Here is a 59,177-nt window from a genome sequence, read left to right on the forward strand (position 1 = left end):
TGGTTACAGGGCAGTGTTAAACACCAATGTTAGGGTTCAGCTTCCCTTAACAGCCAGCTGCCAAAAAAAAAATAAATAAGGTAGCATTTTTTCAGTCTTTGGGTTGCAACACACAAGGTTATGAAAACAATTTCATGGGTTACAACCAAGATTTTAAAAACGAAATATAATAGAAATTATCAGAGCATAGCAGAAACTTTTCTTTCTGTTATAAACCTGCATATATATACCCCAGATCATGTACTGTGAGTTGTAGTTTAAAGAGTATGAAAGCCACTGATGTTTGCTGACAGAGTTCACTGAAGATCACCTGTGAATACTGGGGCTTGAGTAGCTACCACTGCCTTCCACCGCAAGGACGTTAGATTCTTTTGGACTTGACACAGGGAAGAACAAAAGAAATTAAACTGTCCACAGGTGTTCTGTCTGCTAAATCAGTGCCAGTTTCTTTGAAGAAGTATATTTCTCATTTTGCCATGGGTGGGGAGGAATGAGGAATAGTCGTTACATACATAGTTTTTGTTGTAGATATAGAGCCCTCCTTTATATCTATAGTTCTCAAACTTTAGCCTGCATCAGAGTCACCAGCAGAGCTTGTTAAAACAGATGGCCTGACTCCATCGCCAATGTTTCTGATTCAATAGGTCTGATGTAGAACCTGAGAATTTACATTTCTAACAAGTTCCCAGGAGTTGCTGAATCTGCTGGCCGAAGGACAACACACTTTGAGAACTACTGCTTTATATTGTGATCTAATTAAAAATATAAAATCTAATAAACATATCATAGTATCCCTTGAGTTTTCTAAGGCTCATAACTCATTTATTGTTTGGGGGGATAAAGGGACCCACCAATATTTAATAACTCTTCTGTAGAACAGAATAGACACATATTTGTATGAGCTATTCTGAATGCTTTGGGTCCAGTTTAAAAGTTCTACTACTTGGGCCGACCCCGTGGCTCACTCAGGAGAGTGCAGCACTGGGAGCGCAGCGGTGCTCCCACCGTGGGTTCGGATCCTATATAGGGATGGCCGGTGCGCTCACTGGCTGAGCACAGTGCGGACGACGCCAAGCCAAGGGTTGCGATTCCCTTACCGGTCACAAAAAAAAAAAAGTTCTACTACTTAAACTTTTCTGAAACCCCAAAACACAGATAATCAACCCAGAAATTTAGCCATGCATAAGCTTAACAGCCAGTGTGACAGTTAAGGGTCCCTGAACTGATTGATTTAAGATATAATAATTTTTTTGCTATCTTCAGTATTTTCGTGTGTTTTACTGACACTCTAGATAGCATGATATGTTATGCATCTGGAAAAATAGCAAATTTATAGATAAGAAATATTGTCCTTGGAGAGAAGTTCTGTTAGAAATAACTTGCATGAAAACCTACATCATTCTCATCATTACACATTTCGAAGGTCTTAATGACTATCTTTCTCTTCATTGAGTTCTGTGCCTCTGGGCGATGTTACATGCCAATGGGGAAATGCTTATTTTTCATAAATATAGACTTCTTGTGAGTGAAATAGAACATAGACCCTTTTAGGAAAAAATTGCATATTACCATCTCTATTTGAATATTGAAGATTTTCTTTAACGTTGTGTATTTTTCATAAATATAGACTTCTTGTGAGTGAAATAGAACATAGACCCTTTTAGGAAAAAAATTGCATATTACCATCTCTATTTGAATATTGAAGATTTTCTTTAACGTTGTGATGTTAACCAGCAGACGAGAAAATTAATTTGACTAGTGTCTCACGGTAATATCTGTTTTAGACAAAAAGAAAAAAGTAGTTGTTTAATATATGTGGTAATCAGGTAGAGACAAGTTAATTCTTTGGATGCATTTACATTTTTTTTCATTTGTATATTTAAAATTACTGAAGGCATAAAACTAGATTAATAAAAGGTTTCTCATTTCTCTTGGGTTGAAAATATTGTGCTGATTGCTGATTTTAAAATGTCTTTTTTAGAAAAATAAGAATTACATCTAGATAGTGCAGTCATTTACACTAAGTGAAAATAAAGGTTGGCTTGTATTAATGTTTCATACCTCTTAAAGGGCATTGCAACATTTCTGCCCTCTAAAGAAAGGAGTGTATTTCTCCTTCACAAAATTAGTCCAGACAATATCCAGTCCTTCAACATATTTATTATAAATATAGAACAAAAATGTTGAAATTATGAAAGTTCTTTCATCTATTTCCAGCAGCCCATCAGCCTGTTTATGTAATTTGGGTCTATCCAATCAATCTCTGAGTCAGCAATATTTTTCCCTTAAATTTTTTTATAAACAACTCAATAACCCGTTTCACCACGGTTGATCTGATTGGCCATGCAATCAATACAAATTTAGTCGTTAAGGTCACAAAACTTCATAACAAGATTACATATTGCAGTATATGCTGCCATCCAATGTTTAACCAGGAACTTTTGATTTTTAAAAAAATCAGTTAGATATAAGTAAGCTTAAAACAAAAAAAATGAAACATTTGTAGGGATTTCTTCCCATTCGTTCAGGTTTCTCCACAGTAACCATTTCATTTTTCATTTCAGCATGATATTGATCTCAAGCCACAAAAACTTAAGTCATAATCAAAATTCTCATAATTTTCTTTCTTAAAGAAAGGAAGAAAATATGGAGATATATTTGCTGCCCTGAAATCAATAGCCCCATAAGGAAGACAAAAACATGCCTCAGTATTTGCCAACGTGCCAGATTTAACAAGGTTAGGCTATTCTCATCTGGTTTCTCATCACGGCTCCAGGTGGGATCAAATTTACTTATAATATCGATTGGCTCCCATGCTGCATCTTCTTTAAATGTCTAGGAAAAAACTATTTTTCTTTTTCTCATAGATTTAATCATTATCAGGGACATAGAAAAATCCATTTTTGTGCACCTCCTAGCCCTTTACAACATTGACTGTGTTCTATGGGTGACATTTCCATTCTCTTGGCTGGTTTGGAAATTTCCTCAGAATATGTAAAGAAGATTTGCTCAAATGCCTAATTAAGATTGAATGACTTGTTGTTGATAGTCTGGCCAACTTTTAAACAGCATCATTAAAACTGTGTTAGTGATCGGCTGAGAAAAAGAGTCATTGACAATTTGAAGGAGTGGACTTTGCTGCAGAAATGCTTACGGTTCATAGTCAAGTCGCAAATAACAGGATGATTTCTTTTTCTAGCTCAGGAAGCTGGCCAGTTTGCACTGACATGTTATGAATCAAAGAATCTGGAGTATGTGGAAATTCTACAGGGTGGATCCAAAATATGTCCCATCTGTCAAAATCGCTTCTTAGCAGAAGTGGTGGCCTTTAACCTCTCAAATCCTACTCAAGTCTTAAGGGAAATTAGTCTAATGGTCTTTACTGATAGTATTCTCTACTGAACCATGTTCCACTTTACAAATAGAATACACAAAGTGATCAGCCATTTCTTCTTAATTTAGCCCAAAAGGTGAATTCCCTCTCACCTCCAAAGAAAATGGTGCCTTAATGGTTGAGCATGGCATCCTATCCAGAAGAGTGAGAAATAATTTGCTTCTGAAGTGTGAACAAAAATAACATCAGGGTATGTTAAGTGGAAAAGTCAATTGCAACAACACATATACAGTATGACCTCAATTTGTGTGTGTCTATATATAAATAAAAGAATGGCTAGCAGTGGTCATCTCTGGATGATGGAAATTTGCACAACTTTAATTTTTGTCTTTGTGCTTTTCAATACTTTCCAAATTTTTCACAATCAGTATATGTTAAAATCAGAAAAACAATAATTGTCTTTATTAAAGATTTATTATCAGAGTAAATCCTTTTGTATCAAGGAATTTTGTCATTCTCAAAGAAAATTCCAACAATTCATTACAGTAAATTCCTTATGGAGAAGAGTGAGTAGTGTGTATCCTTTTTTTCCCTGTAGGTTCTCCCCAGGATATAGCAGCCGTGAGAAGCCAAGCAGCACTCCAGAGCATGCGAACATCACGGCTCATGGCACAGAACGCAGGCATGATGGGAATGGGACCCTCCCAGAACCCAGGGACAATGGCCACAGCAGCAGCCCAGACGGAGATGGGACTGGCCCCTTATAGCACCACGCCTACCAGCCAACCAGGAATGTACAGTATGAGCACAGGAATGACCCAAATGTTGCAGCACCCAAACCAAAGTGGCATGAACATCACACACAGCCAAGCCCAGGGACCCCGGCAGCCTGCCTCTGGGCAAGGGGTTGGAATGGTGAGTGGTTTTAGTCAGAGCATGCTGGTGAACTCGGCCATCCCCCAGCAGCACCAGCAGATGAAAGGGCCAGTAGGCCAGGCCTTGCCCAGGCCCCAAGCCCCTCCAAGGCTTCAGAGCATTATGGGGACAGTCCAGCAAGGAGCACAAAGCTGGCAACAGAGGAGCTTGCAGGGGATGCCTGGGAGGACTAGTGGAGAGTTAGGACCATACAACAACGGCGCCAGCTACCCACTTCAAACTGGCCAGCCGAGACTGACCAAGCAACACTTCCCACAGGGACTGAGCCAGTCGGTCGTGGACGCTAACACTGGTGCAGTGAGAACCCTCAACCCAGCTGCCATGGGTCGGCAGATGATGCCACCGCTCCCGGGACAGCAGGGCGCCAGCCAGGCAAGGTCAATGGTCATGTCTGGCCTGAGCCAGGGTGTTCCTGGCATGCCAGCCTTCAGCCAGCCCCCAGCACAGCAGCAGATACCCAGTGGCAGCTTTGCTCCAAGCAGCCAGAGCCAAGCCTATGAACGGAATGCCCCTCAGGACTTGTCATACAATTACAGTGGCGAAGGTGCTGGGGCTTCCTTCCCTGGCCTCCAGGACAGTGCAGACCTTGTAGACTCCATCATCAAAGGCGGGCCAGGGGATGAGTGGATGCAGGAGCTGGATGAATTATTTGGTAATCCCTAGTCAAAAAGAGCCCCAAGAGCCACAGTTGTAGTGGGTAAAGCTTACAAAGTGAAAAAGAAACAGGATGTTGGCCCATCCTTGTTTTTTTTTGGTTTTTTGACCCATGTAAACTGAGCAAAACTGAAGCTGGCTGACAGTGGAAGATCCAGGTGCCAATCCACAGACCCGCAGGACCTCATTTCACCTGATTTTCACGCAGCATTTGAGATGAGATACCATCCAGATTCCTGCTGCAGGAGAGGGAGACACGTGGAGGGGCAGGTGGGGAAGATGGAGCCAGCCAAAGCCCCTCTACTCAGTGCTCCCTGTGATTGGCTGGCCCAGCATGAGCTGCTCCAGCTGAGAGGGACTGTTGCCCAAGGTCAGGTATCTGACAGGCCCTCCTGCCCCAGGTCCGGAGACTGCAGCTTTGGAGACACACAAGAGACAGAGCCTCGGCCGAGGAGAGTCCCGCTGAGTGCTAGGTGGTTGCACAGAGGTCAGAAGTGAACTGAACTCCGGGTAGAAAGAGATGTGAGGCTTCATATGCTACTGTGTTTGGAGGGGAGGCACAAGGAACAGCAAGCTGGGTCCTACAGGCCTGTCTCCCACCCGTGACATTCAGTGGCGTGGCTGGTGGCCGCCTCACAAGGAGAACCAACAGAGCTGGGAGAAGGGTCTGCTGGTGGCCGTAACTCCGAGTTGGGCTGGAGCCTCCTGGGGGCCCAATACATGCTGGTAGTTGTCATCTACCCTGTGGCCTCAGGGTGGAGAGACCTCTGTTGGATGCTACACGTCTGCCAGCCCTGGGTCTTCTCCCCACCCCGCCTTTATTCCTGTATTCCTCAGTCTGCCCTGGCTTCTCTGCACAGACTATCCAAGAAGTAAAGCGTCTGTCTTTGGGGAGCCTTGGCAGAGTCAAAACAAATGCAAGGAGAACTTAGACAATGTCTGAAATGTAGAGGCGACACTGGAGTATTCTTCCATAACATGTGGAGTGGAGTGAATATGTCTGCCCAGAACTGAGCGGGCTGCTCTGATGTCTGGGCATGGGTTTATGTGAGCCACATCTGATACTTCTGATATCCCTGGGGAGGAATGGCCTGGAGGTCGTCTCTTCTGGCTCCCTTTGGGAAAATCCCAGGGGTGATGCTCTAAAATCAGCTTTGCCCATCATACCTACTCATTGGAAAGACAAATGTAAAGCCCCAAGAGATGGAGGAGCTAAGAAATCTATTGTTCCACTTCACAAATTTGGATGATAAAAGCAGGAAGATATAGTTCCTTTCATACGGTCAAAGAAATCCACTTAAAAAGTTCTGTACAGTTGTTCTCTGTGTAATTCACTCACATCTGCCCTAAGTGAAACCTGTCAGAAGGCTCAGCAGCCCCCACTGTGTAAGGCTAGTCTCTTTAGTCCTTGCCTCCCCTCCCGCTGTCCCATTTTGGAGGCCATGTGGCATAAGTATTGTCTTAAGTAAGAGTGGCACGTACTTTTCTCCTGTCCTCTCCTTCCTCCAGGTCCTGAATGCTGGCTCCCTTCTGTGCACTCCCATGCAGCTCGCTGTGGAGGAAGGAGCCCAAGCGTGGGAGGGCAAAGTCCCAAGAAGGCGAGTGCAAATGCACAGCTGGGGGCAGGGGCTGTGGAGAGGAGGCAGGCAGGCACGCACTGCCTTGACTTGCTGTCCTTATACCCAGGGTTCTGGTCACTCAGCAAGGGGCAGGAGGTGAGGCTGGAGGGGCCAGGCCGGTGAGGGCCTAGGCAGGGGCTGTGTGCTGGTGAGAGGTGGTGGCAAGGTGACCGTGAACTCCCTGAATGGGGAGGGATGCCCCCAGGGAAATTCTGAGTAGAAACAGATGAAAACCAAAAAGAAATTGTAAACAAGTGAGAAGACACAGAATACATAACTACCTTTTTCTGAAAGGTACAGGAGATAAATATGTAAGCAATGATGAGAAACTGGAGGTGGCCGGTGGAGAGAGGGGGCTCCATTACCTTTTAAAAGCTTCCTCCAAATGCTTAGTACTGGGACCAACTAATAGAGAGGTCAATTTTAATAAGATTGTTTTGTTTCGTTTTTGTTTTTACTACGGTGCTGATGTATATGTAATGTCTAAAAAAAGTTATTTGTACATAAGTTTTTACAATACTGCAGATATCACTGGGTCTACTATCTGTAAAAAATATACATATAAATATATATATACTGTTTGTTTAAAATAGAGTATTTTTATTTCATTCGTTAATTCATCATCACAGCAGCGTATTGCACTTCAGATGACATCTAATTACTAATTTGTACTGTATGACCTATGGCAACTTGCTCCATTCTATTCAGATTTTTCTAGTTTTCTGTTTTTACTTTGTACATTGAGCATTGCTTATTTCCTTTTAAGAAATGTACAGAACTCTGAAATGTAGAAATGAAGTGATGTTGACTATACCACTTTTAAAGAAAAACAAAAACAAAAATAAAAGATCGTTATCTGAATCAATTCAAAGTATAGTTTATCTTAGGATCCTCGCTGAATCTCCAACCTTAATTAAGCATTATTCCTGGGTTTCATTGATTAACTTCAGTTTTCTCAAAATTTTGTTATCATTCTTTAGACATTTATTTAATAGTAGAAATCAATCATTCCCAGCCTTTTAATTCAACCACACGACTGAAACTTTCTAAATGTGCCACAACATTCTGAGGGATGTGGCCAAGGGAAGGGAGGAAAGTCTATTTTGCAAGGAAGATACTGAAGTCCGTTTGTGATTCCATATCATAACAATTCAATATCCAACTGGCTTACTCAGAGGACTTGGAAAATTGATAGTAAAAATTTTATGCAAAAAAAGGAAGAAAAATCACGGAGTACATTGGGGGGAAGTAATCAAGGGGTCACCCACTGTAATGGACTCTCAGTAAACACCCCCACCCCCATGTGCGCCTTACTTCTGTCAGCCCATGCTGTGTTTCTCAAAGCCACGGCCTGGCCAATGACTCACTGGTACCGGAGTGTGAAAGCCCAGTTAACTTGTCTGGACAAACTCTGAGATATCATTTATGTTCCAGAGCTCCCCTGCAGGATGAGGCAGAGGCTGGGACTTTGCTTGTCCTCTTCCCCTTCTCTGTCCTGTTCCCCCACTCCGTTTCCTTTTCTCCACCTGATAGCCCTTTGTTAATAAATCACATACACATGCATTCCCCTCTCCACTTTTCAGAGACCTGTCCTAAGACTCTTCATCACACTTTAAAAACCATAGTAAAACAACATGTTGCAAAACTGGGTTAACCAGAAAAATAGCCCACAGAATACTCATCATCAAAAATAGGTCCAAAACAAAAATGAGTTTTAATATACACAAACCAAAGGAAAGAATGAATTTGGTTGTGGAAGAAGAGGCCAGCCCTGCCCATGGTGGGTTGTGGTTCCAGACTGGCAGGCAAATAACACCATGGAGAAAATAATGGGACACTGGGCTTTGTCCCTATGATATGGGCTTAGTGTTTTACCAGATAGCATGGGCCAGAAAATTGAAGTGATTCAGGGGTGGAGGGAGGGACCAGGGGGAAACTGACACTAGAAGTAAAAACATGAAGCTCTGAGAAGAGTTAATTACTACTCCTACTCTCAATCAATTAAAACCACATATTTGTTATACCAAAATTTGTTTGGCACTGGATGAATGGAATACCTTTCTCCTTTAAAACAATTTTGTATACATAATGTTATTGACCTTTATAAAATCCTAGTGCAGTAAATGTGATGGGGAAGGAGTAGAAAATAAACCTCCGTCTAGGAAGGCACTAGTCACTGCCTCAATGAGAAAGATGTGTGTTAGTGATAGATTAAGGAACATTCCAAAGCAGTAGATGTTCTTTCTTCTTTTGACCATTCTTTTCAAGGAAAACTGAAGAAAAAGGGGTGAAAAACAAATGACCTGATGTTTCTGCTTATTAATGACTTTTTTGGCCACACCTACCTCCAATCCCAGAAAGAAAAGTGGGAGAGGAAAAAATACCTGGGAAGGGAATAGGGCTACCTCTGTGTAACCGAGACTTTATCTTATTCCCATTTTGATTTTTTTCCTCTTTTCAGTTTTCTCCTCTATTCTCTTTTCTAAGTTCTAAGGACATTAGATTTCTACACTAGTGTCCTCTGGACAAGGGCCACAAATACCTGCCTCATTTCATGCAACAGGCCAATTACCACAGCTTCCACACACTCAGCTCACAAGTGTCCCCGCTCGTGTCCAGGACAGCTGCCAGGCCAGCACTAATGGCTGTCAATACCACTGGATCCCAAATCAAACCTACAGCACACAACACAAAAAGTCTTCAGAGCCCTAGAGCCTTATCTTAGGTTTTAACTTCTCCTCAAGTTTTCAAACTTTTTGTTATGAACATTGTCAAACAATCAGGCAGTAGGAAGAATAGTATAATGAATACCTATACTCTTATCAACTAGATTTAATCATTATTAACCCTGCACTGTAAGTGCTTCACATATATATTTTGCAGAACCATTTCAAAGTAAGTTATACTCATCCGACCCCTTCACCCCTCAATGCCCCAGACTGCAGCACCGAAGAATTAGGACATTCTCTTCCTGGCCACAATGTCATTATTGCGCCTAACACAATTAACATTAATTCCCTATTGTCATCTAACTCTCATCCCATCTTCAGATTTGTCTCACAAATGTCTTCCATAGCTGTTATTTTCTAACCAGGATTTGATCAAGGATTTTACATTGCCATTTGGTTTTTTGTTTTTTTTTTCCTTTTTGTCTTTTTTCGTGACCGGCAACTGATCGCAACCCTCAGTGTCGCGCCCGTACCGGACCGGGACCGGCAACGGGATTGCAACCCTCGGTGTTGCGCCCGCACCTTGCTCAGCCAGTGAGCGGGAACTGGTCTGTATGTGGGATCCGAACCCTCGGCGGGAGTGCCACCGTGCTCCCAAGTGGCGCACTGTAGCAGTGCGCCACCAGGCCGGCCCCGCCATTTGGTTTTTATGTCTCTTAATGTATAGAAGTTCTTCTCCATCCCTGTTTTCATGTCGTTGAGTTTTTGAGCCAATGAATCTGATTTCTAAAAATAAAATTAGTCAATTTACTAATATACAAAAAATGTATATATAACTGTCAAAGCGATCAGAAACTCACATTTCTCTGGCCAGCATGTTTTCTCCCTGTCCAAATCTAATTAGGAATTAAAATAATCAAGAGTTGCCTGGTGACAGTGGAATTAGAACAAAGGAAATAAATTCTATGGTTCAAATGTTTAAAGATACAAAGCTTATGATAGCCTGGTACACTCATTGCCTATTTCCACATGTTGTTTAATGAAACTCTGTGTGTGTGTGTGTGTGTGTGTGTGTGTGTGTGTGTGTGTGGTTTACATGGCCCAGCAAAATAGAAATTGCTTAAAAATCCTCAAATATAAGATTTGGAAAGTTTTGGTTTTGTTTTTGTTTTTTCACTTCGAAAAAAATATGATTGGGCTGGCCAGTTAGCTCAGTTGGTTAGAGCACAGCCTTATAACTCCAAGGTTACAGGTTCAGATCCCCATACCAGACAGTTGCAAAAAAAATTAAAAACATGATTATGCAGTAATTATGTTTTAGGGTCAAAAGTTTGCATTCTCTCTTCTTTCATTGTCTTCGATGTATAAAATAATTAAAATGTCGTGATACAAGTCACCATTAAAACTGAGCAGAATACTAAGTAAAAAGACCATTGAATCATAGCATTTTAGAGTATCAGCCCCATTTTACCTAAGAGAAAACTGAGGCAGAGAGCTACAAAGTGCTGGGGTAGCACAGCTAGTAGGTGATAGTGCAGGGTGAGGTAATCTGGCTATGGAGTCTTCACTTCTTTGCTGCATGACCTCTTATTGATGTGCCACATACAAAGTCAAACAGCCTGGACTAGCATCCAGATGTCCCCATTCTTAGGCCAGTGGGTTCTCAGTGTACTTTGGGATATTTAATACTGTGTATTTAGGATGCAGGAGGTTATCACGTCTTCTCCCTTCCTATTCTGTTAACACTAGCGTTCAAATGCCTTTATTTCTTTTTCTATTATCCATAGCCTTTGTAACTTCTTTTTTACCCACAAAAAAGAAAAATCCCAATAAACAGATACTTGAAGATTCCCACGCCAGATTCAAGGCTGCCCAGTTTTCTTTGGAAAAATTGATAGAAGGCTCTTTTCCTGTTGTTACAATGTGTTATGTATAATAACACATAATTCCATTTTCCTAAGGCCTTAGAAGCCTGTGAATCCTTCCCTCTTCTCAGATGAAGAAAATGAAGAAAAGTCACAATATTGTGCCACGCAATGATTGCACCTCAGAGTCACAACAGCTGCCTGGGTTCCTCTGCACATCCCAAACCCCACGTGATATAGGATGTGGGGCAGAACCTGGCCCAGATTCTACAGCCATGAGCACGACCCTCCTTCCTTTGCCTCAGGGCAAGAATATTCACGTACCACTGGTCCCTGGGTGGTTCCTTGAAATGATAACACCTTTTTTTTCTTTTTCCTTTTTTCTTTATAAAGTACATTTTCACAGCCAGATTTGTTTTGTGCTATTAGTTGATGACGCTGTCCTCTGGCTACACTCTGTTTGCCTGACTTCCCCTGCGTGCAGCCACCTGTTGCTTTCCTACAACCAATGAAGTGGGCTCAGCTGCCTTATCAGCATCTGTCTGGAACTTTCCATCAAAAGAGAAGAAGTGTCAGAGACAGGCTATATTGGTGTTCCACAGAAAGCCCAGCACATGGGTTAAGCTGCTTTGTCCCCACACAAATGGTCATGACTTCAGTATGTACGTCTAAAACCAGGACTCAACACACTTCCACTGATGATATGGATAGACAATCCCCCCCCCACCCCAGCAAAGTTCAGCTCTTAAGCAAACAGGAAATGTATGCTCTAAAGTGTATGTTTCTACAAAGCCATTTCGAGAGAAACAAAATACTTTTTTTTTATTTGACAAATGACACCACATTACCTTCAGAGTGGAAAGAGCTTCTGCAGTCATGAAGTAAAGGGAAGAGAAAAAGTTAGAAGTGCCACCTCAGCAACTTGACAAGATTGAGGTCCAGGTATTCATCCAGAAAGCTGTTTGCAATCCCCAGGGTGCCTAGGACAATCAACAAGGCCAAAATCCCCACACTCCACTTCAAACCAATGATCCTGTAGGGTAGACATGAGGGAGAGAAGTGACAAGCCAGGCTATAGTAGGAAGCTGGGAGTCCTGTCATGGGCTGCTCATTGGTGACCCTGCCCAGAACTTCCATGTTTTTGCCATTTGGAAATTTTGGTTCATCACATAAATTGAAAAGGATGCTTAGCCATAGTCAGTTGGCTTCTCTGAACATTCAAGGGATCATCAAGGCTGGGCAGAATTATTTCCTTGGTAGCTTTCTGGAGACAATGCAAAACTTTTGCGTGGATTTAAAGATCCACATTCAGTGCACAGTTTTGCACCTGCATTTTCCCATCTCACTCCTTGTTATGTACAGCCCGGCAAGACTTGGCCTCAGCAACGTGGGCCACTTTTGCAACCACAACCTTCAGTGCTGTTGACACTTCTCAGGACCAGGAAGCCAATTCAGACTTCATCCTGCTACTTTTTTGCATAAATACACAATTATTGGGTTCTCCTTACCTTCTATTAGAAGCTTCTGAATATCCCCAGAAGTACAGGTGACGAGCATACATGTACGCCAGACCCAGACAAGCAGCTAAACCTGTAGATAGAAAAAAAGATAAAAGGTGCAGAATATGATAGCAATCTATCAAAATGTGGTGTGAAGACCAAGGAAATATAAAACATGTATCTGACAAAATACTTATATCTAGAATATATAGAGAACCCACATAGGAAGAGTGGTACATGCACCAATAATCACACGGAAAATCAACATGATGCAACATCAGCAAACTGCCACTTAAAACTACAACGTGATGGCACCCCTGCACACCCACCAGAATGGCTCAAATTAAAAAGGACCAATGACATAAAATGTTGCTGAGGATTTGGAGCAACTGAAATCCTCGTACATCATGGGTGGGAATGAAAAATAATACAGTCACTTTGGGAAAAGTTTAAATATACCATTTAACCCAGCAATTCAATTCCTATGTAGTTACCTGAGAGAAATGGAAGCACATGTTCATAAAGAGACTTGTACACAAAAGGTCATTGCAGCTTTACTCATAATAGGTAAAAATTGGAAACAGTTCAAAAGTCTATCAATGGGAGAACGGATAACCAAGCTGTGGTAGCCTATTCAATGGAATGCTGCTCATCAATGAAAAGATACAGATACTTGCAACAGCAGGGTGAATCTCAAAAGCATTTTGCTGAGTGAATGAAGCATTACACGAGAGTACATACTGTATCATTTCAATTATATGAAGTTCTACAATAGGCAAAACGAAACAAAAAAATCAGAAGTGTTTGTGTCTGGAAGGAAGTAAGAATAGGAGTTGACTGGGAGGAGCAGGAGGAAACTTTCTGGGTGGTGGGCATGTTCTATGTGTTGTAGGGATTTAAGTCACACGGGTGTGTACACTTGTCAAAACTCGTAAGATTCGTGCATTCTACTATATGTAAATTTTATCTAAAGAAAGATATTTAAATACAGTATAGTGTTATGCCATCCTGTTCAATGAAAAGTATCAGTGTCTTCCCTATGTTAGGGACCCTCTCTCTTCCTCAGCACCCCACAGATGCAAATTACCAGAGCCACCTTGTAAAGTTTGGAGTCTATATGGGGGACTGTGATATGCAGGCTAAAATTAAATTCATTATTTTCCTTGGTCACAAAGATTTCTTTTTTAGTTTCTACTGTATACCAGGTATTATTCTAAGGATTGGGGTTAGCAGTAGAAAAGATACAAGCTCCCTGCCTTTATACGGTTTATATTCTATCATCAGCAAACACAGACAATTGACAAAGAAAAAAATGAGAAGAAAACTTGCAACTTGAAAATGCCGTGAAGGAAATGAAGCGGGATGAGACAGAGTGGAACTAGAAGAGGCCACCCTTACAAAGGGATCAGAGAAGGGCTCCTGACGGCACCTGAAGGATGAGGAGGAGTTGTCTGAGGAACCTCCACACTGTTTTCTATAAAGGTTGCACAAATTTACAGTCCCACCAATGGTGTATGAGGGTTCCCCTTTCTCCGCATCCCCTCCAGCATTTGTTATTCTCTGTATTTTCGATAATAGCCAATCTAACTGGGGCGAGACGATATTTCAATGTGGTTTTGATTTGCATTTCCCTAATGATTAGTGATGTTGAGCAGTTTTTCATGTACCTATTGGCTATTTTATGTCTTCCTTTGAGAAATGTCTGTTCAGCTTCTTTGCCCATTTTTTAATGAGATTACAATGTGGTTTTGATTTGCATTTCCCTAATGATTAGTGATGTTGAGCAGTTTTTCATGTACCCATTGGCTATTTTATGTCTTCCTTTGAGAAATGTCTGTTCAGCTTCTTTGCCCATTTTTTAATGAGATTTTTTTTTACTGGATGTTAATCTCTTATCAGACGTATAGTTTGCAAATATTATCTCCCATTCTGTAGGTTGTCTTTTGATACTAATCCCTTGTTAGATGGATAGTTAGCAAAAATTTTCTTCCACCCTGTAGGTTGTCATTTCACTCTGTAGAGCGTTTCCTTTGCTGTGCAGCTTTTTAGTTTGATATAGTCCCATATGTTTTTTTCTTCTGTTGCCTGTGCTTTTGGGGTCTTATTCATAAAGTCTTGGCCTCATCCTGCATCCTGAAGTGTTTCCCCTATGTTTTGTTCTAGGAGTTTTATAGTTTCAGGTTTTATATTTAAGTCTTTAATCCATTTTGAGTTGGTTTTGGCATATGGTGAGAGGTGTGGGTCTAGGCTCATTCTCCTACCTATGCATGTCCAGTTTTCCCAGCCCCATTTATTGAAGATGCTGTGATTTCCTCTATGTTTGTTCTCGGTACCCTGTTGAAGATCAGTTGACTGTAAGTACATGGATTGATTTCTGGGTTCTCTATTCCATTCCTTTGGTCCATGTGTCTGTTTCCATGCTGTTTTGGTACTAACTTTTTAGTATAGCTACAGTAGTATAATATTGTAGTATAATTATAGCAATAGCTTTGTCATATAATTTGGAGTCAGGTAGTATAATGCTTCTAGCTTTATTTATTTTTTGGCTCAGGATTGCTTTGGCTAGTCAGGGTCTTTTGTTGTTCCATATGAACATTAGGATCTTTTTTATTTTAATTTCTGTGAAGAGAGTCACTGGTATTTTGATGGGGATTGCATTGAATCTGTAGATTGCTTTGGGTATTATGGATATTTTCACATTAATTCTTCTAATCCCTAAACATGAAATGTCTTTCCATCTTTTTGTGTCCTCTTTAATTTCTTTCAGCAGTGATTTGTAGTTATCATTGTAGAGGTCTTTCACCTCCTCGGTTAAATTTATTAGTAAGTATTTTATTTTTTTTGGTAGCTATCATAAATGGGCTTGCTTTCTTGCTTTCTTTTTCTGTTGATTCACTGTTGGAGTACAAAAGTGTTACTGATTTTTGTATACTGGTTTTGTATCCTACACCTTTACTGAATTCATTTATCAGCTCTAAGAGTTTTTTGGCAGCATCTTTAGGTTTTTCTATATATAGGATCATGTCATCTGCAAACAGGGACAATTTGACTTTGTCTTTTCCAGTTTGGATGCCCTTTATTTCTTTCTCTCACCTGATTGCTCTGGCTCATATTTCCAATACTATGTTAGTTAGGAGTGGTGAGGTGGGCATCCTCATCTTGTTCCTGTTCTCAGAGGAAGAGTTTTCAGTTTTTCCCCATTCAGGATGATATTGGCATTGGGTTTGTCATATATGGCTTATATTGTGTTGAGATAATTCCCCTTTATGCCTAATTTGTTGAGAATCTTTATCATAAAAGGATGTTGAATTTTGTCAAATGATTTTTCTGTGTCTATTGAGACGACCAAATGGTTTTTGTCCTTGATTTTGTTGATATGGTGTATCACATTTAAAACATCCTCGCATCCCTGGGAAGAATCCCACTTGATCATGATGTATAATCTCTCTGATATTCTGCTGTATTCTGTTAGCTAATATTTTATTGGGTATTTTTGCATCTATGTTCATCAAGTATATTGGCCTGTAGTTTTCCTTTTTCATTGTATCTTTGTCTGATTTTGGTATCAGGTGATGCTGGCCTCATAGAATGAGTTTAGGAGAATGGCCTGTGTTTCAATTTTTTGGAATAGTTTGAAAAAGAATGGTATTAATTCTTATTTAAAGGTTTGGTAGGGGCCGGCCCGGTGGCGCACTGGATAGTGCGCCGCTTGGGAAGCGCGGCGGCGCTCCCGTCCGAGGGTTCGGATCCCACGTGCAGACCGGCTCCCGCTCACTGGCTGAGCGAGGCGTGGGAGCAACGCCGAGGCTTGCGATCCCGTTGCCGGTCCCGGTCCGGTACGGGGGCAACACTGAGGGTTGCAATCCGTTGCCAGACACGGAAAAAAGACAAAATAAATAAATAAATAAAATAAAAAAATAAAGGTTTGGTAGAATTCAGCAATGAAGCGATTAGGTCCTGGGCTTTTCTTTGTTGGGAGACTGATTACTACTTCAATCTTGTTGCTTGTAATTGGTCTGTTCATGTTTTCTATTACTTCTTGGTTCAGTCTTGGTAGTTTGTATGTGTCCAGAAATTTATCCATTTTCTCCAGATTTTCAAATCTGTTGGCATACAGTTGTTCATAATGGTCTCTAATAATTCTTTGTATTTCTGTGGTATCAGTTGTAATGTCTCTATCATTTCTGATTTTTCTTATTCAGGTCTTCTCTCTTCTCTTTTTAGTTAGTCTAGCTAATGGTTTATCTATTTTGTTTATATTTTCAAAAAACCAACTTTTTGTTTTATTAATCTTTTGAATCTTTTTTTGTCTCTATTCCATTTTGTTCTGCTCTGATCTTAATTCTTTCTTTCCATCTGCTGATTTTGGGGTTGGATTGTTCTTGTTTCTCTAGTTCTTTGAGGAGTAACATTAGATTGTTTATCTGAAATCTTTCTATTCCTTTGATGTAAGCATTTATTGCAATAAAATGCTCTTTTAGTACTGCTTTTAGCACTAAGCAGTATCTGTGGTATTTTAGTACTATGGTAGTATCCCATAGGTTTTGGTATGATGTGTCTTTATTTTCACTAGCTTCAAGAAATTTTTTGATTTCCTGTTTAATTTCTCCTTTGACCCATAGGTAGTTCAGGAGCATGTTGTTTAATTTTCATGTATTTGCATAGTTTCTGAAGTTTCACTTGTTATTGATTTCTAGTTTTAACCCATTGTGTTCTGAAGATACTTAAAATGATTTTTTTTTAAATTTGTTGAGATTTGTTTTGTGACTAACATGTGGTCTATCTTTGAGAATGTTCCATGTCCTGATGAGAAGAATGCATATTCTGTTGGATGAAATGTTCTGTAGATGTCTGCCAAGTCTATTTGGTCTAATGACCTTCTTTGTCTCTTTTTATGGTTTTTTGTTTAAAGTCTATTTTATCCAGTATAAAAATAGCTACTCCTGCTCATTTTTGGTTTCCATTTGCACGTTCTATCTTTTTCCATCCTTTCACTATTAGTCTGTTTGAATCTTTACAGGTGAGGTGAGGTTTCTTGTAGGCAGCATATAGTTGTGTCTCATTTTTTAATCCATTCACTCAGTCTATATCTTGAGTCGGAGATTCAGTCCTTTTACATTTAGGGTTGCTATTGACAGATACTGGCTTACTCCTAGCAGTTTATTGATTTTCATATGGTTGTTTTAAATATCTTTTGTTCCTTTCTTTCTCTCTGTTTGTCTGTCTTCAGTGGCTGTTGTTTTTTTGAAATGGTAAGATGTAGTTTCTTTCTCTTTCTCATTGACATATTTGTTCTACCAGTGGGTTTTCTTCTTTCTTGTCTATTCATGGTGGTGATTGTCGATTTTTTGGATTCCACATGCAGGACTCTCTTGAGGATTTCTTGTACTAGAGCTGATCATATTGTGGTGAACTCTCACAGCTTTTGTTTGGGAAATACAGTTTCCCCTTCATTTCTGAATGGAATGAAAGATAGCTTTTCTGGGTATAGTATTCTTGGCTGGCAGGGTTTTTTTCTTTTAATACTTTGAATATATCATCCCATTCTCTCCTGGCCTATAAGGTTTCTGCTAAGAAATCTGCTGATAATCTAATGGGGACTTCCTTATACGTGACTTGACACTTTTCTCTTGCTGTTTTTAGGATTCTCTCTTTGTCTTTGACTTTTGACAGTTTGAATACAATGTGTCTCAGAGAGGACATTTTTGGATTAAGTCTGATTAGGGATCTTTGAGCCTCTTGGATCTGGAAGTCCATATGTCTTCCAATACCTGGGAATTTTTCTGATATTATTATGTTGAATGTGTTTTCAATGACTTTTCCTTTCTCCTCCCCTTCTGGAACACCCATAATTTGGACATTCATACACTTAAGGTTGTCTGACCACTCTTGCAGATTTTCTTTTTTTTTTGGTCTGCCTGGGTTATTTCAAAAAGCCTATCTTCGAGGTCAGAAATTCTTCTGCTTGCCCTAGCCTATTGTTTAAGCTCTCACTTGTATTTTTCATTTTGTTGAATTAATCCTTCAGTTCCATGTGTTCTGCTACATTCTTTTTTTAAGGTAGTTGTATCTTTATAAAGTTCCTCCTTCAGATCCTGCAGTTTTTTGGGTTTTTTTCCATTTTGATGTGTTGTCTATCTGACTTTTCTTATATCTCATTGAGTTTCCTTAAGATTGTTGCTTGAAATTCCTTTTCAGTCATTTTACAGGTTTCCTGTTTTTGGGGGTCTTGTACTGGGGAATTATTGTATTCCTTTGGAGGTGTCATATTTTCTTGTTGTTGTTTTTTTAAATATATTTCTGGCATCCCTACATTGATGTCAGGGCATCTGGTTGATAAGTTGCATGTTCTAATATTCAGGAGAGGCTTTTGAGGAGAGAGACTCCCTCCCATAGATGTGTTTTATATTGACTGTTGGGAAGCGTGTTTTAGTTTTGGTTCCTGGCAGATGCAGTAATATAGTCTCTGTGTGGTTACTGTATTCAGTGTGGAAGTTGTCTGTGAGTGCCTCCATGGCCTAGGTGCTAGGGCACTCAGTAGATCCTTACTAAAGTGGGGGACACTGGCTTGTGTCATCAAGATTGTGGATGAGATCTCAGAATCATGGGAGAAGCACCCGGATGTCTTATCACTCCTTGGCTAAGATGGGTGACCCTGAGTGGCCTTGCTGGAACCCTAGCTAGTGTCCCATGACCCTGGTAGGTGCTCTGGGGTGATGTGAAGGTCCTCAGCTAAAATGGACAATCCTGGGTGGGTTTCTCAGGGTGGAGATTAGGACCTTAGGCTTTGAGGGGGATACTGGGGTGCTCAGCAGCCCTTCAGCTAGAGTGGCTGACACAATAGTGTCACTGGTGCTCTGAGCAGACCCCTGTACCCCGAGGGGAACTGTAGCTTCACTGTTGAAGTGGATGACACTGAGTGGAGCCACTAGATTTGTGTGTGGGGCCCTATACTCTCAGGAGGGACACTGGATGGTCTGCAGCCCCACTGCCAAAATGAGTACTCTTGGTGAGATATTAGAAGTTTATGGTGGTAATCTTCACCCCCAAAAGGGATACTGGTGCCCTCTATAGCTATTCAACAGGGGTGGCCACTCTGGCTGAGGCTGCTGCAATTGTGGACAGGCCCCTGTGACCCTAAGAGAGTTACTGGAACACTCCGGATTTCCTCAGCTGGGATGGGCTGTCCCACATGATATTGCTGGGGCTGTGAGTGGGCTGCTGTGCCCCCCAAGAGAGATGCCAGATCCCTCTGAAACCCTCTTGCAGGGGCAGGCAGTCTGGGGAAGGCTCACTAGTGCTGCAGGCATGCGTCTGTGCCTGAGAGAAGCATAGGAGTGCTGCACTACCTCTTCGTGGCTGCACAAATTGCAAGGATGCCTCACCAAAGAGCGTGGGGTTGCCAGCAGTGGCCAAATGTTCCAATTAGGTGGTTTTCTGACTCCATAAAGTGTGCGCACCGATCCCCTCTGTCCTGAGGGTGGCACCGTCGCTGCACTGGACCACCTGTTCCAGAGTGCAGGATGCTGCATAGACACAGGTATGGGCAAACCAGTGCAATGATGTAGCCACAGGGGAGTGAAACCACTGTGGGGGCCAGAGAGAAATGGTCTTGGGTGTTGGGGCTGATCTCAGATCTGCAACCCCTGCAGAAGCCTGGGGCCCGGGGTGTGGGGGTGGTTTAGCACGTGTCTCTCCCAAGGTCAATTCAATTGCTTGTGCTGCCAGGAGTTCCCAGCACCAGGCACGTGGCCACAGAAGCCACCTCTGAGAGAGGCGTGTGGGTTCTCCTCCCCCTTCTCAAATATTGTATGGGTCCTGCCAACATAGATGGGGCCACCAGCTGCACACACCAGACCTAAATAAGCTGATTTCTATGTCTGGAGGATGTGCACACCAACCCCCTCTCCTGAGAGTGCACCCTCGCTGCACTGGACTGTCTGTTCCCAGGGTGCAGAGCTGAAGGCAAGGGTCAGTCCTGGTCCCAAGCAGTCTGGGACTCAGAGCATGGGGGCAGCTCTGCGTGAGTCCCTCTCCACGCCAACACAGCCAGGTGTGCCCGCAGGGGTTCCCAACACGGAGTGCACGGCCACATGGGCAGTGCAGACACTCCCATAGGTTGGGCTACCAGTCCTCTCACCTTCCCATGGGCAAAAACTGCTGAATCCCCGCCACTCTGGGTTGGGGGATAGGGTGGTGATGGCTAAGAATTTTTCCAATCTCTTTGTGACTATCCTGAGTTTCTGCACTCACCAGTGTCTCTGCTATTCCCTTGATGCATTCCAGCTCCCTCATTTAATTTCTCTCATCCAAGTGTAGCTGAGCATTTGATGCAGTCTCCATTCTTATGGGAGAGATAAGTAATGTCTTCTCCTAGTTAGCCACCTTGCTGCGCTCCCCCTTGTCTTTTTTTGTCCTTGTTTACCCAGCATATAGTCTGTTTCAAGTTTTGGGTTTTTTTTAATTATTGAATCAAATCAGAATGAAGTCAAAGTTAGCATATTTGCAACACAGCACTCTGATGCACAGACATTGCTTATTTTGTTTAAAATATTTTCTGGGATCAGTATGGTTGTATATCTACTCCTTAATAGTTTTAAGCACCATAATCATCATTAGAACAGAGCCAACTGTATTTTTTAATTACCTTGGTTGAAATACAATCCAGCTATCCACAATGTAACTACGAATATGGGATAAAACTCCACGCAATTTTGTCTATGGGAAAAAATAAAGACATAGGTTATTTTATGAGAAGACTAGGCTAAAGCATTGATTTTTTTCATCTAGAGGTAAATGTCCAGTCTATTCTAACAAAAATAATAAGAGCACTTACATAAAGAACTTAAATGCTTCTTATATTTAAAATGAGTATTTCAAGGTGGGACTCAAAAGTTGTTTAGACCTCAGAGCAGGGCCAAGAAACTTTCTCCTGCATGTAAGTTGCCAGTAACAGAAATGAGTCATAGCTCTTTTCCAAAAGACAGCTCTCCTGAGCCTAAAGATTATTCTGTAGAAGATCTAAAGAACCCAGGAGATTACTCGATTCATATTAAACAGATTCTCCTCAAAAATCCCCTCACATCCATTGCCTTCCACTTGAGTTTCTCAAAACATTAAAAAATGATCTTTAAATAATTCACCTAAAACCTCCTAAAGTAAATAAATGAGCGTATTTCATTCCCATTTTATGGAGGAAGAAACTAAGGGCTGAGAGCCAAGGCTGACTGATGTGTTGCAGAGAACCAAAGGTACACAGCATCCATCTCTAAAACATTAAAAAATGATCTTTAAATAATTCACCTAAAACCTCCTAAAGTAAATAAATGAGCATATTTCATTCCCATTTTATGGAGGAAGAAACTAAGGGCTGAGAGCCAAGGCTGACTGATGTGTTGCAGAGAACCAAAGGTACACAGCATCCATCTCCAGATTCCAAAGTCCTGTCCTAATGTCAAGTCAAATTGCCTCTATTCATAGAAGACTTGGATAGAAAACTCGATACTATTTTAAGCAAAAGGGAATAGTTCTCTGGGAGCTATGATTAATTCATCTGCACCTAGCAAAGGAAAAAAAGATGAATTATATTCATCCTCCTTCCTAAGCTACACCCCCAATGATCTTGGTTAGGTTGGCTGAGCTCTTTAGTGACAGTATCACAACCAGAGAAAATGTTAATGTAATTTGTAATGAGGACTTGAGTTGATCCTGGTGGAAGAGTCATAGCCTACAGGATTATAAGAGATCCCACATCCTTCCTTAAATAAGCCTTAAACCTTGAATACTTATGAGGCAATTGACCCAGAAATAGTTGATGCCTATTGTTGAAGACCTTGGTCTTTTAGCCCAGTTCACCATAAGTGATTTTTTTTTCTTAACAAAAAAAGACAGCATAATTACAAAGTGTAATTCTTCCTTCGTTCTCCATAATTCCACAGGAAATTGTGAATAGGTCAACTCAACCTTATTAGTTCATGCGTCAACTACACAGGACAAAGGTCCCCAATAATTATTCAACCATCTCCTAAAGCTGGGTAAGAAAAGTGCATAATTAACAAACTCAATGCTCATATGAAGACCATGGCTGATGCAGCGTCCTTAAGCACAAGTGGAAACTTTCTACCCCACCAGCCAAGGCAACAGCAAGGTTACCCACACAGCCCTCGAAAGGACCATCAGTTCCCTGGAAAATCAGAAATGGGTAATGTGAATGCAAACATACTTTCTTCTCCCTTTTTTCCTGTTGTCTTTGAGGCACAAAAGGCCACTAATGGCCCAAGGAATGTCACATCTAGAGCCTAACACTGTCACTCTCACAAACCATAGCCACAGCTTTCTGGTACTCAGAGAGGTAGCTGAGATTTTTCTGTCTGCTGCTTCCCATCGTTGGCATGATTTGCTTCTGATGGTTATCTTTTTATTAATGTATTTTTAAGTTTCTAAGTGGCTGTGTTAGGTTAAGTGAAGAGATGCTTTGTAAGTTTGTATGGCCAGAATAATTACAGCTATGTAAAAAATAAACACCTTCCGAATATTTCCTTTTCCTTGGCTACATCCACAGAACTGTTTTCTGCAAAGTAAAAGAGAGTAATAGCAGAGAAATGCTCTAGTCTCCACACTCAGGATTTTCTATGATCCTTTTCTGGAAACATAACACACTTGTCCTGTTGTTTATTTGATTTTGTAATGCACCTTAAATTATTCCAAATGTAAGAACTGTTTAAATTTTTCCACAATATATTTTAATTTGAAATTAACTGTAATGAGATCTTTTTTTAAAGCACCTTCAAAAGAAGCCCATTTTATCCTTCCTAAAAGTCTAGCTTATTTAGAGGTTTCTCCTTACAGTGAACTGGTGGCCTCGGCTTGGCATTGGGGGTTAGAGAGAGAATATTATATGTGAGTGTCCTAACTGCACTGCAGAGGGCAGAACTTGTGGGTCAATGGCCTCTTTGGGTGTCTGTCCACATAAGTTGATATGCATGTGAGCTTTCATGTCTCATCTAAAAGAGGAGGAAGGCCTTTGGGCAAGACAACAGGAAATGAAAATGGAGGGGATGATGTGGGGTCTTTCCCCCTGCCCAAGCTGAGGAGCTGGTTTCACACCTTCATGGCGACTAGACCAGAAAGTGATAAATTGTCTTCATGAAAGACTTGGTGAGACTCCAGACACAAGCAGTGCCATGCCTGAAATGACAAAATAGACAGGGCTAGGGAAAGTCACGCCCCTCCCCTCCCTCTGCCACAGACCCCAGAGCAGTCCTGGGCGGTCGTGGAAGACACTCCAGAACCTGTGATAAATTGTCTTCATGAAAGACTTGGTGAGACTCCAGACACAAGCAGTGCCATGCCTGAGATGACAAAATAGACAGAGCTAGGGAAAGTCACGCCCCTCCCCTGCCTCTGCCACAGACCCCAGAGCAGTCCTGGGCGGTCGTGGAAGACACTCCAGAACCCGGGGAGGAGGTACCGTGCTCACAGCGGACTCTGAAGCAGGTGGAATTGCTTGCCGGCAGGGGCTGTGTCCCTGGGCACATGCCCTGGACTCCTATAAGTCACCAGGAGGATGGGGAGGTTGTGCTGAGATCCTGGGTGAGCAGCAGGTGGTTAGAAGCTTTAGATTTAGGCAAGGAGGGGTTCTGTCCACATTTGTGCTCACAGGAGGACAAAGCCTGGAGTATTTAGCAGTTTAGCCCCATATCTCTGCACTCTCCTCTCCAAGAAATAGGTCCCTTTGTCCCTACAAGCTATTAGTCACTGCTGGGCTCACCCTGACCTCATGTCCCAGCAGTGCTCAGTGTACTTTCGTCATAGTCCCTCTTTTGCAGACCTGCCTCAAGACTTAATCCCTCTGAAATGAGTCTTTGCCCATTTCTTGCTGTCTTCTTTCAGAGACTGAAAGTAATTCTCTGACTGGCAGTCTAGGGCTTGCTCTTTGCTGACAGTCTCTCTGCTGCCTGCCTGGTGACAACACCGGGTATCGCTTGGCCTTGAAATGCCTAGAATCCCATTCTACAGCTCTTTATCACCTACCCGAAACCCGCCCTTCACCATGTGACCATGTCCTTCTGCCACCAGCACTTCTTCTGGCCCCTCCAAGGCCCCCACACCCCAATGAAGAGGTCGGTGCCTGGATGTGTCCCATGATAACCTGTTCTCAGCAAGTCAGCAGCAGACATCTTAACTCAAGGGAACCAAACTCTGAAAATTTCTTCTTGATGATTCTATCAGTGGCTAATTACAGTTTCATTACATGAAAATCAACATGAAGACATTTAGTCAAGAAGGCGACATATTCTATTCTCTGTTACAGGGGACTCTCAGGAAAAATCACAAATAGGACACAAAACAGCTTGCAGCAGCTGTGTGTCAATTCCCCTTCCTGCAGGAACAGAGGGCATAGCTGATTACGACCACTGGTGGGCTGTCCCTGCCCCTGCATGTCCACACTGAGGGAAAACGAGCCATGTCAATTCATTCCCTGGTCAGAGCCTCCTGCTCGCAATAATTCTGTGGTCTTTTGATATTGAAGCTTCCCATAAAAAGATTGGGGAGAAGTTTATCTTTTGTTATAAGCAGATGTCCCCATGGGCCTCAAATTGAATACAGGAGATAATAACAGAAAGGGTCTTTACTGGAGGACAGTAAGGGAACCAACAATCCTGATTTGCCCTGGACTAAGGAAGTTTCCAGAACGTGTGATTTCAAGATTTAAAACTAGGACAGTACCAGCTAAATTGTCCTGGTTTGCTTGGGACTGAAGGGTTTCCTGGGTCATGGAGCTTTAAGTGCTAAAACTGGGAAAGCCTCAGGAAAACTGGGACAAATTGGTCACTCCAAGAGATAATCTAGTAGAGAGGCCTGGTCTCAGCCATTAAGTAAACTACAAAGTACATATCACTGGCTTGGGGGGCGGATCTAATTGTGGCTGCCAAACCTGGGACTATCTAAAACACCAGTCTCCAAACTTTTCTGACTGCATAGGCCCAGCACTCACATAGCCCCACAAAAGTACAGCCGTGTGCTGCTGTAGCGGCGGCAGCCAGCTGACAGCAAAGGTGGGATGAAGCCCTTCCTGTGGAGCAGCTGCCCAGCCACGGCCCACATTTCTTGGCCTCCTTGGACTTGGATGGAGCTACTTATCACCAATGGAAAGTGAGTGAAATGAAATGTCACTTCTGGGGCAAATGGTTAAGTAGCAGGTGTGCTGAGTCCCCTTTCCCCACCCACTGGTTGAAAGGAGGAGACTTGGGCAGACCTGGATGGGAGCAGAACCACAAGATGGAAAGAGCCTGGGCCTCTGTTACCATGAGGACAGCCATCCACCCTGGAACCCACAGCAGACGGGACATTAGCAAGACAAGCTTCCACTGTGTTAAACTACTGGGAACCTGGGGTTTATCTACACGACTGTCAAAGAATATCATATACATTAGAAAACGCACAAAATAAAAATTAAAGGATGGGATTTTAAGAATAAATACAAATAGAAGCTCCAATATTTTCTTCACTCTTACAGTGGATTACTTAGTGTACCCCCTGGTGTGTGCATATCACTTGGGAGACCTCTGGCATAAAACCTCTCTGAATATTTCTTCTATTTGATAGATTTCTAATGAATAACACCATGAAGTTTTGCTTGCAACAACTTGTTCAGAAAACCTGAAACATTCTCCAAAGGCAAAACCCAATCAGCTGTAGAACATTTCTATTACCATGCTCATAGTATGACATCTTTTAAAAAAATAAAACAGATGAGGCAATTGTCTGGAGGCAAGGAGGTTTGCTAAGAGGTTTTCCTCTTGCAGGTTTTTCGTCTGCTTCTTTGTCTTTCTCCTCTTGTTTTGGTGACCTGCTCTGAAGCAGCAGGCTGCATGCTACTGTGAGCACTGGTGCTATTAATAGATGACCTGGCTTTGGTCTGGTGACTTTGGACCCTGGGAAGGCTTTTTGATTATTACACTGACTGGGATTAGAGCAACAGGTTAATATGCTCAGAAAAGGCTTGGAGAGGAGAGGTTGCTGGAGTTAATCTTTTCATAAAGATTTGTAACTATCTAAATTGCTCTTTGTCAAGTAGTTTGTGTGTGGGGACACAATAGGGAGGTTGTGGCTGGTGGCAGGAGGGCATGAGTCTAACCACCACCCTTCCATGAAGCTGCTGCTAAGGAACAGGATGAGCACATGAGGGACTGAGACTCACAGTTCATCCAAATTCCAGCTGCCTCACATCCCCTGACTGTGTAGACAATCCCCCAGCTTGTGTGACTGGCACTGTCCAGTGTTTGTGGAGGCTGCTGGAGTTTGGGAGTCATTGTGTCAACTTGGGGATCCCTTACTCCTTTATAATAACTCTGTGGTTAAAGACATCTAGTGTTTTCAGCTAATGTCCAAGATGGTTAGACATAAGAATAATAAGGATGCCTTCTCTCTCTCTCTCTCTCTCTCTCTCTCTCTCTCTCTCTTTCTCTTTCTCTCTCTCTCTCTTACTTTGCCTTTTCTCCATAGATTTTAGACATGCATTAAGGTCATGAGTTTGAATTTCTCGATTTCAGGATTTGAATTCAAAATGACTAAAAAAAGTTAATGAAATGAAAAAATACAAAGCTATAACAGTAAGAAAAGACTAATATTTCTAAAAAGTACTGAGATTCATGATGACTGGGTTTGCTTGTGCCTTATGGCAGATTACTTTTGGAACAGGAACTGAATAATTCAGCATTAAGCAAATTGGGGTGCATTCACAAGAACTAAGAAAGAAGCAATTCTTTTGTCTTATCCAGAATCAACAAAACATTGCTGGTGTACTATATATACCGCTGGGCTCCTGGTTTAGAAATAGTATTAAAAATTTGAGTCTAAAGAGAATAAAAATTTCTAAATGGTTGGAAAAAAAGCTAAAGAATTAGTGTTCCCTAGCCTCAAAACATAGAAGATGAAAGATGCTTAATAATGGTCCTGAAGCATATGAAAAGGAGTGAGGTCAGCAGCTATTATCTACCAGTGAAGATAGAATCAGAGGAAATGTATTTAATTGAGACACGATCAATTTATTCCTTGGATCTACTTTTTAGATTTTATAAAAGCCTTTAATCTAAAGGGATCAAGGTACTCAAATTAGACAAGATAGAACTTTCTAAGTTTAGCAATAACATAAAGGAATGGCCCTTGGTGAAATTCTAGTTGTTTTAAAAACTAGACTTTTTTAAAACTGTATTTTAAACTGTACTCTGGCAAAGGACTGCAATTCTAGAGACAGTCATCTCGAAGGCCTCTCCCCGTAGGAAGGGAGGAGGAATTTGAATGGGGTTTCTAGAGAAGAAGCCCTGGGCTGGTAACTCAAGCTGGACTCCGTAACAATCATCTCTGTTGGCAAATGAATATCCAACTAGAGATGACCCTCCAACAAGAAATAGGTACTTTAGTGGTGGTCGGAGGGACCTTGAAGTGATTGCTGAAAAGATGTCCAGATCCACTTAAAGACAGCGTTGCTCATAACTTTGGGCTTCTTGGCCACGCTGAGGGTAAGAGCAGTGGGAGAAAAGTGTGGGGTGAAAGACAGCACTTTTGTGATAGGCAGGTCCAGGAGACCTTCAGGAGAGGCTGAAGGGACTCAATGCTTTGGTCCACAAGAGCCAGAAAAAAAAAAAAAAAACACTTTCTTTCTCCAGGGATTTGCAGTGCTCAAGGGAGACTGCCCTTGAAGAGAAGAATAGATAGCCAAGCAGGCTTTGGAATAAGCTGGTTATCCCAGGAGTCCTGCCCTAACTACCTCAGATAAAGTCTAAACAGCTTCACTAGCAACAAGTCTAATTTGGTTTGGCCAAATTTATCCCAACCCTTAGAATCTAAGGCAAGAAATGGGCTAGTGCTGTGTAATTCCAAGATAAAATTCAGGGAAGGGAGCAGGGCCGTCACCATTCACCCTTCAGCAGAAACCAGGGCAACAACTGTGCCCTCAAGGTATTTTATGTCCCCAAATCCCCCCTAATTATTGGTTATCATATTTTAACACCTATCTGTTCTGCTGTAATTAATCAAAGAAAACACTTCTAATAGGGAAATTGGGTTTGTATACTTATTTTACCCATAGCACATTAAGAGAGATATTTGAAAATTATGTGTCCAGCTTTATTCCTAGCATATGTCCAGATATAGAAAAGGAGGGAGAAAGCAATAACTTGAAAGAAAATCAAGTTTGCAGAAACTGTGAGAACAAAAATAGAACCAAGAAGTGGCCCAGGCATTTATTTAGTCTGCTGGAAGCTCAACACTCCAAAGAAGAAGTTCTCAGATCATAAAAAACCAAGTGGGAAGATGTGAAATTTTCTTGTGATGATTTTTATAAATAGTATGGTGTCTCCCAAACTTCAAGCATTAACCTATCACGGTCAACATTGTAGCCTCTCCACATACCACTTACTATACTACTATAAATCAACTTTTTTACTTAAATTAGGAAAAACATTTTTACATTACTATCACAAGGGAAGACAGCATATCACTCTCTAAATAAAGGCTAAGTATAAAAATAAGTCCAGTGAAAACCAAAGTCCTAAATTCTATTTAGATGCTACTGATTGCTGAAGGCTCTGAGCATGAGCCCCTTCTCTGTCGAGTGGGGAAAATGGGTGTTTAAGAGGTGTTGAGAACATGTGACGAGGACCTCCTGCTCAACAGGGCAGATCGAACCCATGTTTATTTCCTCCCACTCCTGAAGCCTCACTAAAATGCTAGTAAAGTGGATGTAAGTCATTAAGAACAAAGAGAATGGGAACAGACACAGTTGGAAGAGAGAGGTTAGCAAAGTCCTGAAGGCAGACGGCACGGCAGGAACAGTGGCTGATTCAGCAGAGTGCAGAAAGCAGAAAGCCAAGTGCCCACAGAAGGAAGAACCAGTGGTGATCGACACCATCCTTGTCCCAGAACCCTAAGGGTCTCAGGAATCAGGTTCACCGGGTACCTTAGAGGCCAAACGCTGAAACAGAAGAATTGATTGAAAGACTGAATAAGGAGGACTTAGCTGCCCTCGACCTCTACCCCCCACCCCTCAGCCCTACCCCTACTCCCCATCACAGGAGATGAGAGGTTTATTGTCTGAAGAAACCGAGCCAGAGAATCTCTGGGGACTCCAGGAACAATGGGAGAATGGGGGTAAAATTTTGTAGCGAAAACAGTGAGAATCTGCAGACTGCACAGTAGAGAAATCTTCCTGCCTTTGCCTAGCCCACTCCCAAAAGTCAGGGCAATTACACCTATCCCCACCCCTAGGTCCCTCGACCCCCAAAGGAGATTTAAAGAGTTTTCTCTAGAGAAACTAAATGGTCCCATAAAGATGACCTATAGATACTGACATTTTGGAGTCCTAACCTCAAGAAAGCTGCTTCCTGACCAATCACACTTTAGCAAAGCTGACCACTCAGTAAGCCCCAGGCATGCACATGGAGCTCCCGACTCGCCCTCTAATGCCTCTTTCTTAAATTTGCACAGATAGCCCATTGAGAATCACCTGACATTTGAGTAAAGCCTGTGAGATCTCCTTTGCTCAGATCTCTTTTCTGTGCTCATGTCATCGTCTTGACCTCCTGATGCTGAAGAGCTCCAGGTTCAGTCTTTGATTCTCGTTTCTTCCTTCCCTACATCCACTCCCTTGATGATTTTATCCAGTCTCATGGCTTTAAATAATCTTCACTTCCAGTGACTCCTGAATTTATATTTCTAACTCAGATCTCTCTCCTAAAATGCAGATTTATATATCCAGCTGCCTACTATCTATCTCTACTTGGAAGGTATAAACAACAATGTATTAGTCAGCTTATGATGCAATAATAAACAACCCAAATAGCTTAGTAGATCATAATGTTTAAGGCCTCTCCTTTACTGTAGCATAAGACACATCTCAGACACAACATGTCAACACTGAACCTCCTGATTTTCCCCCAAAAAAACTGCTCCTCCTACAGCCTTTTCCATCTTAGTTAATTGAAATTCCATCTTTTGGGATGCGCAGGCCAAAAATTCTAGAATCATTCTTGACTCTTCTCCTGCTCCACATTTATCATGTCAGGAAATTCTACTGGCTCTACCCTTGAAATATATCCAGAATTGACCATTTCCCATCATCTGCCCTCTCCCTGGCTCGAGCCACTGTCATTTCTAGCCCGGATTTTGCAGTCGCTTCCTAACTATATAGACTATTCTTAGGAAAGGAGAGTTTTACTTCTGAAATATAAGACTGTGTTAGTCCTCTGCTTAAAACCCTATAACAACTTTCCATTACACTCAGAGAATGAGCCAAAATCCTTACAGTGGCCTCTCAGGCCCTACGTGATCCAGCGTCCATTACCTCTCTAATCACACCTCCTGCCACTCCCTGCAGGGCTCCTCCTCTCTAGCCACCCGACCTCCTTGCTAACCCCCCAGGCACATTCCTACTTAGGATCTTTGCCCTGACTACTCCATCTGCCCCAAGAGTTTTTTTCTCTACATGTTCACATGGCCAACTCTCTCACTTCCGTCAAGACTTTGCTCACATGCCACCTTCTCAGTGGGGCCTACACAGACTTCATTGGACCCAACCCAATTCACCCCCCAGCAACCCATCCCAAGCACTCTTACAATGCTCTCCTTTTTTTTTTTCTCAGCACTTATTACCTTATAACATATATTGTTTTCTTACAAAATTATCTGCTTATTGTTTATTTTCTGTCCTCCTCAGCTACAAGGTAAACTCCAAGAGAGCAAGGATTTTTGTTTGATTTGTTCACAGATACAAGGCCAACCTGCTATAACAGTGCCTAGTATATAGGGGTGCTCAATAAATTTTTAATGGGTAAATAATAAATACAAATGAAAGACAAAGGCCAAAATAGACAAATAAGAAGGAAATTAGAAGAAACATAGATGATATAGGTAATTTTTTTTAATTATCATTAAAATTTTCATATAGAATAAATTGCATCCATGAAACAAAAAAATGATGATTTAACAGCAACAATAACTAAAAACAATCGGAGAATAAAAATAAGTTGGAAATTAAAATTATAATATATGAACTTTTTTTAATTAGTAAAAAGTTAGAAGTTGGGCCGGCCCGGTGGCGCACTGGATAGTGCGCCGCTTGGGAAGCGCGGCGGCGCTCCCGCCCGAGGGTTCGGATCCCACATATAGACCGGCTCCCGCTCACTGGCTGAGCGAGGCGCGGGGGCAACGCCGAGGGTTGCAATCCCGTTGCCGGTCCCCGGTCCGGTACGGGGGCAACACTGAGGGTTGCGATCCGTTGCCGGACACTGAAAAAGACAAAAGACAAAAAATAAACAAATAAATATATTTTTCACATAGACCATGGAATGTTATGCAGGATGCAGGATAATTCCTTGTGGAGTTTGTCCCATGAATTGGTGTACGGAGCCTGATTTCAGATGCCCCAATCGTCATCACCCCTCACCATAATATTGTTTGAGATCCAGAGCTCCTAGCTTTTTCCAAAAGACCCTGTGTCTTTTAAAAAAAACAAAAAAAAAAAAAAAAAAAAAAAAAAGTTAGAAGTTGAGGAAATTACCCTGAAAGAACAAAAATATGAAAACCTAAAGATAAAAGTACAGGATCATTCCAGGAGGTCAACACACAGCTACTATATGTTTGAGGAGTGAAAGAACAGAGAAAATGAAGAGGAAATTTGGGGGGTGGGATTTTGTTAAAAAAAAATTATAGAACAGAAGGACATGAGTTTTCACCCTGTGAAAAAGCCTCATCTCAGGTTCAGCAAACTGAAGAAAAGAGCCTCGTGGCAACCACAGCTCATAACATCTCAGGACATGGGATGCAGGAGATCCTAAAGTGACACAGTTTTCAAACAGATGACCAGGAATCAGAATAGCACAGTATCAGCAATATCAATAATATCAATGGAAACTACAAAACAATGGGGCGTTTTTTTCAAAATTCTCAGGTTAAGGATTTTTAACAAAAAATATATGTATAAGCAAGCTGTCAATCAACTATGAGGCAGAATAAAGGTATATTGACATTTAAAGTCTCAAAATTTTACCAACCGTTCACTCTTTCTCAGGAAGCTTCTAGAGGGTGTGCTCCACCAAAATAAGAAAAGGAAACAGTAAATAGGAAAACCCTATACAAGATCCAGGAAATAAACAATCCAAATCAGGAAAATGTAAGGGAAATTCCTAAGATGGTGGCAGGGAGTCCCTAAGAGCTGTGCAGCAGGCCTAAAGAGCCTCCAAAGTGAAGCCAAAGGTGGAGGACTCAGGCAGAGATAACACCAAGAAAAAAAAAAAAAGGTATTACTAGATTACCTAACATGTTTGAATGTGTTGAGAGGAAATGTTCACTTCTATAGAATATTTGGTAATGAAACTAAGCAAACAAACAAATAAAAAGGCAATTATTAACCCTAGGAAAAACAAAAAATTGCACAAGAATGAAATATAATCATAGTATACTATTTGGCTCAGCTTTGAACATTATTAATCAGAATAATATAAACATTGGCTACTGGTTTAACTCAACAAAGTGATATAACTTTACTAGAAGGATGAGGTAAGAAAAGGAGGAAGTGGAGGAACATGAAATTCTTTCTTCCATAAAAGGAAGTCAATTGACAACATCTAAAACTTGTGAATCAATAGTGAAAGATAGTGTTTAGAAATATGGCATACCGGGCCGGCCCAGTGGCGCACTGGAGAGTGCGCCGCTTGGGAGCGCGGCGGTGCTCCCGCGGAGGGTTCGGATCCCATGTGGAGACCAGTTCCTGCTCACTGGCTGAGCGCGGTGCGGGCGCGACACCGAGGGTTGCGATCACGTTACCGGTCTGTAAAAAAAGACAAAAAGGAAAAAAAAAAGAAATATGGCATACCGGGCCGGCCCAGTGGCGCACTGGAGAGTGCGCCGCTTGCGAGCGCGGCGGTGCTCCCGCGGAGGGTTCGGATCCCTTGTGGAGACCAGTTCCTGCTCACTGGCTGAGCGCGGTGCGGGCGCGACACCGAGGGTTGCGATCACGTTACCGGTCTGTAAAAAAAGACAAAAAGGAAAAAAAAAAGAAATATGGCATACCAAAAGTCGTGGTCTGAAGGGATACCAATGGTTATCTCTAGGGATAAATTGAGGCTGAGGAGAGGTAGGGACACGGAAAAGTTATTTGTTGTCATAAGACTTTCAATCCCCCACTTCATTTTCAGACCAAGTACATATATTACTCTAATAAAAATAAATCTTAATTATGTGTGCGACATACTGGCACTAAACCAGTACTTTCCACTTGATATAATTGTAAGGATTCAAAGACTATTGAAATGGGAATAATTTCTCATCATGTGGTGCAACATTATTCAAAATCAAGTCTACACAACTCTTAAAATTATCTCGTGTACTACCAGTGGTATTCACCCCATACTTTTAAGCCTAGGGAATAGTCTGTAAAATCTTCTTTGGAGTGAATGGGCGAACAACAAGAGACCAGTGTTGCCAGTGCAAGGACCATGACTTGCCCAAATTGATTCAAGATTAATAAAAAGCCTGAACAGTCCACTAATCATTAAAGAAAGTGAATTCCATATTTAAAATTTTCCACAAGAAAAACATCGGGCTCAGATTGTTTTACAGCAAATTCTACGCAACTTTGAAGGAACACACTCTTCCAACCTTATTAAAATTCTCTGAGAAAATAGAAAGAACAGGACAATTCTCCAACTCATTTGAGACTAGTATAGTCTTGATATCATAATGACACAAAGACTATCCGAGAAAGGAAAAGTATAGGCCAACCTCACTCACGGACATGAATGAAACATCCCAAAAAACAAAAGAACCCAGCGATGCATCAGTAGTGATATATGCGATGTTTTTCAAAGCACTTAGCTGGGGGAATGCAATATAAAGGGAGCGCTAGAATCTAGCAGCAGGCAAATTCACGTGTTTATGGTGAAACATTCTGTGTGGGTCTGAAGAAGCAAGGAGCATGAGATGATCAAAAACACTGGGAATCTATGTGACCTGAAAAGCTTCCTCATTCTTACAGGTTTCTATTTTAGGAAATGCTTCACAGAGAAATGGGCAGAGGATAATACTGACCCACTCTGTTTTTAAGTAGGGAGGAAGAAATAAAGATGGAAAAGGCAGAATATTGTAGTATAACTAATCCAAACAACTTGGGACTATTGTACTCTCTCAGGGCTGGAGGGGGCTCTTTGACCAAGTTATCAGGCTTCAGAGACACAGCAGTTCCTCCTACAATCCCAGCGTTTTCAGTAAATGTACCCTGCTGAGTTTATCATATAGCTGCATACAGACTCCATGCAATGGATACTTCAAGCTTCATGGATCATGAGAAGGGTCTTGGTTTTGAAGAGTGGTCTGTTATAACCGGATATTGCAAATGAACTTAGGGTCTTCTCCACACCTCTTTTCCCTAATCAGGAATTGTGTGTCTGTGGCAGGCACAGATCCCTGAAGGGTGGGAGAAGCATTACTTACTGTGCACGAAATATTCTCTCAAACTCGGGTGACCCAGTGACTGCCGGGGGGATAACTTTGTACTTAAATCTTGCCATTCCAACCTGCAAAGCAAAATAACCTGCAAGTAGAGGGAAATGTTGTGTTAAAGATGTGATTAGATTTACAATCAGTAGACTTTGAGTAAAGCAGACTACCCTCTATAATGTGGATGGGCCTCATCCGATCAGCTGAATGTCTTAACAGGCAAGACTGAGGTCTCCCAAAGAAAAAGCAATTCTGCCTCCAGTCTGCCTTCAACTTAGGACTGCAACATCAGCTCTCGCCAGAATTGCCAGCCTGCCAGCCTGTCCTGCAGATTTCAGACTTGCCAATTCCCACAATCACGTGAGCCAATTCCTTAAAATAAATCTGTGTTTCTTTGTTTTGTGTGTATCTGTGTGCATATATATACATACATAGCCTATTGGGTCTGTTTCTCTGGAGAATTCTGACTGATACAAATGTCCGTCAACAAGTGAGTGGTAAAATAAATTGTGGTATATCCATGCAATAGGATACTGCTCAACGGTAAAAAGGAATAAACTATTGATGCACAAAACAATATGAGTGAATCTCAAAATAATTATGCTGAATGAAAACAAGAATTTAAAAAATAGTAGTACGGTATAATTTCATTTATATAAAATTCTCAAAAATGCAAATGAATCTAGTGACCTAAAGCAGATCCACAGCTGGCTGGAGATGAGAAGGAGGACCAGGAAGGAGGGGCACAGAAAACCTTTGGGGATGATGGCTCTCGGCCTGACTCAGTCTCCTCATTATAAAATAGAATGACTTCCTTCTTCATTTGCTGTCTGGAAGGTGTGGTAGGTTCTTAGTCCCCATGCCCAAGATCACCCTCATCTTTTGATTAGTTCTGGGACTTCTCTAGTTCCCTTTCAGACCCACACTTCCTCCTTGGACAGTTTCTGAACTTACAGTAGTTCTCACCTCCTGTCCTTTTCTCCCTCTTTTCACCCCATAATTAACCTCTGGAGTCTATTATTTCCCTTCAGATTATTTCTTCCAGTTTTAGTTCCTTATTAGTTTTCTCCAACACTATTCCCTTGTGCCATGGGTCATATCTGTCCCCAAACAGATTTGTTGAAAACTTGATCCCCACTGTAACAGTATTAAGAAGGTGGAAAATCCAATTATGATATTTGAAAGGTGGGGCCTTTGAGAGCTGATTGGATCATGAGGACTGTGCCCTTGCGAATGGATTAATCCACTCATGGTGTTATCATAGGCGTACCCTGGTGGCTTTATAAAGAGAGCACACAAGAGAGTTCCTGCCATTCTTGTCATGTGATATCCTTGTCATATGTCACAGGACTGTACAGAGCCCCCACCAAGAAGAAGGCCCTCACTAGATGTGTTCTCTGGGCCTTGGACTTCCCAGCCTCCAAACTGTAAGAAATAAATTTCATGTCTTCATAAATTACCCAGTTTCAGGTATTCTGTTTTAAGCAACAGAAATGGACTAATACACCCTGCCCCACTTATTTCAGTATGTCAATATCCATTTCCTACTTACTAATATTATGAAAATAGTTTCCTTTTAAAATTCCACACCAAGTTTGTAGCTTCGATCACTTCTTGTGTTAGAGTGTTAGGAGCGAGTGTTTCCTACTGAAAGAGGATACTATTTCCTCTCCGACAAGAAGTCAATCAACACTGAGCCTGGTTTAGTAAGGACTCTCACAGCAGCCCACTTCCCTTCCCCTAATCCCCTTCTGCTACAAATAAGCTGCTGTTTAGGGCTTAAAATCTTAGCTGAATATCTACAGCATGCAAACACTTAGGATTGGAGTCTTTCTCCTTCAAACTGCAGCCCGAGAGAGTAGAGTGAGCATACAAAAAGCACGGGATGGGCACTGCTTATTTCCAACCCAGGCCTACGTCCTTCCAGGGCAGTGTAAATTTGCACAAGCCAGTTGATCATGGGCCCCGCAGGAGCCAAAAAAGGAGATCATCTATTGAGGGGGAAAGTGGGACTTGACCACTCTGGATCCTACTTCTAACTAGCTTCACGGTCTTGGAGAAAACACTTGATAAGACTTCTTGTTTCTACCTATAAAATGGAGTTAATGAAAGATGTGTGCTCCTAGATTAATAAATTAGCAATGGTGCAAGAGCCTAGAGCTTCAGAATAAAGCTGTGAGTAAGTAAGTTTTGGGCTATTAATTGCATCCTGTAGGCACCTGTGTGCAACACCAACAAATGTGAGGGACGAGCTTCAATAAATGGAAAAGGTGCTTGAACCTCCAGCCCCCAAAAGGAGGATTCGACTGGGCTCAGATCAATCCTGGCTATCACTAGGACAACATGATGAGGGTGAAAAAGCTATTTCCTCCTTTTCTGGAGAGCTTCAATTTTATTTCCCTTCTTATGAGTTGATTAAAACTACTTGAGACTAAATAATCTCCTTTTGCTTTGCCTGTCTCCTCCTTCCCTAGCTTTCTCCAGAGGGCCCTGCTGGGGAGAATGAATGCAGGCTTCCATGATTCCAACCCAGCCTCAGCTGGGCTCGTTCACTGTGTGTGTGGCTTCCTCCTGATCCAGCAGAAGCTTCTCTCTGTGGGGAAGGAGCTGGGATGGGAACTAACAGCAGGGGGCACCTCCATCCCTCCCAGTCATTAAATCACTAAAGCACCACTAACAGCCCAGTCTCCTCACCGATCCTCTCTTCCCACCTCCACCCACACTCACCATCCAGCCCCTGACCTTCTGGCCCCAGTTCACACTGTGTCCTGCACCAACCAGCAAACAGAAGTCTCTCTGTGGGGGTGAGAGAGTCCCTGTCTGCCCGGGGGCAACCGTGGACCTCTGCTTGTGCTGTCTGCAGCCCCAGGATGAGGGCGCCTGCAGGTTCAGTAGTGCCTATGGGTTGGGATGGGGTGTTAAGTGCTTCTTAAAATGGTAACATTCTGCTCTACTCCACAAAAGATTGTGAATCAGACCACAGTGTCTGAAGGTTTAAGGTTTTCACCCGTTTGCAGAACAGACTGGCTTGTGCGCCTGAAGTCGTGGACTTTCCCCTCAATTGTGGTGCCTTCTTGCTCCCGGCTTTGTATAACCTGAGCCCAGCCCTATTTCCTGGTGTATGCACACTTGGAAAAATAAAGACATATGCCTACTTGGCAAGAAGGCTTGCCCACTTGTGCTCAGATCCTTTTCTCCATTTAGCATTGTAGGTAAGATCATATGAATAGAGCAAAGGTGACCCCCATGGAGAAAAAGCCCTCTATTTAACCACACAGCCGGGATATTGAAGAATCCTAGTGGACAGGTGTTTCAAAATTTAGAATTAATTATTTAATCTAAAGGTCTATTTCTGCAGAAGATTTTTTTTTAATCTAACAATCATACCCACCACAGGCAGTTTATTTAAAAAATACATTAATTAAAGATCAGGGTTCAAGAAACCTCAACCAAGTTCAGAAGCAGGAACAACATTACCATTGGAACACTAGTAATTAATATTGATACCCCACTTCTAATGCTCATTTGAACCGAGCTGTGGGTTGTAACCACACATGCATAATCACTGGGCTCCAAGGGCCCACAATATCCCTGTTGGGAGAACTAATCTCTGCAATGTTACCAATGTCTGCCCATCCCAGGGAAAGAGGAGAGCGGAAGGCACTGACCACCATGACTCTGAGCAGACTGTGCTCTGCGGAGCACCCAGGGCCACTGGCAAGGGCAAGTATGAAACCCAAACACTGGGCCCATCTCTCTCTCTCTCTCTCTCTCTCTCTCTCTCTCTCTCTCTCTCTCTCTCACACACACACACACACACACACACACACACACACACACACACACACACACACACACGGCTATGACTCTTACTTTGCTGACAGGCAGAGAGAATAGAGACAGCGGCCAGCAGGATTTTCTCAGCCATCATTCAAACGGATGTTCTGGTTCCCCGATCTATTTGTAGAAAGCGAGGGGAAGATAAGAGGCACTTTTCGACTTTGCTGCGCTGACCTTCCTTGTAAGGTAAACAAAGCTGGGAAGGAAAAAAAAGAAAAGGCTGATTCAAGTAGCTGAGTGACCTCTGCCCTGGAACAGAAATCAGGAAGACAGGCAGGTCTGGGGCTGCCAGTCACAGATCTCTATATGGCGCGGGAGTTGCTTCCAAACCTTGCTTTAAGTCTCTCTCACAGCCAGCCTGGAGGGCTGCAGCTCACCCTGAAGGACTTAGCCCTCCAGCAGCAGTGCCCCCATTAAACTACCTTCTCTGCCAATTCACCAGTTATCTGGACCCTTTATTCCCCACCCCTTCACCTCCACAGGGCTTGTTGTAACCTTGGAAAAAGTGAGAAGGAAGTATTTGCTTAATCCTATTGAGATTTTATATGTGAACTTAAGCCAATTCTAACTTGATTCACCCAGTGAGTGGCAGACTCAGGATTTGAACCCAGCTCTAGCAGATTCCAACTATGCCCTGTTACCTGCACCATACTGCCACCTGCTGCCACCTTGACTCTCCCCTGATCACAGTGACCATACATTTTAAAAAATAAACTAGGATACATGCTCTGAGGAGGAAGAGGGCCCTCAAAGAATGAAGTGGACCAATATTTTAAGTCAGACCTCTGGCAGGAAACAGCACACACAGCCACCACGCTGGCCCAGGGCCTCCCCACTGTCAGAACACACCACCAGGCAGAGCACTGTCCTTCCCCAGCTGGGGGCTGCCTCTGCAGAGTCCATTCATCCCAGCCTCCTCCCCGCTGTCAACACAATTGTTCTGCTCTTTAAAGATATACCGTCCCAAAAAACAAAGCTGGGGACCCTTCCTCCCCCCGTCCTCCTGGCTCAATTAGAGGGAGTGTCTTCATTGGCTCAGGCTGCTCTAACAAAGATGCCATAGACTAGGTGGCTTAAACAACAGAAACGTATTCTTCACAGTTGTGAGGGCTGGGAAGTCCAAAACCGTGGTTCCAGCAATTTGGTTCCTGGTGGGGGCCCTCTTCTTTGCAGAAGGGCACTTTCTTGCTGTGTCCTCACATTGTGCAGAGAGAGGGAGAGCAAGCTCCCTGGTCACTTACTTCTCAAAAGGGCACTAATTCCAACATGGGGCCCCACACTCAAAACCTCATCCAAACTTAATCATCTCCCAAATGCCCCACCTCCTAATACCATCACATTGGGGGTTAGGGTCCCAACATGTGAATTTGGGGGACAGGGGGTGACACAAACATTTAGTCCTAGTGCCCTCTGGGAAGGTCAGTTGCTTCAGCCTCACACAGGCTCTGACATTTAGCAAAGACACAACCTTGAGCAAGATTCTGAGCCTCTCTGAACCTCAGTTTGATAAAAGGGGCTAAAAAGGTCTAAAGGGAAGTTTAAATGAAATAGGTCTGTTATAAGGATTGAGTTAGTTAACACTTATAAAGCACTTAAAATAGCACCCAGCAGGTAAAATATTATTTGGGGTGTTTGTAAAATAAATACATAAAGTATCTAGAAAAGTACTTAGCATATAATGTTAAAAGATATTTCTAATGTTCAAAGATATTTCCAAAGGTGAAAATCATGCTTCTCAGGCAATCTAAAATGAAAACACCTCAAAGATTTTATTTAATTCATTCATGAGAGAACCAGTAAGATGTTATAACCCATTCAGAGGAGAATTCGAGGAGCCACACATGCATAAGGGAGAGGGAATGCTGAAATTAACTTACAGATAGTTGCAAACCAGGTCTCCTCCCAGGGCTCTATTGGTCTCTTCAGGCTCCTCCCTCATATTCTCTTTTTTTCTTGAAATCATTGAAGACTAACGTCATGTAAAAGCAGACAGATTCTAGAAGTCCAGGACAGCACTGAAACTTTCTTATGTACTCGATTTGATGGTTTTGGCCTTCAGTTCATGACAGGGATTCTAAACTGCAAACCAGCTGTCCTAAACCCACATCACCATCTACTAAAGTAATCTACAAAAATGACAGGCCTCGAAGGAGAAGTCTGGGCTGGGCCTGTGGGCAGGTGAAGGTTCTCAAAGCAGTAGTACTGCTCGGAGGAATGACACAGCACAAAGGCTTTCTCCAGATGCCGGCACCTTGATATTGAACCTTCCAGCCTCCAGAACTACGAGAAATAAATTTCTTTTCTTTATAAATTGCCAGTCTGTCGTATTCTTTTATAGCAACAGCAAAATAGACTAAGAGGGTAATGATAATAAAATGTTTTTTAAATATCTATATTATCAATAAAAACTTAAAAGAAATCTATAAGAATTTCTGAGAGTTTAAATGCTTATTTAATCATTGTTTATTACCAAAATTATACCTGGGTAAGGCAAAACAGAAAGGCCAAGATTAGGTGATATAAAAACAATTCTGAAACGTGAAAAAACTACTTTCGTGAAATGTAAACTCTAAACACAACTATTTCTGTATAAAAGGGGTAATAGATGAGAAGAAATGATATATTAAACCACAGAAATGTTCTCTCTTGGACCAATTGCATCACTCAAAATTATTCCCTGGCTCCGCCCTCTCTCTGTTTTCTCCCCATCCTTCCAAAAACGACAACTTGTCATCCTGGTTTCTGCTGGGCACTGCAGCAGGACTGTCCGTGCTGCCAACAGGCTGGGCAGTAGAGAGAGACAGAAAATACACCTCCTACCTGGGGATGCCCAGAAATAACCACTGTGTTGACGATATCAATGACCATAATATGCTTGATTGAAAATAGATCGTGTAAGGCTCTCCATGTGCCTAGAGTTTATTACATTATCTTGCTGGAAATCCTGACCAGTTGAAGCACCCTGTTAACAACACAGCCAGTTTTTAAGCAATACTCAGATAAATGTAATTTATGCCCCATTTTGTTACATGTTGCAAAAACACAGTGAATTGCAGCAGTCCTGCAGAATATTTCTCCCCTTTCAGAAACGGGAGCATTTTGCTCTGCAACCCTGGGTGTGAAAAAGCAAGCTATTGAGGAGACATTTGCCCTGGCACAGGCAGGGCACAGAGTAAAGGTTATAGTCCAACAAGCCTCCAGCAGAAACTGCCTGGCACCCAGCACCAGGAATGTCCCATAGAAGCTCAAAGACAATGACAAAAGAAGGTAAGGAAAATAAAGATCAGTTTCCAATGTAGTGTAGAAAAAAGAGTACAGGCTTTGAGCTAGTGATCTAAGCTCATGTCCCTGTGTAGTGCTGGGCACGGTGCTAAGCTTTCCTGGACAGGTTTTTTCAAAGGGAAATAATAATACTGACCTTAAAGGGTTCATCTGATGAGTAAATGGAATAGTGTGAGGGAAACAAATAGCACAGAACCTGGCATGTGGCAGGTCATCCTGTCCATTCTCTCTGCCACACCCCATACAGCCTCTGACCCTGCATGGGTACAGAAGAGACTAGAACTATTTGTTGAAAAGGCCACATTACAAAGCAGCAGATGACCTTAGAATACCATTATAATTTCTGAGACGGCACAGATTTCCCAGAAGAATGGAAACAGAGTATTTGAATTGCTTCAAAATGGCTTTTTACAGTAATAGAAGGTCTCAACCTGAGTTGTCTAAAGTTTACATAAGGCTTAGGAGAGGATAAAATAAAGCAGAATCTAGAGACTGGTGAGAGGAAATAGAAATCCTCATTCTTGACAACTCCCAGCACATGCAGCCGTCCCCCCCACACACACACGGGGGCTCACACACAAACACACTCACACACCCACACACACTCATAGACACTCTCACACACTAACACACACTTGCATACTCACACATTCACACTCATGCACACTCAAAACACACATCCACACACCAACACAGCTCATGCACACACTCATACTCTATAGACATACAAGTGACAAAAGAGGATTTGTAAGCTGAAGGTTTAGACCTTAGAACACATATTTTCACAGAAATAATATAAATGGTGGCCATGCTTCCAGGTTACCACACATTACACAAAATGTTAACCCACAAGTTAGGTAACATACTGCATATTGGCAATTGAGCGACATCAGCAAAAAGGAACCAATGCTATTGGTTTGTCTCTTTCATCTAATCATTACTAATGTTTTAAACTGAATAGTATTTTGAATTAACTGCCTTAAAACAGTGTTGTTGGCATGAACTCCCTGCGCTGGTCCCTGTGCGCCATGCTGAGAGCCTGATTCATGAACTCGCTGGGACCAGAGCAGCAAGAGACAGGACAGCCCAGAGGGCTGAGGTGTTCTGCATGGGCCTGGGGCTGCCGGAAGAGCATCGGTGTGATGGCGGCCTCTGATGTCCACCCCTGCCAGCTCCCAAATCCAGTCAGCAGGAGGCACTGTGCCAGACCCCATGCCAAACACTGTACAGAATTATCTCAACTAATCTGCATTATCAAACAATGAATTACATATTTTATTTCCATTTTTCAGATGGAGAAACTGAGGCTCAGAGGTTAGTGTCTGGCTCAAGGTCAGTACAGCCCAGTCCTGCTGCCCCTCAAGCCTTTGCTCTTAAAGTTGGCTATACATTGGAATCACATGGGACCATTAAAAATATGGACACCTACATTTCCCCAACACAGAACTTCTGGTTTAATTGGCTCAGATTCAGCCTGGGCAGCTGAACTTTTTTAAAGCTCCCCAGATGATTCGAATGCACAGCTGGGTGGAAAACCACTGTCTTTACCAATATTTCTCAGTGTAGTCCCCATCACCCACTACCATCACCTGAGGTGATACAAATACACAGACCCCTGGGCCTCATTCAGGATCCATCGTTACACACCAGCTAGGCACACATGATCTCATGTAACTCGCACAATACTCCCATGAGGTTGTAAATTACTCCCGCCGTACAGATAAAGAAGCTGACATCTGGAGAGCTTCCGGAGCTTCCTTGTTACTCCATTTCACTCCCACCCAAAGAGGGAAGGTCAGGACAGAGGGTTGGGAGACGACAAAGCTCATGGGAAGCCAAAGTGAGCACCAGCTGTACCTGGGAAGGAGGAGGAAGGGGTATGGAAGGTTCCACAGTAGCAGGAAGGGAGAGATGAGGCCGGGAGGAACAGGATCCATCAGGAGTACAGCCCGGGAGCAAGGCTATGGAATGCCAGGTTTCCACTGGACGAATTCATGGGGTGCCTGGGTCGGGGAGGGAAATCTGAGGCTGAGGGGAGGGAGGCTGCCGGGCACCTGCAGAGGTAGGAGGAGCTGGAGCCTGCCTCCAGCTGAGGGGCCACCAGTGTTCCCCACCAACTGGCTTCGTGTGCGTCTAGACCGGGGTTCTCACATTAGAATCGCCACGGACGTTTTTTAAAATAAACACCGATTTAACTGAGAAATCTCTTGGATTTTGAGCCACCAGGATGGCCAACTACTGCTGCAGAGAACTTACTGAGATTTCTATGCACCAAAGGAGAGAGTTTACTTCCTCTGAACCTAAAACATAGCATTTCCCTCCAGTTTCTCGTTAAGGTTTAAATGTGGTTTTTCTCACTTACAGTGCCCAATTCCTTCATTAGGCACCCTGTGAAGATGGTAAGAAATCTACCACATGGATGGTGCAGAGAGATCGGACAACCTAGAAGGAAGGGGGTACTGTGGTTTCCCTTGGCGTCTCCCTGGGGCTTGTTAAGACCAAAGGCGAAGGGCAAGCTCTTGATGAGAAAACACAGAAGGTTGGCAGATAAAGAACAAACCATTAAAAGCAGCTCTTATTCACTTTGAGATGTGGTTCTAACCCTGTATCTGGGCTGACGTGCCAGACAACAGTAATTACAACTCAGCACAAGTCTGGTATAGCATGACTCATGGAAACACCGATCTGACTAGTCACAGGCCAGGTCATGGCCTGCAGAGAAAGAAACGTAACACAACCAAGCAAGAAACGTAGCGGCCCCAAACAGGAAGACCCCGTGTACCACGCAAGGCAGGAGGGCTGACTGCTTTGCTCAGCTGCCTTAGCAAGACGATGCAGACCCCGAAGACGGATGCCTGGTTTTCTTTTCTTTTCTTTTCTTTTTCTTTTTGTTTATCCCTCCTGCTTTCCCTTTGATTGTGCATGGATCTCACCTTTGTATCTGGGACTCTGGCGGCAAAGAATCCTCGGAATTTCAGTCTCTGGCAGCTCCCAGCCAAACATGTCTGGGACAGGAATTCCAGACAAAACAGCTTCAATTGCCCTTCTGCACCACCCCCCCATCCCACCCCCTCCAGGAGCCCATTTCCCATTCTCCTCTCTAATTCAGCCCTAATTTGCAGTAGGAAGATTCAGAACAGCCACACGTTCAGAGCTGGGAGCTGTGGTTTAAAATGTCCTTTCTGTCAAGATAACTTATGTTTTGTCAGACCACTAGGGGGAGTCGATCCCAGAGTTACCAGACCTCCAGGGATTCAGCACCACTGGGAGGTCGCTGTAGCTTCAAGACAAGTCACCCTCTGGGGTCTAACTTCCTCCTCCAGCTTTCCAGAGATCCCTAAGGATGTGCATCAGCAAAACTCCAACAAGTCAGCTAACAAAAACTGTCTGCCGAAATCATTTCTAAACAATGCCTATAAAAATTCAGTTTTTCAGAGATCAGCATATTGCTCATTTCCAGCAGGAGTTCTGTGACAATTGCTCAAAAACCACAGATGCTCAAATGTAAAAATATGAGGATTTAACCCCTAGTCCTGACCCACTCAAAACTAGACATAAGCCAAACACAGACTCTACCACGGAGACTTAACATTCCTTGGAGAAAGGGTCCAGAAAAGAGCACTTCAAATTAGATGTGTGGGGTGAGAACAGGCAATGGCAGTCCCATCTGGTAATCACAATACCAAGAGGGATATCCCATTTTTTGACAAATATTTTGAGGAATCAGAGACCATACCTCAGACTTTGATTTGAGCCTTCAATATACCTCTGGCTTCTAGAGTGGTTTGGTTAAATTTTAAAAAAATATAGTTTTCAGCACAATATTTTGCATAAATTTGTTGGAAAGGAGCTGGTCAGAGAGCTGGGCAGTGTCTGGAGAAAGTTTCAGGATCAGGCAGACAGTTCAGTTGGTAAAACATAAGAGAACTGGGCCTTTAGTCACACTGGAATGAGAGTCCTGCTTTGCAGAGACAGAAGAAAATCTAAAGCAATTAAAGGAAGGAACCAGAAAATATTCTCAAGAACATATATAAGTAGTATGTGTTCATTCATTCATTCACTTATTCATTCTCAAAGGCATTGAGTTCCTACCTCATGCCATGTTCTGTGCTGAGTGCTGGGACCCAGCCATGCTCTTGTGGGGCTTACAGAGAAGTGAGGAGCAAACATTAACAAGCCATCACAAAGCTAATTAATTCATGACTACCGTGATGCATGCTGTGGAAGAGAAGTCCCAGGGGCCATGATAGGCACAGTCAAAGGATCCTGAACAGATTCCAGTGTGGCTTTTGCACAGAGACCCAGGAGAGAGCAGAATCTGGTGAGCCAGGGCTGCCCACACAGGCCAGTGCTACATATGCTCAGTTCATAGCAGAAGTTCTCAGCCTGGGAGGATTTTGCTCCGTGGGAACACTGGGCTATGTCTGGAGACATTTTTGTCACAACTGGAGAAAGGAGTACTACTGGCATCTAGTGGGAGGTCAGAGATGCTGTTAAATATCCTGTGTTGCACAGGACAGCCCCTACAACAAAGAATCATCTCGCTCAAAGTGTCGGTAGTGCTGAGGTTGAGAAGCCCTGTTTTGTAATGAGGATGTGAAGCCACTCGTGGGTTTTAAGCTAGAAGTTTTCGTGATGAGATTTGTTTCAAAAAGATCAGTCCGACATCAGTGTGGACTGATGGGGCAGCAGCACGAGTGTAGATATGAAGGGATCTGTCAGGAGAGTAGGTTGCAGCCGAGGCAAGAGAAGGTGTGGCCTGGCCAAGGGGAGGTCAGTGTGGACGGAGAAAAGTGAATGGGCGAGAAAGATTTGAAAGAACAAATCAGTCGGACGTGGGGACTGATTGGCTGTGGAGGGTCTCTTAGCCCACGCTTCCTAAAGCAGCAGAGCCAGAAGCAAGTCTTAACTGCTGATGCCTCGCTTGGACGGTGCAGTACCCGGGCAGCAGAGTCAGGGGAAGCAGAGCGTGTCCTCACGGGCCGCTATTGCAGATGAGCCAGGGCCAGACACAGCTGGTCACTGAGCAGCACGCCCAGCCAGCCCCTCGGGAGATCCTCGGACAGGCTGTATGTGGAGAAACCACACCTCAGCATGTCACCCTCTAATAAGGTCTTCCTGCTCGGTGTGGCTTAGACAATGGAACAGAACCAAGTTCAGCTCAACAAAGCAGAAACTTTATTCTGTGATCAGGGAATGGAGAGGTGTGAGCCCATGCTCTAGAAAGACCACTCTCTCCCAGGGAGTTGGCAAGGGGAGATTTCTGGGATGAGGGTTCAGGGTGGTGATCACATCACTTTGTTTGGGGGACAGGGGCCATGACTCCCAGGAGCATGGCTTACGTCCTGTGTTTCCCTTCTTTGGTCAAGGGTATGCAATTCCTCCCACCCTCCCACCATGGGGAGGAGATTTTAGCATAGTAATGTATTATAATGAGGGTATAATGAACAAAATGTTAGCTAAAGGTTAATTTTGGAGGCCACCTTGGTCCTAGTTGGTTTTAGCTGGTTTTAGCAGGTGACTGGTCCCGTCCTTAACAGCCTGCTGCAGCTGGAGCTGTCAAGACCGACCATGTCTGTTAGTTCCTGCAAGCAAGCATATTTCAAAAGAGGAAAGTTACTGCCAGTAAGCATGTTCCAAAAGAGAAAAGCCGCAGCTCCAGTCACGTGTCATGGCCTCTAGACGAGTACATTTCATAGTGACATGAACAGTCCACAGCAGGTAGGAAAGGAGAGGGAATTTATCCCATCTCCCGTTGGTCAGTTTCCCCCTGTGGCAGTTTTGAAACATGTCCGCAAATTATTTGACGTCTCCCCCATCGTGAGGTGGGACCCTGTCCTCTCTTGTGAATCTGATCACCCACAGAATGCAGTGAAGCGAGACAGTAAGGCTTCCAAGGTAAGGGCACACAAGGCATCTTCTGCTTTTCTCACTGGGCCACTCGCACTTGGAGCCCTCCGCTGCCATGTAAGAAGAAGTCATCTACCCAAAGGCCACCACGCTGGGAGGTAGCCCTGGCCCCACAGAGAGCCCACGTGTAGGGGCTGTGGTCAACACTCCAGCTATGGTCACCGCCAACAGCCAGCATGAACTGCCAGACCTGAGTGAAGATGCGTTCTGGTGATTCTAGCCAAAACCACTGAGTCACTCCTAGACACTGAGTCTCCCAGCTGAAGCCTCAGACATCGAGGAGCAGAGATAAGCCAGTGCCACTGCACCCTACTGACCCACATCATCCAGGGGCTTAACTAAACAGTTTTAAACCCCTAAACTTTAGGGCAATTTGTCACACTTGAGTGGTTACTGGAACCACCTCGTTGCAAGTTAGGAACTCAGCCTCCTGCATTGCGTCATTTGGCTCCTTTGACCTCACCCTGTGCCCTGTGGTCTGACTTCAGACAGGAGCCACGGACACCAGGCCTGTGGTCACCAGGAGAGTCCTCTGGTGGCAGAATCGCAGAGGCCCCAGAGGAAGGCAGCTGGCCACAGTGGAGCCAACGTGGAGCATGTGGTGGAGGATTTGGGGGAGAGGTGAGGCCAAGGAAATTGGACACAGTGCACTAGATGTGTCTGACAAAGAGGAGACGTAAAGGAAAAGGAGTTAATGATTTCCACATTTCTGGTTTCTGGCTTGAGCAACTGGTTGATGAATGATAGTGCAATTTGCTAAGACAAGAATTAAACCAAAGGAGGGGGTTTGTTTTGAAGTGCCAGTGAATCCATTATAGATGGCAAGGAGTGGAAGCCCAGGTCACCAAAGATGGCCAAGTTCATCAATCTTAAGACCTCAGAGCTCCAAGAAGGCGAAAGGGTCTGACCCTGACTCTTCTTTCCTGTGTGATGAACATTTTACAGGTGTCAGGCTGGGACTCTTGACCGGATGAATTATGCATTTCAAGAACAGTGTGTTAAAGAAGATAGAAGTGGCCCCCAGGAAAGAGCATGGCATCTGCAAGAGCTGCCATATATGAGCACATGCCCTATCCTTCGATGCTGGCAGGAGAGATACCATCAGATTTTTTTTTTTTTTTTAAATCTGTGAGGGGAAAATGCTTTTGTTGTTTTCCAATATGTTGGAATCCTCTAACTCTCCTCTTTCTCCTCCCTTTTACCATTAACCCAAATTGTAAATGTTCTACATATGCACAATGTTAGTCTACTTTGCATTATTTAGATAATTGGTGCCTTTGAATCACGTTCTTGTCAGTGTTGCTGTAGTTCACTGACTCATATTCCCAGGCCTAGAGAGGATCTTAAAAATTAATAACATAAAGCAGTCACCTATGCCTGGATGCCTAAGGTGGTGGGGAGCTCACCACGTCCTGTTCCTGATCATAGGTAGGTAGGGTCCTCTTCTGAGACAAGAAGTCAAGGGCAGGCCTAAGACACTAGCTCTGATTCCTGCAGATGACCATTTAAGGACAGGGCCTGGGTGGTCTCCTAGTCCCAGCACAGACCCCACAACTCCCTCAACTCCCACCCTCCTGTTCTCCCAACACACAGGTTCTTCCAACCCCTGCTCACCCTCCATATTCCAGCTAATTTCAAAAATACAGTGCCCATAACAGTAAAATCTTTTGATCAGTTACAAAACGATGTAAGAAAGAAATAAAAATACAAGGATGAATGAAGATGGGAAGGAGAGATGAATCACTTACTGAGACACCATGTTCCAGGTACTGTACTATTCTGGGTGCTTTTATCTGAATGAATCCTCACAAAATCCTGTTTGTATTAGTGACCTGTAATTTTTACACGAAGAAACTGAGGCACAAAGAAATTAACTTGCTCAAGATTGTACAGCTAGTAAGATTCAGAGCCAGAGTGACTCCAGTCCAGTGCTCTTTGCACTGCTGTGTCTTCCCGGGAGTCTTTCTATCCATCCTATGACTCCTTACAGAAGAGAAGTTTTGAGTAGACCCTGCTGTGTGTGCACGAGAACCACTGTACCTCTCCCTGATCGCCACCAGATGGCGCAAGAAGAGGCTAAAACCGTGTTGCTTTTTATCAGTGCACTTGGCTAGACAGGCGTGGGGGAGAACAGCTGCGAGGAGAACGTCAAAACACAGTTCTATTTAGGAAAGTAAAGCCTTCTGCCTGCCCCTGTCTCCCACCGGGATCCTTGGGAGGCTCTCGGCAGACTATAAATGAATTAGCTTTTTTCTTCCTTCCCCATCCCACTGCTAACCCACATCTCTGATGCTATTTTCTCTCCATCCCTGACACGAGGGCACTAGTCCCACCCACAACAGAGAATAGTGTGTCCTGAAGAGAGAGGGCAGCAGGCAAGCTGGGTGGTAGAGAGAATCAAAGCCTGCAATGCTTTCCTATAGTAACTGGAGGGCCAAGCATATGCCTTCCTGCCTGCTTACCCAACACACAAATGCACACACATCATGACATACACACATATCACAACATATACACAACACATATGTGCTAATCTAAGGGATGTGTCTTATACTGCTCAAGCCGCCATAACAAAGCACCACATACTGGGTGGCTTAAACAGCAAAAATCTATTTTCTCATGCTTCCAGAAGTTGGAAGTCCAAGATCAAGGTGTTGGCAAGTTTGGTTTCTTCTGAGGCCTCTTTCCTTGGCTTGTAGATAGTACTCATCTTGCTGTGTCCTCACATGGTCTTTCCTCTGTGCCTCCCTGATGTCCCTCTGTGTGTTCTCTCATAAGCACTCCAGTCAGATTGCATTAGAACCCACCCTAACAGCCTCATTTTAACTTCATCGTCTCTTAAGAGACCTAATCTCCAAATGCAGTCATGTTCTGAAGTACTGGGGTCAGGGCTTCAACATATGAATTTGGAGGTGGGGACACAACTCAGCCCATAACAGAACCTAACTGCTTATTTTTTAAATCCTAAGTAGCTGGAAGAATTTTGTGCTTTATGAAGATGTGTGACCCCAAGATGTCACAGAAGTCCTAGGTTACGATATGCTCACTGCTTCACCAGTTTCATCAATTGTGTGATGTTAAGGGTAAATATGGCTGGAACAATCCAAGTAATTGTTAAATGACCCATCCAAGGGCCTTACTTGGTTGCCCTGATAGATCTGGCTTGGAGTCTCTGCTAATGAACTGGCCAGAACATCACCAGTGTCTATTTCTCTGTGAAAAGCACTATTTCCCCTTTTCTCTCTCCTGTGAATGTCCTCCAAAATAGAATATTTCTAGAGGTCATAGAACTCCCTCATTCTATGAGGTCTTCCTACCCATAACATGGTGCTTAGATGACTGCCTGGATCTGCCTAATATACCCTGGATAAAGGTAAAGGGAGCAGAATTGTCCTCAGGTTGAAAGTTTAGGGCAGAGGGTCTGTTCAACCTGGCAGTGTCCCAGGCCAGCCTACATAGTGCCTCATGTAGAAGAAAGTCATTTAAAATTAAGAAATCCCAAAGAAGTAGTCCCTTCCCAGAGGGAAAATTGTAGAGGAGAGATAAGGAAATGCCAAGTAAGAGAATAAATAAGGCAGCTCCTGTTTGAGAGTGGCCAGCGGGACCTGAGGTTTGGAGTCTGGCTTCCTCCAAGCTGAGGAGCGATCATACATTTAATTTTAATATCTGTGGATCTCCAGCACCTTTTTTTTCCCCAAACCACTCTGCTATCCACTGAGAGGGCAAATGAGCACTAGTGTGCTGACCTAAGTAATTCTCAACCCCCTCCCTACTTGGCCTTCTCAAGAGTAGCTTGCCTCCTTCAAGACATACGATTTCTGTATTTGAATGTTATGCCGTGGTCAAGTAAAGTCATATGATGCTGGAGTGGGGCCACTATTGAGTACAGATGATCCTTGATTTCCTGTGGGGTTACATCCTTATAAACCCCTCATAAGTTGAAAATACCGAGAGTAGAAAAGGCATTTAACACATCTGACCTACTGAACATCATAGCTTGGCTTAGCCTACCTTGAATGTGCTCAAGACGCTTACATTAGCCTACAGCTGGGCAAAACCATATAATGCAAAGCCTATTTTATAACAAATTGTTGAATGTCTCCTGTAATTTATTGAATATGATACAAAGAAGTCCCTCAGTATCCATGGGGGATTGATTTCAAGACCCCCACAGATACCAAAATCCAGGATGCTCAAGTCCTTGATATAGAATGGCATAGAACAGTGGACACTGTATCCATGGGTTCTACATCCATGGATTCAATCAACTACTGGTGTAAAATACTGTGTTTTCGTTTGTTTGCCCTCATGATCACATGACACTGGGAGCTGCAAATCACTGCCAGCTCAGCATCACAAGAGAATATCATACTGCCTATTGCTAGCCCAGGAAAAAATCAAAATTCAAAATTCGAAGTATGGTTTCTATTGAATGCACATTGCTGTCACACCATCACAAAGTCAAAAAATCGTAAGTCAAACCATCATAAGTCAGGGACCGTCTATATTACACAATAGTGTGAGTCCAGCCTCCTATGACTGTACTTCCAAAAGTTCATGGAAAAATAGAAATGAAAGATAGTATGAGTCTTTCCATGAACTTTTTGATGACCCCTTGTATAATTGTGAGTTGCGATACTTTTACCACTGCTTTGGGGGCAGGTAGAGACAAATAGTGGGGGCCGCTTCCCTGAAAACCCTCCTTAATGGTGGGAATTTGTCTGACCTGTTTCAAAGTTTTAGTAACTCTATGAGATTTTGATTAAACAGTTCAAAATACATATATTGAAGGGCTACATTGCATTGGCACTGTGCTCAGTGCTGGAAATACAAAGGTAACAGTCTGCTGTAGAAGACAGGAACGTAATTAAATTCAATACAGTAAAGCATGTGCAACAGTAAAAGTATGTATGGGGAACAGAACCAGCCCAAAGAGGAAGTAGTTCATCCCTTGTGGAAAGGTCAGAGTGGGCTTTACAGAGTAGGTGACCCACGGACAAGGGTTTTTGAAGGATGAATAAGAGTTCACCACACAGAAAAGAGAGTTACAGAGAAAGTTCCAGAAAGAGCACAAGGCATGAAACAAAAGCACAGTGGTGTGAAACAGCATAGTGTGTTTCTGGAACACTGCAAACATTCTGGTAAGGCTGGAGCGTGAAATGTGAGTAGAGGAGGAATGTAGGATGAGTCTGTGAGGAATAGAGGACAGAGCATCTGCAGGAGCTTCGGGCATGCTCATGCAAGGAGCTAGCACCAAAAAAACGTCTTTGAACAATTCTGAAAGTCTTTGAATGGTTTTAAGCAGGTGTGTGACATAGTAAGATGGACATATTAGAAAATGTACTCTGACAGCCCAGGGGAGGGACAGTGGCTACTGCCATCGTCCTAGTGAGATCCGACAAGGCCAGTGGCAATAAGGAGGGAAAGGAGAGGGTGCATTTAACAAATATCTGGGAGGGGCTCACTGTGTCGGGGAGAGAGAGGGATAGAGACATGATTTCCTACTTTTTGCTAGAGTGACTGAGAAGATGGTGGTGACCAATCTTATGGCAGAGAATATAAGAAGGTTGTCCATTGGGAGTGAGAAGATGAAATGAGATATGTTCTGACCATGCTGTGTCTGCCAATCAAATGGAAATGTCAATAGACCTCAATATATGCGTGGTCTAGAGCTTGGGGAAAATATCAGGATTGGTGAAAGATGTAGGAACATCAGTATATACACATTTAAACCATTTGTAATGATGATATATCCCAGGAGGTGTGAGAAGAGAGCAGAAGTTACTACTATGAGAAGCAACAAAATGTAAGGGTTCAGCCCCTAGGATGGGAGAAAATGTTTGCAAATTGTATATCTGATAAGGGATTAATATCCAGACTATATAATGAAGTCCTACAACTCAACAATATAAAAATAAATGATCCAATTCTAAAAATGGGCAAAGGACTTGAATAGATATTTCTCCAAAGAAGATATACAAAGAGCTAGCAAGCGCATGTATCTTATTCATTTGGGCTGCTGTAACAAATACTATAGGCTGAGCGGTTTTTAACCATCTGAAAGTTATTTCTCACAGTTCTGGAGCCTGGGAAGCCCAAGATCAACATGCTGGTAGTTTTAGTGTCTGCTGAGGGTTGTCTTCTGGTTCAAAGAAGGTGCCTTCTCTCTAAGTCCTCACATGGTGGAGGGGCAGACAAGCTCCCTCAGACCTCTTTATAAAGACACAAATCCCATTCCTCAGGGTTCTACCTCATGACCTAATTGTGCCCTAAAGGTCTCACCTCTTAATATCACCAAACTGGGTATTAGATTTCACTGTATGAATTTGGGGGACACAAACATTAAAACCACAGCAACATTAGAGGATGCTCAACATCACTAGTCATCAAGAAAATACAAATCAAAGCCACAATGACATACAACTTCACACTCTCTGGGATAGCTGTAATATTAAAATATGAAAAATAACAAGTGTTGGTGAAGATATGGGAAAATTGGAACCTTCATACACTGCTGGTGGGAATGGAAAATGATGCAGCTGCTGTGGAAAACAATTTGGTGGGTCCTCAAAAACTAAACATAGAATTACCATATGACCTTTAGGTGATAGATATGCTAACTATTCTGATTATATCATTATATAATATATGCATGTATTGAAACAACAAACTGTACCCCATAAACATGTACAACAAAAAAATTTTTTTAAAAAAAGTATTACCATATGACCTAGCAATTCCACTCCTAGGTAGGTACACAAAGGTATTGAAAGCAGGGACTGAAAGAGATACTTGTATGCCAATGTTCATGGCAGCATTATTCACAATAGCCAAAAGGTAGAAACAACCCAAATGTTTACTGATACAGGAATGGATAAACAAAATGTGGCATATTCATACAATGGAATATTCTTCAGCATTAAAAAGAAATGAAATTCTGATACATGCTGCAACATGTATGATCCTTGAAAACATTACACTAAGTGAAATAAACCAGTCACAAAAGGACAAATATTATATGATTCCACTTATATGCATTATCTGGAATAGGCAAATTCACAGGGACAAAAAAATAGAATAGTGGTTCCAGGGGCTGACTGGGGTGCTGGGGAATGGAAAGGTATTGCTTAATGGTTACAGCGTTTCAGTTTGCGGTGATGAAAAAGTTCTGGAGATAGGTGGTGGTGATAATTGCACATCATGTGAATATATTTAATGCCACTGAATTGTGCACTTAAAATGTTTAAAATAGCAAATTCAATGTTATATACATTTACCATCGTTTTTTAAAAATTAATAATGCAATAATAAATATGTCACAAATATGTGATAAATTAATATACCAAAAACCATAGAATTGTATGCTTGAAATGGGTGAAGAGTATGGTTTGCAAATGGTGTGGTATCTCGATAAAGCTGTTTTAAAAAATGTAATGGTCAAACAGAAGATTCCAACAAAGAGGACACAGAAGGGCTGGTTGGGGCAGTAGGAGCAAAGCCAGAGGAGTAGGACATCAAGGAACTAAAGGAGGAAAGTTTCAAGGAGGAAATGGTCAGCAGTGGCAAGTGCCACCGGTGAGAATAAGCAAGGTGTTCACACACTATAACTGTTAAGAAATTTCTCAAATATTGAAACTTCAGAGGGTAGAAGAAGTCTTCCCTCTCCCCTACAGAACTCTGAGGCCAAGTAACAAAAAGGAAGGACTAAGACACTCCTTGGCCTCTCTTTCCCCAAATCTATTCCTCGCCCTTTCCCTGTTCTGCCCTGTATCACGGGGACCGACCGATGTGGGCTGTGTTTCCCAGGCTCCAGCCTTGCAGCTTGGTTTAGCCACCGGGAAACCCTAGTGAGAGATAGGAGGGCAGGAGGAAAAAAAGCCAAGGAATTTCTCCCTCTTGTTCTGCCTTGGACAGCATCTCTGGCTCTGTCTGCCTCTCTCCCCTGCCTCTAGCTCTCTCCGAACATGCCCACCATGGTTTCAGCTGTCATCCAGTGACTTTGGTCCTGGGCTCTGGTGGTGCTGTCTCTCTTTGTCTCTCCACCCTAAGGGTGGGAGCAGCTTCAAGCTGTTATCCCTTTGGACTGTCCCACCAGCCCCCGTTTGACTTCTCATCCGTCACTTACCTAAGAAATTCCCTGCATTACATCCCCACTGCTTGAGACACTTCAAGTAGTTTCTTTCTACCTGGTTGGGCTCAGACTGACACAGCCCACTCGCAGTTTAAGTTCATAAATTTGAAGTGAGACCAATCAGGATGGCGTGTGACTGTTCCCAGTGGCATTCAGTTCTTCAGGAGCAGGCAGGGAGTCAGATTATCTAGGACTGGAGTTTTACCAGGAAATTTTGCAGGAAGGGAAGAAGCTGAAGTGAAGAATGGCCGAGGACACTCGGCCGACCTAGGAGATAAGTGAGGTTATGAAAGGGTGAGCAGCAATGCACAGACGAGAAAGTCCAAGGGTTAGGATCCACATGTGGTCGGTTGTTGTGAGAGCGGGCATGCTGCGGGGAGTGAGCGGAAAGGATCTGTAAGGGTAATCAGGGATTAGGATGCTTGAAAGCAAAATTTTGGAAGAGATGCGGCAATTAGTGATGACAAAATATAAAGTGTGCCCATGGGAATGAGTGGCTGAGACAGGCTGGAAGACAGGCTCGATGGAAAGGAGGAGGTGAAGGGACTGAGAGGCCGAGGGGTTGAATGGATTATCTGCAGGGATCTTGAAAGGCCAGTACAACCCTAAGACTTCTACAGGACTGAGTCTCTCATGCCTCTCTTAAATCCTGGAGAATGGGGACCGTGCTTTTCCTCTCCTCTTCTCCATCTGCTATCCTCTCCCCAACCATTACCCTCCATAAACGGCCACAATTATCCTCCGTTCCACCTGCTCCATTAGCACAAAGCTGTTACAAGTAATAGACATTTAACAAATACTTGCAGGTAAAAGAGGAGACCACAGCAGAGTGTAAGTCTAGAAATAACTTAAAACTGAATGTGACACACAATGTCCTGGAGTCCTTAACAGGAATTACTAAAGGACTATTTTTCCCTTAGGTCCCCATCTCTGCCAGCTTTGTTCAGGTCACCTCTTTCTTTAGAGACTCTTCACCTTTCTTCCCGTCTAGGACATCTAATCCCCCAGTTCCCCCTCGCAGGCCTCCAGGGCAATGCTCTTCACTTCATGTGCAGTGAATGCACAGGAAACAGTGCAGCTCTCCTCATGTCCTGTGCCCCCATCTCTCCTTTATTTCCAAAGGGCCTTTCAAGGTATTTTCCTGAAGAAAAGGGCCATCAATCACTATGACACATTCTGCTCCTTCCCCAAAATGCAGAATTGCAATAGCCATGAAATTGTTTTGATAAAGCAACTTCATCATGTTCCTGTTACCCAAGATAAAATTACATCACGTAGGTGACAGCGTTTGAAATCTGGAAAGCACTTTTGTAATTCAAATATAAAAGGAGAGCAATATTACACACAATTCCACAACCCAGTCTAGCAAGATGATTCAAGAATTGAAGATCCATTTGTCTGCAAGGCCCCAGGTAGGCAAACTTGGGTTGTGGCTAAATGCAATGCTCATTTGGAGCACGTGTAAATGAAGAAATGGAGCGTGTGCAGGGTATGACATGGGAGATATTTAAGCAGGCAGGTTTTAGCCATCCCAGTGAAAAACATTTCAGAACTGTAGTGGAAGCAAGGCTAGGTTGGAGAATGAATGGAGTGAGAAAATGAAGAACTCAAGTGTGGCTTTCTTCTTCTAGAAGCTGGCGTGAGAAGGAGAAAGACAGTGTAGTAGCCTCTTAGTTCCAGCACTCCATGGCATGATCCACACTCTACTGAGATGTCTTGTTTTTTTACACTCATCATATCTTCTCGAGGAGACCCTAACAAAGGGCATCTCCCAAGGATCCAGCTCTCCATCCTCCATGTACCTTGGCCAATGCCGGCTATACACATTCCCGAGTGAACATTTGGATGGAGTTGTTGAGGAGAGAAGTAAAGGGGACAGACCCACAAAAGTGTAAAGAAAAGGGAAGGGGTGTGTTATGGACTGAATTGTGTCCCCCCCCCCAAATCTTTATGTTGAAGCCCTAATCCTCAATGTGATTGCATTTGGAGATAGTGTCTTTAAGGAAGTAATCGAGGTTAAATGATTTCATAAGAGTGAGGCCCTAATCCAATAGGACTGGTGGCCTCAGGAGAAGAGAAAGAGACACTAGTAGAAAAGGCCATGTGAGGACACAGCAAGAAGATGGTCACGGGCAAGCCAGGAAGAGAGATTTCACCAGAAACCATCTTTGACAGCACCTTGATTTTGGACCTCCAGCCTCCAGACTGTGAGAAAATAAAGTTCTGTTGTTTCAGCACCCAGCATGTGGTATCCTATTATGGGAGCCCAAGCAGACCAATATAGGATGGAAATAAATGAACGAATAAATAAATAATTAAAGAGGGTGCATCTAGGATACAAAACCTACACTTTTCTTTGCAATTTTGAGTAGGTCTGTCTTAGGAGCATAACTAGAGTGTGTAAGGGAGAAGGGGAGCAATGTGACACTTGTGGATTAATCACATAAGGGGACACTTGCTTCCATCACGCCATGCCCTTTACCCCCGCCCCCCCACCCCCATTTGCTGCTATTTCCTGGGCTTCTTGAGCTGATTGTCGGACTGAGACAAACACTCTGCCTCAGCAAAGGCAATTGTTAGAGTCAGGTGCTCTCTGTCTTCATCTCGGTCACTCCATTGTCTTCTCAAAGGTTTGCTTTGTTTTTAAATATCCCAGCTTAGATAACTAAAGTTCCATGGTAGGAGTCATGGATTTTTTTTTTTTTTCCTTTCTGATTTATGCTAGGATCAAAAGGAGTTTTAGAGTCTTTTCTGTTCTGTTGTTATCGACCTATTGAGAGCTGCTCTGCCACCAAAGGCCTCTGCTGTGATCCATGAAATACCCAGGATTAGGGAAGAAGCCACAAGAGATTTGAAGAACTGCATGTGGCAAGTGTACCCTGTGTCTCTCTTTGCAAGCATATCATGGACCCAAAGTGGTGGATGGCTCACAACTCTTTCC

General features: G+C 43.0%; 2 protein-coding genes across 2 annotated transcripts in view; one reads left to right on the plus strand and one right to left on the minus strand.

The window, feature by feature from the left end:
• Positions 1–7,408, plus strand: part of MAML3 (mastermind-like 3 (Drosophila)) — a 451,859-nt gene extending 444,451 nt beyond the window's left edge. Inside the window, exon 7 of the mRNA XM_008569153.1 lies at positions 3,933–7,408. Within this exon, the coding sequence (XP_008567375.1) occupies positions 3,933–4,933 (1,001 nt within the window). The 3' untranslated portion in view covers positions 4,934–7,408. The remainder of the gene's footprint in view (positions 1–3,932) is intronic.
• Positions 7,409–11,877: 4,469 nt separating this feature from the next.
• On the minus strand, positions 11,878–39,002 carry MGST2 (microsomal glutathione S-transferase 2). Its single transcript, XM_008569152.1, has 5 exons — positions 38,947–39,002; positions 35,068–35,167; positions 21,224–21,294; positions 12,586–12,667; positions 11,878–12,110 (listed from the first exon to the last, which is right to left on the minus strand). Exons 1-5 carry the CDS (start codon positions 38,999–39,001, stop codon positions 11,978–11,980), a joined length of 441 nt encoding a protein of 146 aa, XP_008567374.1. The 5' UTR covers position 39,002; the 3' UTR covers positions 11,878–11,977.
• Positions 39,003–59,177: the final 20,175 nt, after the last annotated feature.

The sequence above is a fragment of the Galeopterus variegatus genome, unplaced genomic scaffold, assembly GCF_000696425.1.
Source record: "Galeopterus variegatus unplaced genomic scaffold, G_variegatus-3.0.2 Scaffold469, whole genome shotgun sequence".
In the NCBI taxonomy this organism is placed as follows: Eukaryota; Metazoa; Chordata; class Mammalia; order Dermoptera; family Cynocephalidae; genus Galeopterus; species Galeopterus variegatus.

What these genes read in the sequence shown, in the direction of transcription:
- MGST2 (XM_008569152.1), bottom strand. Translation starts at nt 39,001, where the DNA reads ATGGCTGAGAAAATCCTGCTGGCCGCTGTCTCTATTCTCTCTGCCTGT. An exon ending in TCTCTCTGCCTGTCAGCAAA is followed by an intron (nt 35,168 to 38,946) that starts GTAAGAGTCATA and finishes CTCTACTTGCAG; the next exon opens with GTTATTTTGCTTTGCAGGTT. An exon ending in GAGAGAATATTTCGTGCACA is followed by an intron (nt 21,295 to 35,067) that starts GTAAGTAATGCT and finishes TTTTTCCCATAG; the next exon opens with ACAAAATTGCGTGGAGTTTT.